The 72,089-nt window shown below is 37.2% G+C and overlaps 2 protein-coding genes across 3 annotated transcripts in view; both read left to right on the top strand.

Annotated features, from left to right (window-relative positions):
* Positions 1-14,125, top strand: part of LOC103696351 (geranylgeranyl transferase type-2 subunit alpha 1) — a 14,225-nt gene extending 100 nt beyond the window's left edge. Inside the window, exons 1-8 of the mRNA XM_008777946.3 lie at positions 1-129; positions 234-393; positions 506-672; positions 754-858; positions 1,811-2,623; positions 2,742-2,931; positions 4,298-4,484; positions 13,521-14,125. The exon at positions 1-129 is cut by the window's left edge and continues 100 nt beyond it. Coding sequence (XP_008776168.2) covers positions 14-129; positions 234-393; positions 506-672; positions 754-858; positions 1,811-2,623; positions 2,742-2,931; positions 4,298-4,484; positions 13,521-13,912 — 2,130 coding nt within the window. The 5' untranslated portion in view covers positions 1-13 and the 3' untranslated portion in view covers positions 13,913-14,125. The remainder of the gene's footprint in view (positions 130-233; positions 394-505; positions 673-753; positions 859-1,810; positions 2,624-2,741; positions 2,932-4,297; positions 4,485-13,520) is intronic.
* An 18,329-nt stretch (positions 14,126-32,454) lies between these two features.
* LOC103696352 (CCR4-NOT transcription complex subunit 9-like) lies at positions 32,455-56,199 on the top strand. Of its 2 annotated transcripts, XM_008777949.4 has the most exons (9): positions 32,456-32,740; positions 40,329-40,400; positions 44,910-44,999; positions 47,794-47,836; positions 53,065-53,171; positions 54,333-54,428; positions 54,691-54,881; positions 55,064-55,133; positions 55,905-56,199. In XM_008777949.4, exons 1-9 carry the CDS (start codon positions 32,543-32,545, stop codon positions 56,010-56,012), a joined length of 975 nt encoding a protein of 324 aa, XP_008776171.1. In that variant the 5' UTR covers positions 32,456-32,542; the 3' UTR covers positions 56,013-56,199. The 2 variants fall into 2 exon arrangements, with proteins under 2 accessions (XP_038988510.1, XP_008776171.1); XM_039132582.1 differs by lacking the exon at positions 55,905-56,199 and having other exon boundaries at positions 32,455-32,740; positions 54,972-55,132.
* Positions 56,200-72,089: the final 15,890 nt, after the last annotated feature.

The raw sequence follows: 72,089 nt of genomic DNA, 5'->3' as shown, positions 1-72,089 counted from the left end.
CAGGAAGAAAGCGATGCACGGCCGGCCGCGCATAGCCCTCAAGCCGGAGGACGCCGCCACCTCCGCCGCCAAGGCCGCCAAGCTCCGCGACCTCCAGGCCCAACTCCTCCTCCACCACCACCACCGCATGTAATCCCTCTCCCTACTCCTCTTCCGCCTCCCCCTCTCCCTCTCTCTGTCGAGTCTCGATCGAATAGTTTCTTTACTAAATGTCGATTTCGGGGGTTCCACAGCTACACCAGCGAGGCTTTGGCGGTCAGCTCGAAGCTTTTGGAGATGAACCCGGAAATCTACACCGCTTGGAACTACCGAAAGCTCGCCCTCCAACACAATCTGAATGAAGTGACCGACCCTGAGATCGTTAAATCCACCGTCGAAGATGAGCTCAGAGTCGTGCGTTCTGATTTCTTTTGTGTTTATACTTTTTAACATTGGAGGAGAAAATTGAATGCCCATTTGCTCGATTGATCTGAAAGTTGCTTTTTTTTATGGAAAAATTTTGAAGGTAGAGATGGCATTGAGGCGGAATCCCAAGTCTTACGGGGCTTGGTACCATCGGAAATGGGTGCTGAGCCGGGGGCTCGCGCCGGTTGACTTCGAGCGGGAGTTCCGGCTGCTGGATCAGCTGCTGAAGGCCGATGCTCGGAATTTCCATGGATGGACTTATCGCAGGTGACTCTACTTCTTGGTCGTTTAGTATTGATTTGACTGTGAATGCTCTGATTTTTTATCGTTTTTGTTTCGGGATTCTAGATTTGTTGCGAAATTGAAGAATGTTTCGGAAGAAGAGGAGATCAAGTTCACGATGGATATGATCAACACCAATTTCAGCAACTATTCTGCTTGGCACAATCGCAGGTATAAGGGGTATTCATTTCTCTTGATTTTTATGATATGGAAATTGGAGTTAACATGGAGACCTTCTTTGATGTTGTTTATTTATGAAGTTTAATGGCTATGGCTATTACAACTCAGCAATTGTATACGTAAATATATGATGTTTATGCTCTTTGAGTGAAATGTGTAAGATGACTTGCTGATGTGCTTATTGATCCAATAGTGGCGTTCTTGTCTCTACAAGATAAAACAGTTGAAGATTGGGTGATAAATTAAATGTGTAAGTCAGCTTAAACTTCTGAACAACTCAAAATTATGGTTCCAATGCTTGTTGGACTAAAATGGATTGGTTCCAGTTTAAAGTTCTGGCTGCCAAACTGAAGAAATGTAAGAAGTAATATTAAATCTTAAAAGAAAATGCCATATCCTAAATGTTAAATTTCAAGAAAATGGCCATATTGCAAGTGCACAACCGGTTAGTGTAATTGTATATATCATTTCTAATTCTGTAGTTCAAAAAAGTTTAAAGTTAATGCAGTTATGACTTACCTAGTGAGAAAAAATTTTGGTCACATTCATTCTACTTCTGCATGATAAAAACCCTTGAGTCTTCTGGAGAAGTTAACTGCAGAGTTTGGTTCCATGCAATTACTTGCTTAATGATGCTTCCCTTAACTATGAAGTTACAGAGTTGAACACAGTTGAATAAACTAAAAATAACATATATAGTTGTGCATAATTTACCATTTCACATGAGAACTAGCAAAGCATTAAGTACATGGGATATGGCTTCTTTGTCATGGTGATGAGACAATGCTGAATATATACTTTACAATATATCACTACTACAGTGCTTATTTTGGTCGTTTCCGATCAAGTTTTGGTTGCAAAAGTATTATCAGCAGTAACTTCTTGATATATAACATATGATCTACCAAATTTTTCAGTTGTATCTGACTTAACATGTCTGCAGTGTGCTTCTGTCCCAGTTGCTAAAGCAAAAAGCTCAGGGATTTGATTCGAAAGATGGTATTCTAACAGAGGAGTATGAGTTTGTACATCAGGCTCTTTTCACAGACCCAAGCGATCAAAGTGGGTGGTTCTATCATCTCTGGCTTCTGGATCAAACTGCTAGTCCAGATGAACTGTTTCTGATATCTTCATGGCCGGTTCCTGGGTCAGATTTGGTTTTATCCACGAATGAGAAAATGGATGGTTACAAGCTGTTTCCAACCTCAAACTTTAGTTTGTGCTATTTTTTTCATAAACAAACATTTCCCATCATTCTTTACTTTAATCAAGCTGTCAAAGGTGTGAGTTCGTCAACTGTGACCATTAATTCCATGTTTGGTGCAAATGAGAATCTTATTTGGAAGCCTTTATCAACAACAACTTCAAGAGAAGCTCATTGTTGGGTGACTTATCTTAATATTCCTGATGTAAATTCCAGTAGTTTGCAAGCTTGCTCGGTTGAGATTAGCCTTGGTCACTCAGAGGGTATAGTGTCATCAAATGGTTCTTGCTACAAATATCCTTTGCAGTTCAAGTATACTATAAAATTGAATAATAACAATCTAGAACAATTTGATGGAGAATCCATTCAGGAGCTCTTTGTCTGGAACTATGAAGATGTTTGTTGTCCTGCCGAAATTCCTTATATAAATTCTTTTGATCAATTGAAAATCAGTGAGGACAGTGTTGCAAAGGGTTTGAAGGATAAGAAATGGTGTTTAGAGACTTTATCTAATGAGATAAACCTTTTTAAGGAACTGTCTGAGGAAAATTGGTTAGTCAACTTCTATCATTTGTATCTCATTAAGTAGCTGAAGAAATTCAACTAAAACATCAATTTCTCTAGCTAATGGTTTATGTATCATTAATCTAAAATTCATTATTCCTTGCAGTAAGTTTGTGAACTTAACATTAGCACGGCTTTTGGTTGCCCATGATGCAATGATGTCACATGGAGCTTTGCTCGTGCGAAAGAGCACTCATTCTGAAGAGGTCCTAAAACTCTATGAAGAGCTAATAAAGTTGGATCCAACTCATAAAAGATACTATGAGGATGAGCGAAGCTTAGTTCTAATGTCTCAGGTATGTCTGTGTGGTTATGTATGTTTTACATGTTTATGTAAAAAGGAAAAAGAAAAAAGAATTGAAAGCATAAATGATGAACAGAATCATTATGGCTACAAAAGAAATCTAGTGAAGACTTCTAATTATGTACACTTCATGGTCATAGGTTGGATAGAACCATGTAGGTGCCAGCAAGGCAGCAACAAACATGTATATATGCAGTATATGAAATGATACAATAAAATGAGTAGTGGAATATCACCTGTAGTTGGGAAATCACAATACGCATCCTATGCTTGCATTTTATTGTTTCTTAACAGCGATGTCATGGATATATATAGACACAGACACACACACAGGCATAGACTATGGGATGTAACTCAGTATGTAATAGAATATTGTTCACAATTTTTTTGGTATGAGATTATATCACATACGAATATTGATCGCTAAAATATTATGCAAGGAATATGTAGGATCTCAAGGTATGAACAAATTGACAATTATACAACATCTTTCAATCATGATTGTCATAATTAGGAAACTAGTTGTTGTGGATGGCCTTGTAGGCCAAGCATGATAAGGTATCTTTTATTTTAATTGTGAATCTGAGCCTGAAATATGAAATGCAACAAAAAATGACGTGAAGCATTTATGCAGTATCATTAAATTTATCTTGATGGCAAGTGTGACCCTATGGATAATTCAGTCTTTTTGAGACATCCAAGAGTTATATTTTTTTTGTGCTGATCATGATTACCACTTTTTTTTGTTGTTTCTCTTTGCATTTCCCAAAAGTATTTTCTGGTTTTGGAAATTTAGAGAATCTGAATTTAAAGAAAAAATTGCTTTCCTAACCTCATCTACTTTAAACATGTGAACAAAACTTTGCAATCATGGTTTGCCGTATCAGTCGGTACCTGTGTGTACTAACTATACTGTACCGATACTGAATTGGTATGCGGTATGATGGGTGTACCGAATGTCGGTAGGCCGATTTGGCCCTTGTACCGGGCGTACCGATACAATAATAGGATGGTGCTGGTATGGGGTCCGGTACCAAGACGACGAACCTTGTTCGCAATAATAATGTTTCAATAACTTTTCATTCAGATACTACTTTAGTTTATCTGTGTTGTTATTCTTACATCATGAAGTATTGGTTACTGGTGCATTGGAAGTAGACAACCTATGATGTTGCAAAATAACTGTGCATTTATTGAACTTTTTGCTGGTATAAGAATAAACTTGTAGGTTTTATTTTGCAAACCTTTTTTAGTTTATCTCGTGAAAAGCTTCATATTTTGTGCTAACTTATGTGCTAAAGCTACTTTCGGATCTATGCAAATTGTTCTAGAATATTTTTATCTGAATGATTTTGCAGGTGACTTTGGATGAAGAGTTTCTGATGAAACATACTTGGCATTTTAATAAATTGACTTCCTCAAGTTTCCATAACCATGCCTGCTTACAGCTAAGTGGTTTATCATTATCGCGGATCAGCTTTGCTGAGCGTTTGTTATGGGTTCAAATGCTAGATCTAAGCCACAACAACCTTCGATCAATTGCAGGTTGGACATCTCTGACCTTGTTTCTTAACATTTGATCCATGAAAACTTTTCAACCATTTTTGCTTCCTTTTTTCTAGTAGGTGTATATTCTTTCTTGCAATGGGGAAGCACCGGTGTGCATTTTATATACCAATTTTTCACTTTTATAGTGTACTTTCTGTTTGATATTGAAATTTTCACTAGCTATGCTAGGGGTGCCAATAGGCTCGGTCAGGCTGGATCGAGCCTAGGCCTGAAGTAAGCCTACAGTTTAAACCTTAAGCCTGAACCCAACGTAGACCAGGCACAAGCCCAACCTGACTCAGTGTAATTTTTTATGCCAGGTTGGGGCTCAAACTGGGACTCATTCCTGGCCCAGCCTATAGTCAACCAAGCTTCCTAAAAAATGGGCCAATTCGTGCTTTCAGGCTAAATAGTCTAGCCTGAGCTTGGTTTTTTCCAGGTTGGGTCATCCAACTGCTCAATCTGGCCCTACTCATTGGTAACCCTATTGTATACCCTGATATAAGCAAAACTTTATGATATTGAAGTTTAACTTTCAAGATGAGTCAAATACCTGTAATACAAATGCAAAGGAAATAAGCTGAGCTAAGTGTTACTTAAGGTGCTTGAGCTCATCTTATGATATGAAAAGGGTATTTGAGCTTTAGCTGAGCATAACAAGATGTTCAACTAAATGCTAGTTGTCAACTGAACCGAGCTTGAGTGAATCTGTTATCGAGCTGAGGCTAGTTCCTATTTAACTTTGTTACGAAAGTCTTCAGGCTCAATATTGTTTAAGAGTTGAGTTCTAACCAAAGTTCTATCTTTGCTTGATTTTAGTCGAACAAGTTTGAATAAGCCTGTTATTGAGCCAATCTTGAGTTGTTCATGTACATTTCAGCTTGTTTGCAGCCCTAAACCACATCTCTCTTAGTCTCTCCTAATCTTCATACTTAATGCATCGGTTGCTGGCCGTGAGTGAAGGTAGTAAATGGTTTTGCTAAAACTTTTGCACTTGGTGGAGATTAAAAGTTTGGCATTTGTCTCTTTTCTTTTTCTTTAATAAACTAATCCAAAAATTTATTTTCTTTTTAGATATGCTTTTTCATGTTGCATTGTAGAACAGAAGTTCACATTAGAAAATTCCTCCTTTATTTTTCATTTTGGTCAGTTTTATTCACTTTTCTTCTTTTAACATGTTCTTCACCGCATCAAATGCGTGACAATTGTTAAAATCTGTGTTAGAAATATGGATTTGACTTTATTAAAACAAACATGTGGTAGGAACCAAGACTCTTAACAACCATGTGGTAACAACTTGCATGTTGTAAGTTGATCATTATGTTTGATGTCTAGATAAGAATTTTGAAGAAGATCTTGATTTAAGTGAAGGTAAATGACTGGTTCAAACTGAGTCTTGAATCTTGATCATTGTTGCTATTGATTAAAAAGAAAGCCTTATAGAGTTTCATTTATGGGTTGTTGCAATAGAGCGGACCCTAGTAGTTGCATGCATATATGTGTAATTTCCATCTCATGCGTTTGTAGGGCTGCAAATAGGTTGGGTCAGATCCAGGCGTGATTGACCCTGACCCGGCCTGGTTCTTTGTTCAGCTCTTGATCTTGGACCTAGACCCAGCCCAATAGAAGATCGGGTTAGGTTGGGCAATGTATGACCTGATCCCAACCCAATTCGAGTATGGATCTGGTTCGAGTCAATGCATCTAACCCATTTTTTGGATGCGAAGCCAAGTACAAATTGTTTTATGATATACCAAATCTCTGTCAATCACAATCTTGCTTTTACATCCAATGTAATATGATCTTTTGATTATTTCCTTTTTTTTCTAGGACAGAAGTTAGGTGAACTCAACCACTTTGGTTACAAAAACAAGAGAAAGAGATATAAATGATAAAGCCTATTGCCAGGACACAAGGGATCTTGTGATCATTTAAGTGAATGAAAATAGATGCACAAAATTATGATATGCCGTACTGGCTCGAACCGGATGGTATGAGGCATACCGTACTGTACCAGTTCGGTACCGGTACCTAGTATGGATGGCGTACCGACACTTGGTATACAAAAAAACTCCATATCGTACCGTACCAACACTATATTATTATGGTACTGGTACGGAGTCTGGTACCGAAACAGCAAATCTTGCGCAAAATCATCTTGAAAGCCATGATATTGAATCCATTCTCTTCAATTGCATTGTTACTAAGAATTAGAAGCAAAAATGATAGTAACCTCAACTTAATACATATCTTACCACAAGAAAAAAAGCAAGAATGAATTTTTCTTAAAAAATGTCACTCTCACTGGATGACCACGATGAGCATGACACTAGTAGAAATCACCAGAGTCCAGTAATTAACAACACCAAAATCACTGCCATATAAGAAATGTGACAAATTATGTCAATTTTTTTTATAGGCTGCCCCATTCCCTTGTGACATCATAAATCATGTGGCACTGCCTATAAAACATTTTGATGCCACAAATTGTGCTACATCCTTCAGACACAAGGATCACCTGCCCATGCTTCAAAAGGCTGCCCACTTCACCTTGGGCTTTATCAGCATTCCTTGGGCTCACAACCTTAATGTTCGCCTGACAGAGTACTCTTATCTTCTTCTCCAGGCTCTAGCTTGTGCATAAGATACTCCACCAAAATTGACAACCCCAAGATATCCTGTCACCTAAACAAAGCAAAGAAAAGAAAAGAAAACAAGAAAAATGAAACATCCAAATAGTCAACTAATTCGAATAATACCAAGCAAAAAACCTCCAACTTACATTCAATTATACACCTTGCTTCTTAACCCAAAACTTTGAATGGTATATATAAATACTCCGTAGAACCAATAAGAAATATATAAAACACAGGACATTTCATAGTACACATATAACCAAACAACTGAGTCCAATATTATAGACCCCCAACTATCAAAAACAACCTACCAGATATGCTAGACAATTAACAGTAAGAAACATCCACTAAACTTATTTTGGGATCCTAATAGCAAAGCAATGTACTACATGTACATAACGTGCCAGATGTCTGTGTCAACCAATGCACATGAGATTTACTTAAGAGGTAAGATCGTAAGAGTGCTTTATGCATAGCAGCATGTACGATAAATGTCTTGCCTTGTGGTCTCCAGCTGCTCGGATGCTAGAGGACTTCACCGGCTGCTCGGAACAGGAGAAGAAAAAAACTCAGAGGACTTCGCTGGCTGCTTGAAGGTTGGAGGACTTTGCTGGACCGTTAAGGATTGAGGAAAGTCCCTCAGGAGTTCAACACAGAGGAGGGGGAAGGTCGATGGACAAACGGGAACAAGGTGAGAATGGATCTAGGGTTTTAAAGGAAGGGAAGAGATGAACGGTGGAATGGGAGAACCGGGACTCGGGCAGGGTTGGCCCCTTTATATATTATAGGTTAATGGATTATTTAGATTTGGGTCATTACAGGTTAGGTCAGGTCAGAAATAAGGAGATCCGATATAAACCCAAATAACACATGGATCGGGTTGGGTCAAAATTCAATAAACCTAGACCTGACCCAAAATGTTGAACATATTCAATTTCAGAACCTGATCTGGCCCTACGAGTCTCTAAAAATGGGTCAGATCGGGTCTAAATGGATCAGGTTGGGCCATGGGTCAATTGACCCATTTGCAGCCTTATCCATATATGGCTTATTACGAGATTTTTTTCCTCTAGAGTCTCTACCTCTTGGTTGCCCATGTTTGCGTACATATGTTGGTCTTTGGAAACAGGACTTAATGCTTTCTTGTGCCTTGGTTAGCATCTTCTTCTTTTTCTCCTTGTTTTGGAGGGGTGGATGGTGGAAGATTAGAATGCCAAATTCTGGATCCAAAGCTCTCCTTGGCACATGCACTGAGAAAGGGGTGCCTCTTGATGAACCAAAGTCCCTTTAGCAACACTGTATAAGACTTATGTTTTATTGGATGGCAACTGAAAATGATGGATCACATCTACCTACAAGGATGCATTTCTACAGATTCTTTGAGAAGTACCTCTTCCTAGGAATAACAATCAATATATTCGATTCCTTGATCCTTTGAGTGAGGTAGTCTCTAGGTTTGACGGAAAGATATTTCCTTGCTTGCTTGTTGCCTCTCTCTCCAAATTTTTGATATTAGACATCTTGAGATCTTTGGTACTTTATAAATCCTGGGGATGTGAACAAAAATTCTGTAAATGGAATTATGGTTTTTGTTGGGTTTTTTTTTTCTGAATTTGATAACACAATGGCATATTTGTGGTAGCAATATATGACGCTACGTTCAGTTGAGTGAGAAACTTCACAAAATTTGAAGATTAGTTTCTTATATTGACAGTCAGGGAAATGAATGATGTAATGGGGGGACAAGTTATAGATCTATCTCACATATGAGAATGATGCTGTGTTAGTGCTAAAACTAGGGTAGTATGATATGTCTTGAAAGTTGCTATGGCAAAATAAATCACTCTTTACCCTCAGAAATTCTAAATAACGGATGGGAAATCTATCACACCACTGATGCAAAGGGCACGATCATAATAGGGTGTTGTCATGGTTACCCCCAAAAAATTACAAGATTTTGGATAATCAATTTTTATTATCAAGAAGGTGTGGATCCATGGCAAGACATTTTGGGGTTTTAAGTAACGAGTATGGGAAGCACTACCTTTTCAATAGGGCTAGCAATCATGAAGTTTCAGAAAGATATCTTTCATCAAGGGTCAAAAGAGTGATTGTGAGTGCATCTTAATTGCTGAGCTTGCATAAAAATAACATGTTGTAAAGTGTACCTTTTATGGCATTGACTAATCCTATCATGCAGTCTCAGGAGATGGAAGAATTTTGTAGGCTGCAAGGTTGTTTCTCTATTCAATTTTCCTGCAGTGGTGTGAGAATTTGCTTTCTAGGAGAGGTGGTTTGGCATTGGAATTGTTCATTTCTGAGGTTTTAACTTATTGTTATTTGAAACTCTGACCTCATGAAGGAGAATATTTTTTCTTTTTTTTTCCGTGTTTTGCAAGTGTGAGGCTATAACTCATAGCAGTTAAATGCCAAGCTCAATTCTTGTCTTCACACTGCCTTAATTGGTTAAATACTGCATGGCATAACTATAACCGATTGCCTAGAAGAGTTCATCACATTGGTTTTGCATGGCTTGGATGTTATAGGAAATGAATTCTAGAGAGAGGCATACATCAATTCATTCATGGGATTGAGAACAAAATGTATTTATAATAGGTCAGATGAGGTGATGGGTCAGAGGGAGGTCAAGGTTGCCATAGTATGCTTGGTTTAAGTGTGTGTCCTCGTCTTCTTCACCCTCTATTCTATTTGTCATCCTCCTTTCTCCAGCTTTCTCTCCCTTTTGCTAATATGGGGGGTTTTGTCGAAGAAGTATCTACTAATGGTGTTAAAAAAAAAAGATGGGCTTCAATGGCTGCAGGCTGGAGATTATTTAGTTGTTAGCAATGTTGTGCCTCTATTGGTGGTGTGGTGGAGATTGTCTATTGGAAACCATAATAACAATGCAATAACTGAATAGGTGGGTTTTCCCTCGTTGGAATTGTTTACTCCTTAGAAGAACATCAATGATGCAGAGTTCTTCAGAGGTGTAAAAAAATTTTAAAAGTTTGGAAATGCTTCATAGGTACTTCTTGAAAGAACATCAATAATACAGAGTGCTTCGGAGCAAGGTTCACTATATTGGTCGATACCATATCGTACCGGATGTACCGTACCATATCAGTACCGAATTGGTATGTAGTCTCGTATCGTACCGACATTCGGTACGCCTTACTGTCTCGTATCGTACTGCATACTGATACTATAATAGAATGATACTGGTATAGAGTCCGGTACCAAGACGGTGGACCTTGCTTCGGAGAATATTAAAAAATATAAAATTTTGGGCCTGCTTGGGTGGGTAGGAGTCAATGATTGACATTCAACTGGAATCAGTAATATTGTTCAGAGTGGTTGGGATTAGGCAAATTTGAAGCATAAAAGGATAAACACATTAATATACTATGTGTATTCAAGTTACAACTTATTCATTTTGGAGGGATCATGATAAAGAAAACTCAGGTTTTAATTTTATGTTATGATGAATTGAATTTTTACGGACAATATTTAAATATTCTTAGAGATGCTTATTCCGTGTAGTTATACTTTATGCATGCAAACTGTATGCTCATATATATTGTGTTAGTATTGTGTTTGAGGGGCTCAAGACCGATACAAGTATATATGTTGTGCAATTACTACCATGTTAGCTATATCATCGCATTACTGTGTCTAACACCTGCCCCTCAAATTTTATCATACCAGATAACGAATTGCCATCCTAGACTTCAGTAACTTCACAACTAACCTTGGTGATCTCCACTTTTAAAATGAATCACCATCTACATCTCTATGGTGAGAATTCACCAGACTGGCTATTAGAAAAATCTTCAAATTCTCGTTAGACTATAGTGCTTAATTTTGTCTCTTTTTTTGACTATAGTCTGTCTTATTTGTTAGGCAAAGAGTAAGTAAAAATTTGCATCTAGAATAATCATAGTCAGGGTTGAAAATAGGTCAAATATTATCCAATTGAATCTAGTTCGGATTGGATTCAGATAGAAATTCTTGTATCTGAATAGATTAAAAATTGGATTCGAATATATACTCACAATTTTGCCAAGTATGGGACATAGATATAGATGTTAAGGGTTTTTTTGGATCTAGATTCAGATATCCGGTTAGAAAGTCCCCAAGCACCTATAATAGGGGAAAAAACTATTTTATATACACCTATACAAGTGATCAAACCCAAGACTTCATGGATTGTTGCCTATTTCTCAACCACCATGATAGCATTGACTTCTAGTGCATGGTTATGGTTTATTATATGTACTTAAAACTTGTTCATCGTAAATTATGGTTTTTTCAAATATGTTATGCTATTTCATATTTTAATAATTAATTATTTTCATAAAAAATCAATCCTCTTCCTTTTGACAAAAAATAAAAAAAATGAATAACTTCATTTTATTCTTTATAATATTTTGAAAACCTTTTGTTTAAAATATTTAAAAATATCAATAATTTCAGCATATTCTTGTATTTGTGTATTTTTAAAAAAAGTTTTTTACAAATAGATAATTCATGATTCTTTTTTATTCATGCTGCAATTAAAAAATAATAATGGTATTTAATACAGAAAACTTTTACATTATATTGTATACTTTATTCAAATAGTTTTAATTTTTAATATATTTTTAAGATAAACTAGATTGGATTAGTGATTAAAACCTTGGTCAAATCGGCCTCCATGCAAGTTTAACAATTAAATTGCAACCATTACCTAGTTTAGGTGCATTGCTTACAATCTTGATAGTGGAGTTCGTACCCATCCTTTATGATTGTATCATTTATTTTGACTTCATTATTGAATTACACTCGACATTTGATTTACATTTAAGTAATATCCGACTTATATCGATATTTGGTTAGAGACATGGATATAACTAATATCTGACTTGAATTTGATTTCTATTTAAAATAAATATGAATATGCTTATTATTTGATCCATATCCATATTTATTTACAACAAATATGGATACTAATCTTAATATCCATTTAATGTCTGTATATGTATATAAAAATATGGATACAAATATGGATATACCAATATCCGATCCATTTTCAGCCTTGCTTGTGGTTGTTCCTTGGTGTTGGTTTACTTGGTTCAAGTTCATGCTCGACCAAACCGTTATTACACTTGAAAGTCGGGGTCTGCTATGCTGATATCGGGCACCATACTGGTTGTCTAGCGGTACGAGACAGTACGGGCCTGCGTTGTGCCGTGCCTGTACCAACATAGGAGCCCGTAGGAGAGAGAAAAGAGAAAAAGCAAGCAGGAGAGGAAGGGGGAGAGAGAGAGGGAAGGGCTGCTAAAAAATTTTGCAATTTTTTAGAGAAGTCGGCAATTTTAGTTTCGCAATATTTAAGTGAAGTCGGCAAATAATTTGTCATTCACTTAAAAATCGCAAATTTTTTAGCGGTAGGGTTCGAAACAAGGGTTTGGCTCCAACCTCCACCATCTGCACCAGCGTCGGCCCTCTGCCGGCCTCCCTCCCTTCTCCGCTCGCTTTCTCTTTTCTCCTCAAGCGACGGCATCTCAGTTTTTTTGGCCGAAACTATCCCGGTCCACTGCCGGTACGGCTCGGAACGCCCCGAACCGAGCGGTTTGGGACGGTTCCACTGACTTTGCTGAGAGTAGATCTTTTTTTATTGTTTTTCACCTCTTCTTCTCAAAGCAGAATCTTCATGTCTTAATGCAACATTGATGCTTCTGTTTATGCCCATGTTAGACAAAACAAAATTTTTTTAATTTCCACAAAGGTTGTGATACTGTAATTATTCTTGTGCCTGTCATTAAATTTCTTAGATACTCGATATTGCACCTAAAGTGTGAATCGTTAGTCTGTTATTGCATTATGCAATAATTCCAGTGATGATCAATATGTATTGCTGTGTTCATTCTTCTTCAGATGATTATTGCTGTGTTCATTCTTCTTCAGACATAATATTTTAACCATCACATGGTTTCCTTCTGTTTCGTAGAGGTCAGGTGTGTATGATATTGAACCACCTATATTGATATTTGCATCTTGAAGTTGATGTACAGTCTAAGCCAGTTCACTCATTCCCCAATATTGTACCTGCTAGTTTCGTTAGACAACTTGGGTACTTGTATTGGATGCGGATGCTTGTTTAGTCTAGGAACCTTATGATAGTTAAGATTTCTGCTTGCAGGCAGTACCCAAATTTTGTACTCATGCCCATCCCTACTTGTTGGGTGTGCATACCCAGGGACTAAATGATCTGGGCAACGTTGATTTCAATTTAATATATGAACCTATTAATTATCTGGTTGATTGACATTTTGAGGATGCTGATTTGTCTATATGAATGGCAGGAACCTTATTTCAACTTCCGACTAAATTTATTTGTTCCATGGTTCTTTGACAGGTTTGGAGGCCTTGCAACTTCTAGTTTGCTTAAACCTAAGTAACAATCAAGTCAGTAGCTTTACTGCACTGGAGCCCCTGAAACTGCTTGATTCTCTTAGAGTGTTGGATGTCTCCTTCAATGAGATTGGTGCTCACCCAATTGACACAACACGGTTTCTCTGCTTGTCTCCATTATCACACACATTAGATGTGAAACTAAGTGTCGATCAATATCAGAATGGTGACATCAAGTTTGGAGACCATTGGGAAGCCATACTATTGTTTAAGGACTTGCGTTTAACTCAACTGGATGTCAGGGGAAATGCAGTTGCCAATGAGAGGTTTGGTATTTTGTTGACAGAGATGCTTCCTACCCTGAACTGGCTCAATGGTGAACATGTACGATTATAGAGTTATCTTTGTAGAAATTTTATTTTCATAACATCATTCGTCATATTGTGTACCTTTTTCTTACCAGTTATCTACTTTGAAATTTTAACACGGTAAATGTTTTGAGTTTAACAATGTGATCAACATATTAACAGCAAAGGAATACAGCAATTCATGTAAACAGGTTCCAAGTTCTCTTTCCATTCTATTACTTAAAAACATGATATTTTGGTTCCTTATAAATCTCTGTGGTATGGTTTTTCATTTAATTAGGCATTTTGTTAACTTGTTAGCAAGCATTTTTCAGGTCTAGCATCATTATTATTATTGTTTATGGATCTTCAGTTCTCGTTTCTAAAGCTGGTAATGGAGATTTAACGACCTTCTATCTAAAGTTATATTGCATGTAGGTTTAAAGATTGGCTTGATCTTCACTAAAACAAGTTTAGGTCTGACATAGGCATAAGTAGGTTCATGAGCGGGTTGACTTGGCAGAGAGGTGAGGTCAAACCAAACTTGACCCAAGTACTGGAGGTTTGGCCAAACATTGTCTTGAACCTGATCTTCCTAACCAAGACAACCCAAATATGAAATTTGAATGCAACTAATAATAAAAATATATGATATATACGCACGCACGCACGCACGCACGCACACATATATCTATATATACACATATACATATATACACATGTACACACATACACATATACACATATATACATATACATATATATACATATACATATACATATACATATATATATATATATATATATATATATATATACATATACATATATATATATATAGTCATGCACACGTGCACATATATATTTGTATATGTATGTATAGGTGTGTGTGTATATGAACAAAAAATTGAAAAAGCCCTGAACAACCAAATGCTCTGGAATATATCTACCATCTGAATTAATGTTGCAACAAAGAAAGTAAAAAAGAAACAAAGGCAACATAAAAAGAAAATATGAGCTTTACACCTTGAAATTATGCCATACATGGTTCTTTTGTTCCAATGGAAAAGAGGTGGGAAGAACTATGGATATACTAGAAATTTCTTCCAATAATGAATGGGAGAATAAAAGAATAACATAAGGAGAAGAAAGAAAGCAGACCAAAGGTAAGGAAATAAGCAATGAAATAGGAAAAAAGAAAAATGAGCAGCGAATATGCACTTGTATATGATATGTTCCCTAAGTGTTCCCTCACTTGATTTTTCTTTATTTCAAGGGAAAAGAAGTGGGAATGATTGGGGATACTTGCACCTTGCAATATTAGTTTTATCATTGAGCTTGTTAGTCATTGGCCTTTAATAGAAGAAATAGTTTGGATGCAAGGAGGGAACTCAGAGAAGAAAAGGGCAACTACATACATGCATGAAAGATGTTTGTACTTCCATATTTGATTTCAAATTTGAACCTAAATAACCAATTAATATGATATTGATTTGGGAAAAGAGAAATATTGCTGAGTGTGTGCTGGGGAGATGCAAAGGATTTTCTGGAACAATGTCAGACAGGGGATAATTAATCAACTTGGGATAGTAATCTCATCACTAAGTTTGTTAGTCATTGGATTTCAATAGGGAAAAGAGTTTAAGAGGTAGGAATGGCACTGAGAGATGAAGAGGGCGACCAGCTACATGGATTTGGAAGAGGTAATGCCCTTCTCCATGCCTGTATACTATCATGGTATGAAAAATGGTTGGACTTCCATAATTGCTTTTATTTTTAAACTTAAATGACCAATTAATATGATATTAATTTGGGAAAAAAGAGAGAGTAATGGGATTACGTTGGAGAGACTGAAAAGATTAGCTGGACTTATGTCAGTCTTTATGTGATGATTGTTGTTATTATTTATTAGCATGGCCAACAGAGGTATTTTGCTTGGAAATTTTTATTTTATCTTTTGGGATGCGTGGAGTGTGGAAGAATCAAGAACTCCTAGGGCCTTAAAGCTTGAAAGCTTGGAAGATATCCTTATAGGCTTGTTCTTTGGGGGGCATGAAACTTACCCAGGAATCTATATGAATCTATATTTTTTTGGACAAGTGTTACCCGGGCAACACTTAGTGTCATACTCGTAACCTAAAATTACAAGCCAGGGTCGTAGCAGCTGCTGCATACTCATCGAAAACTTTCCCCACAAGCATATAAAGCATCTCATCATAATATTATAAAGCAAATGGTGGAATAAATAATCAATTAAACAAGTCCAAAAATTAATTAACTAAAATCAAACTTGATTTATCACAAAATTCTAAGAATAACGAATAGTCTTACATCATATTTTTAAAAAAATTTAAAATAAAATGACTAGAACTCTGCTTCTAATCACTCTTTCCAAACAAATCTCTATGCCATCTTAGTTCCCAAAATCTGTAAAAATAGAAAATATCGAATAATGAGCTAGATAGCATAGTAAGCAATAAACACTTCAACTAAATGAATCAGGCAATAAGATAATAATGATTTTATTGAACATAAGTATATGGAATTTATTAATCAAAACTAAAACCAGACATGCGGCATTATCAAAACATTATACATGCCAAATTTAGTCTTTCGTAAAATTAAAATTTCGTTCATAAATATAAATTCTTTCAAAATATCAAGTTGAGCTATGACCATATTTTTCCTATGACGAGGTTATGATACTGCATATTGCCTTGTGGTTTGTCATGCATTTTCTTATGTCAAAATTTTCAAGAGCGCAAGCAGATTTGCGGGATGTCGTGTATCTTTTTACAGTATAAACCCTTCAGGATAAATCAAGCACCAATGTATAACCTCTACTAGCAGGATCCTTAGCAAAGTGAGGCTGAGTGTCCGAAACAATCATGTGGTTTCACTTTTTGGTTTAACAACAATACATGTAATCATGTGGTATCGAAGTCAAATCAAATAAGATCAATATTTTCGATCCTGCATCATCAAAATAAAACATATTCAATAATAAAATAGTATTCATGAGATTCATGCATCATGAATAATGTAATTCAAATTTTATAATTTTAAAATTTACCGATACATCTAGAAAAAGTGGAGCATTACTTACCTTGCAAGTGGAATCGACTAACAAATCCAATTAACTCCAAAGATCTCCTCCACAACCTAATATTGAAGAATTATATTTTTATTAGAATTAGCCATGATTATTTTAAGAATAAAAATCCGAAGTCTCAACATCCTCATAAGGTTAGCCAAGTGGAAGTGCTCGACATCCCAGTCAGTCTAATCAAGATCATTTTCATCTGATCATCATTGAACTAGGGTATAGTTGCTCAATAGAAATCGAGAGTGACTAAATCTAGTAGTGTCTAACCATAGGTAAGGTGGGGGCCGACGCATTGCCTAACGGCCAGAAGTCGGGACTTCTTTATCAAGAATAATGCAAGCTTATAAAATTTCTTGTGATAAGGTGCTTTCTATTTTATATGGTAAGGTAACCTCTATAATTCAGTTCGTAAGGATAAAGAAGAAAAATGCCCCTATTGAAAGTAAGCAATAGAGAGTAAGCAAAAAACACTGATTCTGTTTGAGACCCATCTATCTTTGTCATTACCAAACTTCATATCTCGAACTAAACCCGAGGAGACTTCTTGAGACCATACACCGCCTTTTTTTACTTGCAAACTTTTTCTTTCTTCCCTTGGGTTCGAAAACTTGGTAGAAGACTTATATAAACCTATTTGTGAAGGTCTCCATCAAAAAATGCCTTTTTGGCATCGAGCTGGAAAGGGCCCGATGTGATTGTGGACCAGTTGTTGAGGAAACTTAAGAGAGAGGATTCAAAACTGAAATAGGGCATCAAATTTTCCAACCAACTCCGACAACCATCTAGCCGGAATTCACAATCTTAGGACTTGAGAAGATAGGAAGCAAGATTAATTAGGGTTTAAGGGTCGTTACCTAGGTTTTGCGATGTTTTAGGCTGTGGCATTTGGCAATGGCGGACTATGATCGAGCTGAAGAAGAGGGAGGACGATGGTGATTTCTAGCCTTGAGGATCGGTGGAAATTGAAGAAAACCAGGGCGACTTAAATAGAGGGGAGTCAAGGAGTTCTTAAAGCCCTAGAGAGCTTCCAAATGTCAAACACCCAAGGAAAGTCGAAGAAGGAGGCGACTCCCATTGGGAGTCTTGCCTCTTCATGGCACATGCGGTGCACGTGCATCAATCATTTGGGTGGAGGGGGGGGGGGGGGGGATGGGCTTTCGGCCCTAATTTGGTATTGGGACGTAGGCCAAAAGTCCAGCCCATGCCCATCATAAGCCCCAAGCCAATCAAGTGGACCAGGCTTGGTTCACTCTAGACTGGGTTTTACACTTACAAAAATAATTTATTCATGTTCTTTCATACATTGTAAAGCGGCTTCGAAATTTGTTACCCATATTTTTTCCATAATACCTATTATGCTTCCGGACCTAATTTGCATACTAATCATATATTTTTTCATTGTGATTGAATCTCAATTTCCTAGTACCAAAGCTTTTAGTCCATACAAAATTGGACCGCTAGATGATACAAGGGCATGACAAAGCAGTCAAAAACACATTTAATTAAACACATGTAAGGAAAAAAGAAAACAAAAGTAAAAGAATTGCTTGAATTCATCAATAGCTAGCAAAGGCAATTGGACACAATACAATCATTTAGCTTTGTATACAAAACATGATTACTAAATATATAAATAGTAATAATTCAAGTCCAAGATAAGTATGAGTACAAAAATAGGTCAACATCAAGTACCCTGCATGAAATACTATATCATTCACTGTCATTTTGTGGAGCTCTTGACCCATTTCATAAATATGAAAATAGAATCTGTGGGAAAATATGGATAGATAGATAGATAGATAGATAGATAGATAAACGTATTTAGGTTGGTAACATGTAAGCCATATGCATGCCATGATATATATATATATATATATATATATATATATATATATATATATATATATATATATATATATATATATATATATATATAGATAGATAGATAGATAGATAGATAGATAGATAGATAAAGAAAGATGGTCTATCTTCCTCTAAAGAAGAGAGGTTATTTTTTTCCCTCAATTCCCAAATCAAATAATAGAGTATTCAAATTGGAGATCGATCTATACTGTTGATCATTATCTATGCTATTAAAAATGCTAAGAGATCTTTTGCTATTCAAATTGATGAATAGTTGAACTGATTACTATCTTTTGCTATTATCTTAGAATTAAAATCTATTAATTTTCATCCTCTATACATTTTAACATTTGTAGGTCATAATCATTACGGTAGATTTTTAGTTTAACTGTTTTATTATTATCTTAGTGAACTACCAAAATATGTATTTTTCGGTATCTAGGTATTTTTACTGGTATAGATCATGATGAATGGTTTGGATTTTCTATTTGGATGCTGCATTATTGATTTGAAATCAAAAGGAGTGGATACTAGTTCCTTCTGAAAGGAGTATGGTACATCCATACATATGTAGGTACATATATATTATATATATATATATATATATATATATATGTTGCCCAGATAGACAACCCAAGAGGGGGGGGGGTGAATTGGGTTTTTAAATTAATTTAGATATTTAAAACTTTATGGATGATTAATTAAAAAACTATTGCAAGTTATTTAATTTAAGCTAAGTGCAGTGAGTGATATGAAGGGTAGAAGAAGAGACAATCCAACACAAACACCGAGATTTATAGTGGTTCGGAGCTAACCCTTGCTCCTACGTCCACTCCCCAAGTCTCACTTGGGAATTCACTATAACCCCCCTTGGATTACAGTCGGTTGTTTTCCAAGCTCACAACCAAACTTGTTGTTTTACGAGCTCACAACGAACTCGGTCGGTTTTTCCAGGCTCACCGACTAGAACCAACCCCGATTGTTTTCCCGGGCTCACAATCAAACCCTTACACACGTTGGTTTTTAACTTGGCTCACCAACAAACCTTAATCCCCTTGATTCAATCCCCCGATTGAACCAAGTAAATACAAGTTGTAGAGAGAAAACAGAAAATAAGCTTCTCAAAAAGCAAATGTAAACAATATGAACACTAAATGAAGTTAAGAAGCCTCAAACGCTTTTAGATCGGAGATGGGGAATGGCTTCTTAAACTTCTGGTCTCCTCTTGAAAGAGTGGTCGACTTGAATGCAGGAGGAGGAAGCTTTAATTGCTGGGAAGATGTTGTTGGTAGCAGTAATTGCAGATCTTCCTCTTTTTCGTTGATGAGCACCTTGCAGAGCTTGAATGCTTGATTAGTTGGAGTGGAATGGCTGTTCTCTGCGTTGCTACAGTCCTCTGTGGCTATTTAAGCCAACCCCCACGGAAACTAGCCGTTAGACTGTTTTTTCTGCCCGTTCTGCACACTCTGCGCAGCCTGACAATATGACCGTTGGTGGGTTGGAGTCGACTCGCGCGATCAGGAGTCGACTCGGCTGTAGCGGGAGTCGACTCAAGCTTTTCCGGAGTCGACTCGGCAACTGTTCCAAATTTGAATTAAAGTTGCCTTCACGACTGGGAGTCGACTCGTCTTGACCTGGAGTCGACTCACCAACTTCTGGAGCTGACTTGGCAATTTCGGAGTCGGCTCATCCACTGAAGTCCGTGGATCCAATTTTGAATTTTGTCCACTCGAGTCGACTCGACTGTCCTGGGAGTCGACTCGAATCTCAGAGCCCGAACTCCCGATCCTCTGTCTTTTGGCTCGTCCAGTCTTGGAGTCGACTCGAACTTCCTTGGAGTCGACTCGGCTCTCAGTTTCCGAAAGTTGGTCTTCTGCCTTTTGACGTGAAGCTGTCTTGGAGTCGACTCGAGCTGTCTGGGAGTCGACTCGAATCTCAGAGGCAGTAACTTGGTTTTCTGTCTGTCTTGGGGTCGCGGTGTCTTGGAGTCGACTTGCGTATTGCGGGAGTCGACTCGAATCTCAGAGTCCATAAAGTGCTCTCTGACTTTTTCTTTGTGTACCGCTGAGAGTCGACTCTTGCTTTCTTTGGAGTCGACCTGTCAACCATCGGAGTCGACTCGCGTTCCACTGGAGTCGACTCGAATCTCAGACCCGAAAACTGCTCTCTGACTTTTTCTGTGTGTTCCTCTTGGAGTCGACTCTTACTACCCTGGAGTCGACTCGAGCTCGTGCCAGTGAACTTGATACGCTTGGAGTCGACTCGTGATACCCGGGAGTCGACTCGCGTCTCAGACTTTGGTTCAGGCTGACTTCTTAGCTTATCCAAAATACTATGAACCAAGTCTAGAGACACTTAGACAGGATTTTCACTGAAACACTCAATTGAATTCATTAGTAATTAAAAGATATACTCAAATGCTTTGAGCTCATCAAAATCAAATAGGGTTATGATCAATCACTCCACAATCTCCCCCTTTTTGATGATGACAAAACATTGAGTATATGTAAAATGAATTGCTCAATAAACAATGAAGTAAAATCCATAAATGAATTCAAATGTCTGATAATTTAATTTATCCAAGCTTGAAAGGAGTGAAACATTAAATTTCGGAGTTAAAGCTCCCCCTTTCATTTGGAATTATATAAGCCTTCATATTATGCAATCAATTGTTTGGCTTATATGTCATTAATGATTTAGCTTGATTAAAATTCAGATTCTCCCCCTCAACATATGCATTCAACTATGTTTTGATTCTCTGAATTTTCTTTTAATGCTTTGAAGTATTTGAGCTGAAATTTTGGTTTTTAGAGGGAAAATCTGTCAATTTGTTCTTGAGTAGGATTCAGCTAATCTCCGAATATCTCTTGAATAGATTCTGGAGATTACTCCATTAGGAGCCCCAAAAGAGAGATAATGAGCCTCGAGGTACCGAATCCACTTAGAACAAATTTGTGTGTGTTTTTAAGAGTTTATCTTTTTATTGATTTCTTTTACATATTTTATCCATATTTCTCCCCTTTTACATATTTTATACATATTTCTCTCCTTTTACATATTTTATACATATTTCTCCCCTTTTACATATTTTATACATATTTCTCTCCCTTTTTGTCATCATATCAAAAAGGAGGTAATCACACACAATCAATGGCACAACCAATCATCAAATGGCACATAATTGAAGATAAGATGTCTACTCATTGTATTGATATGAATGTAAGTACATTTGAGCATACAATAAGTAAAGTAAAACAAGACAAAACACAAAAAACATCTATGGCCTCCTCGAGGATGAGGCTCCCCCTCTCGAGGATGCATCTCCTCCTCTGGAGGATGTGGCTCCTCCTCTCGAGGATGTGGCTCCTCCTCTCGAGGATGGTGCTCCTCCTCTCAATCGGCTCTGCTCCATGAGAAGGGTGACTGCATCTGTAACATGGCCAAGCTGCGTGATAATAGACGTAGTGGCTCTGCTATGTGTAGTGGAGAGCTCAGTCACCGACGTCTGAAGCCCAGTCACCGACGTCTGAAGTGCGTCCAGCTTGTCGATGAGTACATTCGACAAGCGCTCGGCCCCCTCGGTGGTGGTGTGCATGTCACGACCTATGTCCTCTCGCATCTGTCGAGTGGTGCTCGTGACCTCACTCATGCTGTGGAACTGGGCCTGGACCAAACTCCGGACATTGTAGATCTCTTCCCGTACATGAGCCGTCATGTCAGTCACGGCTGTCAAGGAAGGGACCAACTGAGAAGATACGGGTGCAGGAGTGGGAGCAGGCACCGAGCCTCGGAGCTCCCGAGGCAGCTCATCCCTCACATCTCTTACTATCTCCTGTCGCAGCTCCCGGAGCTGCTCAGGATCAATCCGGACCTCCATAGATGGTGGAGCCGAGGAGGAAGGTCCGGCGGAGGTGGTAGGAGCAGGAGGAGTGGATGGAAGGTCTGGATGGTCTGGATAGTCGGAATCGGGCTCAGGACTGGGAGAAGGTCTGGTGGTCTGAGTGGTGAGGGTAGACTTCCTAACCCATACCCCTTCTCTCTTCCGAAACCCCATCCTGTGTAGGGTCCCCGCACGCGTGCGATCAGTCCATCGCAATGCACGAGAGGGTTCCCCCTCTGGAATGGGAATCTCGTACTCCCTAAAGAGAAGAGTGAATATCATGCCGTATGGGAGGGTGAGCCTAGGTCTATCTAGGGGCTCACACATGTACCTATAGATGAGTTTGGGGAAGTTGATTGGGGTGTCCTGAAGGATATAAAACATAATAGCTAGGTCTCTCTCATTCACAAAATCAAATCTCCCTGTCTTAGGGAAGATGGACCTAGACAAAATACTCAAGAGGATCCGCACCTCAATGAGTAGTGAGCTCGCGGATACCTCGTCTATAGGTGACTGGGGTGGATGCCCTAGAACGGCCGTAAGGGCCTCAACCCTATCCTCAGGGTGTGTGGGAGCCACCCCTACTAATGGAAGGTGGAGGATGTGGGCAATAAGATCCTCCGTGACAAACAGAGGGACACCGGCTACAGTGCCCTCGATACCTCCATCTCCCCGATGGACGGTACCATAGAACTCTCTAACAAGGCCTGGATATGTGGGAAGGTCCAAAGTGAGGAAGTACTCTAGGCCCTGGGCTCTAAGCCTATCACCTATGGTGAACCCTTCCCGGGAGAGATAGTCGAAGTCGACATACCTCCCGGTGGTGACGGCCTTCCCGGCCAACGGCCTTGCGGGAACCGCCCTAGGCGGGGAACGAGCCGGAGGTGGTTGCCTCGCGGGATCGTGCCGCGCCTTGGAGCGCCGCTCGGGACCGGCCTCGGGTCGGGACCTCTTCCTAACTACGGTCTTACGCGGCATTTTGACCTAAAATGGGAGGAAAAACCTAGAGGACGGTGAAGGACCGACGGAAAAGGCTCGGAACCGACCGGGAATGACCTAGGAAGGGAGGAGAACTCAATGTCCGGCGAAGAATCGACGGGAAAATGGCTTGGAGACGATCGGGGACGACCTAGAAGTCGGCTCTAGGGCTTTTTGAACAGTGGCGGTTTGAAAGAAAAGTGTTTTCGAAACGACAAATCTTGGGTTAAAAAGTCGGATCCCGACTGCGAGTCGACTCCACTGAGTCGCGAGTCGACTCGACCTCGAGTCGACTCCAGAATATGCGCGAGTCGACTCTCCTTATGCGCCTGTGGACCTCGAGTCGACTCCCGACAGTATGCGAGTCGACTCCCCCTCTGCTGCCATCTTTGCGAGTCGACTCCCGCCAATGCGCGAGTCGACTCCTCCTTAGGAGCCGGCTCTGAAACTTACTCGAGTCGTCTCTAACCTTGGCACGCACCTAAAAATCATGCTATAATCGTGCCAAATGAGGGAAAATCACTTAATTAAGATCTGATTTGATGATCATTGAAAAAGGAACTCTATTTTAACCACATTGTAATCATCAAAATCAATGAATCTAGTGGAAACTACCACTAGGATGGATCAATCACTCCTAATCCCCTCCTAAGTACACTAAACCTTTCTTCACTTAGGGGTTTTGTAAAAATATCTGCTAATTGATTATCAGTACAAACAAATTGGAGTGTCACATCACCATTCAATACATGATCTCTTATGAAGTGATGTCTTATCTCAATGTGTTTAGTTCTTGAGTGTTGAATTGGATTTTTAGTTAGATTAATGGCACTTGTGTTATCACAATTAATGGGGATTTTATCTTGTTTAATGCCATAATCTTCTAATTGTTGTTTAATCCACAAGATTTGAGCACAACAACTCCCGGCTGCAACATATTCAGCTTCTGCAGTGGATAATGCAACCGAGTTTTGTTTCTTGCTAAACCATGAGATAAGGTTTTCTCCTAGAAATTGACACGACCCGCTGGTACTTTTTCTATCAAGCTTACATCCAGCGAAGTCTGAATCTGTGTACCCTATTAAGTTTAGGCTAGATTCTTTAGAGTACCATAGCCCTATGTTCTTAGTTCCTATTAAGTATTTAAAAATCCTCTTAACTGCAGCTAGGTGTGATTCTTTAGGATTAGCCTGATATCTAGCACACATGCAAACACTAAACATAATATCAGGTCTACTTGCAGTAAGATATAGTAAAGATCCTATCATACCTCTATAAAGTTTTTGATCTACAGATTTACCTGATTCATCTTGGTCTAATTTGCACGATGAGCTCATGGGGGTGCTGATTGACTTGTTTCCCTCCATGTCAAACTTCTTGAGCATCTCCTTGACATATTTGGCTTGATTGATGAAGATGCCTCCTTCAGACTGTTTGATTTGAAGCCCGAGGAAGTAGTTCAGCTCTCCCATCATGCTCATCTCAAACTCACTCTGCATCAAATCAGCAAACTCTTCGCAGAGGCGATTGTTAGTAGCACCGAAAATGATATCATCAACATAAATCTGTACTAATAACATATCCTTATTTTGCTTTTTCAGAAATAATGTTGTATCTACATTTCCCCTAGAGAATTCATGTTCTAATAGGAATTTGCTAAGCCTCTCATACCATGCTCTAGGTGCTTGTTTTAAACCATAAAGTGCTTTGTTTAGTTTATATACATGATTGGGGTATTGATGATTTTCAAAACCAGGAGGTTGTTCTACATATACCTCCTCATTAATATACCCATTTAAAAAAGCACTTTTTACATCCATTTGATATAGTTTGAAGTCCTTAGAGCATGCATATGCTAATAATACTCTAATAGCCTCAAGTCTAGCTACGGGAGCAAAGGTTTCATCAAAATCTATGCCTTCTTCTTGATTATAACCCTTTGCTACTAGTCTAGCCTTATTCCTTATAACAATTCCATTTTCATCTAGTTTATTTTTATATATCCATTTTGTACCTATAATTGGATATTCAGAAGGTCTCTCTACTAGATTCCACACTTTGTTTCTAGTAAATTGGTTTAGTTCTTCTTGCATTGCATTTATCCAATTTACATCATTTTCGGCTTCTTCTATATGTTTGGGCTCAAAGTGTGAAACAAAAGCTAAATGGTTATTCAAATTCCTAAGGGATGCCCTAGTCCTAACGGGTTGAGATGGATCATCTAGAATTAGTTCCTTAGGATGCCCATGAGCATACCTCCAAGCTTTAGTTAGCCCATGATCCACAATAGCCTCTTGGCTTGATGATTCTCCTTCAATCAACTTTTGATTATTATCTTGTAATCCCATCTCATCTATCTTTTCTTCAAGAATGTCAACATCATCATCAAAGTTAACCTTCTTACTAGTCGAGATGTCACTAGAGTCATCAAAAACAACATGTATAGATTCTTCTATAACTAAGGTTCTTTTATTAAAGACTCTATAGGCTTTACTAGTTGTAGAATAACCTAAGAATATTCCTTCATCAGATTTAGGGTCAAATTTTCCTAGATTATCTTTCCCATTATTATGCACAAAACACCTACATCCAAAAACATGAAAATAATTAACCTTTGGTTTTCTGTTTTTCCACAGTTCATAAGGTGTTTTCTTTATAATGGGTCTCAATAGAACTCTATTTAATATGTGACAAGAGGTATTAATGGCTTCTCCCCAAAAGTACTTAGGGAGGTTACTTTCACATAACATAGTTCTAGCCATTTCCTCTAGTGTTCTATTCTTCCTTTCCACAACTCCATTTTGTTGTGGTGTCCTAGGTGCTGAGAAATTATGGGTTATCCCCTTCTTACTACAAAATTCATTAAATGACTGATTTTCGAATTCGGTACCATGGTCACTTCTAATGGCTATGACTGAAGACTCTCTAGCATTTGTTACTTCCTTATGGAACTTCTTAAACACAGAAAATGCTTGATCCTTATGCGCTAGGAACATGACCCATGTGTACCTAGAGTAATCATCTGCAATAACTAGACCATATTTATTTCCACCTAGGCTTGTTGTTCTAGTTGGACCGAATAGGTCCATGTGTAATAATTCTAGAGGCCTAGAGGTAGAGATACATTTTATGGATTTAAAAGAGTTCCTAGATTGTTTGCCAAATTGACATGCTTCACATATTTTGTTCTTTTCAAATTTTAATTTTGGCAAACCTATCACGGAGTCTCTTTTAACTAGTTTAGTTATTGTGTCCATGCTTGCATGACCTAACTTACGGTGCCATAACCAACTAGCATCATTATCTTTAGTTTCATTTACAACTAGACATTGGTTATGTTTTGCAAGATCTTCTAGGTCTACAACATATACATTTCCACGTCTAATTCCTTTAAAAACTAAACTATTATCATTAGGATTTGTTATAATACATAGTGATGGTTTAAACATAACATCATATCCTTTATCACATAATTGACTAATGCTTAACAAGTTATGCTTAAGACCATCAACATATCTAACATTATCTATAAAAGTAGAAGGGGTGATTTGAACTTTACCAATACCAATGATGTGACCTTGGTTGTTGTCTCCAAAAGTCACAGCACCTCCCTTCTTAGCTTCAAGGGTGAAAAATTGATCTTTATCACCCGTCATGTGCCTTGAGCAGCCACTATCCAAATACCAGCAGTTTTTGTTGACCTTGGCTGCAAGACACTCCTACACAAACAAATCATGTCATCTTAGGTACCCAAGTTTTCTTGGGTCCTTCATGGTTAGTCAAGTTGGTTCCTTTTGGAACCCATACCCTTTTAACTTTTCTTTTAGTTATACTTTTCCTAAAATTACACACATTTGCTTTATGACCTACTGTACCACAGCAAAAGCAAGTTATTTTCTTAGTTTTAGTTTCTCCAGCTTTAACAAAAAAGTTACTAAGAAGTTTTTGTTTATTTCTTGGTTTATACCCTAAACCCGCTTTATTAAATACGGCTCGTTGACTATTTAGTATCATGTTTAATTTTTCAGAACTATATGTAAATTTTTCAACTAAGGGTTTGTATTTGTTAAGTTCTTTAGTTAGTGTTTGATTTTCAGCTTTTAGATCATTAAGTTCTTTTGTAAGATCCTTATCTAAGGTTTGTTTATATTTTTTAAGTTCTGAAAATTCCTTAGTTAGTTTTTCATTATCTTTAGTTAAGGTGTTAGTCTTTTGAGTTAAAAGTTGGTTGCTTGTTTTAAGTTCTATATTTTCTTTGGTGATTAAATCCTTATCCTTAACTAATTTATCGTATTTATGTAGGTGTGATTGATTAGCTATTTTTAGTTCTTTATTCTTAAGATTTATAGCCTTATATTCTACCATTAATTCATTAAATGCATCATAAAGTTCATCAAAAGAAAAATCAAGATGCGTATCGGAAGTTACCTCGTTTTCGTTGGCCATGAAGCAGAAATTGGCCTTCTCTTCTTGTTCATCATCTGATGAGGAGGATGATGAGTCGGAGTCGGATAGTGTAGTGACAAGAGCCTTCTTCTTCTTGTACTTACTCCCCTTCTTCAGTAAGGGGCACTCTGCTCTTATGTGACCCGGCTTCTTGCACTCGTAACATCCTATCCCCTCATTTTCCCTTTCCTTACCCTTATCCTTTCGATAGGAATTTGAGGGGCCTCTCCTTTGATGATACGCCTTCTTGTGGTTGATGAATTTCTTGAACTTACACACAAGAAGCGCCTCACCATCATCTTCCTCATGTTCTTCTTCTTCACTGCTGCTACTGCAAGATAAGTCTTTGTTAGATGAAGTAGATTTTAAAGCTATTACCTTTTTTCTTATGGGAGGACTCTTCCTCGTTGTGTTGTTTCATGGTGAGCTCGTGCGTCATAAGGGATCAAAGAAGCTCCTCAAGTGGTAACTTGTTCAAGTCCTTGGCTTCTTGGATTGCCGTCACTTTAGCTTCCCACGACCTTGGTAGACACCGAAGGATTTTCCTGACAAGCTCACTGTTAGTATAGTTCTTGCCAAGGCTTTTTAGGCCATTGACAATATCAGTAAACCTAGTGAACATGCTAGTGATTGTCTCATTAGAATCCATTTTAAATAGTTCATACTTATGAACCAATATATTAATTTTGGATTCTTTAACTTGATTCGTGCCCTCATGGGTCACTTCAAGTCTATCCCAAATCTCTTTTGCAGAGTTGCAAGTAGAGACCCTATTGAATTCATTTCTATCCAAGGCACAATAAAACACATTCATAGCTTTAGAGTTTAGTTGTGCCTTCCTCATGTCATGTTCATCCCAATCCTTTTCTAGTTTGGGTACCTTGACACCCTCTACATATATGGATGGGATGTATGGGCCATTTACTACAATGGTCCACATCTCATAGTCTTGGGCTTGGATGAATATTCTCATCCTAGCCTTCCAGTATGAGTAGTCAGATCCATTAAAGAAAGGTGGTCTTTGGGTGGACTGACCCTCAATGTGGGAAGATCCAAATGGGGTTGTCATTTTGATCTTTTAACTCTTGGGTGGAAGAGTTTTGGCTCTGATACCACTTGTTGCCCAGATAGACAACCCAAGAGGGGGGGTGAATTGGGTTTTTAAATTAATTTAGATATTTAAAACTTTATGGATGATTAATTAAAAAACTATTGCAAGTTATTTAATTTAAGCTAAGTGCAGTGAGTGATATGAAGGGTAGAAGAAGAGACAATCCAACACAAACACCGAGATTTATAGTGGTTCGGAGCTAACCCTTGCTCCTACGTCCACTCCCCAAGTCTCACTTGGGAATTCACTATAACCCCCCTTGGATTACAGTCGGTTGTTTTCCAAGCTCACAACCAAACTTGCTGTTTTACGAGCTCACAACGAACTCGGTCGGTTTTTCCAGGCTCACCGACTAGAACCAACCCCGATTGTTTTTCCGGGCTCACAATCAAACCCTTACACACGTTGGTTTTTAACTTGGCTCACCAACAAACCTTAATCCCCTTGATTCAATCCCCCGATTGAACCAAGTAAATACAAGTTGTAGAGAGAAAACAGAAAATAAGCTTCTCAAAAAGCAAATGTAAACAATATGAACACTAAATGAAGTTAAGAAGCCTCAAACGCTTTTAGATCGGAGATGGGGAATGGCTTCTTAAACTTCTGGTCTCCTCTTGAAAGAGTGGTCGACTTGAATACAGGAGGAGGAAGCTTTAATTGCTGGGAAGATGTTGTTGGTAGCAGTAATTGCAGATCTTCCTCTTTTTCGTTGATGAGCACCTTGCAGAGCTTGAATGCTTGATTAGTTGGAGTGGAATGGCTGTTCTCTGCGTTGCTACAGTCCTCTGTGGCTATTTAAGCCAACCCCCACGGAAACTAGCCGTTAGACTGCTTTTTCTGCCCGTTCTGCACACTCTGCGCAGCCTAACAATATGACCGTTGGTGGGTTGGAGTCGACTCGCGCGATCAGGAGTCGACTCGGCTGTAGCGGGAGTCGACTCAAGCTTTTCCGGAGTCGACTCGGCAACTGTTCCAAATTTGAATTAAAGTTGCCTTCACGACTGGGAGTCGACTCGTCTTGACCTGGAGTCGACTCGCCAACTTCTGGAGCTGACTTGGCAATTTCGGAGTCGGCTCATCCACTGAAGTCCGTGGATCCAATTTTGAATTTTGTCCACTCGAGTCGACTCGACTGTCCTGGGAGTCGACTCGAATCTCAGAGCCCGAACTCCCGATCCTCTGTCTTTTGGCTCGTCCAGTCTTGGAGTCGACTCGAACTTCCTTGGAGTCGACTCGGCTCTCAGTTTCCGAAAGTTGGTCTTCTGCCTTTTGACGTGAAGCTGTCTTGGAGTCGACTCGAGCTGTCTGGGAGTCGACTCGAATCTCAGAGGCAGTAACTTGGTTTTCTGTCTGTCTTGGGGTCGCGGTGTCTTGGAGTCGACTCGCGTATTGCGGGAGTCGACTCGAATCTCAGAGTCCATAAAGTGCTCTCTGACTTTTTCTTTGTGTACCGCTGAGAGTCGACTCTTGCTTTCTTTGGAGTCGACCTGTCAACCATCGGAGTCGACTCGCGTTCCACTGGAGTCGACTCGAATCTCAGACCCGAAAACTGCTCTCTGACTTTTTCTGTGTGTTCCTCTTGGAGTCGACTCTTACTACCCTGGAGTCGACTCGAGCTCGTGCCAGTGAACTTGATACGCTTGGAGTCGACTCGTGATACCCGGGAGTCGACTCGCGTCTCAGACTTTGGTTCAGGTTGACTTCTTAGCTTATCCAAAATACTATGAACCAAGTCTAGAGACACTTAGACAGGATTTTCACTGAAACACTCAATTGAATTCATTAGTAATTAAAAGATATACTCAAATGCTTTGAGCTCATCAAAATCAAATAGGGTTATGATCAATCACTCCACAATATATGTATGTATACATACATGCATGTATGAATATATGTATATATGCATGAATATATGTTGCATACATGCATGCATGTATGTATTTATGTATGTATGTATGTATGTATATTGAAATAATGGGACAAAATTTGTTTGGCTACTTAATACATGTCATGCATATGGCTTATAATATGAACAGCTCTCACATAAATGACCGGTAGGAATGGCATCCTAATTAAACTTAAGTGGCTTTTTTGAACCAAAGCGTCATAAAACAGTGAATTCCATTTAAAAGGATGGGAAAAGTATTGAGATAACTGGTTCATAAAGATTTTTTGCTTAAAAAGAGCAAAGGGCTGAGTTGATGGACTCTAATATTTATTATAATTGGACAACAAATTATAATTTGCTCTTTAGTATGTAATAAAAAAATATACTTTAAGCTGCATGATTATGAAATTATTTTGCCAGTAAAATTAATTATTTACCTTTTATCAAATTCAAAAAACAAAAGTGAATGCAAAGAATCTGTGCATGAAATAGACCATCCTCAATGTTATTTTAGAATATTATTTCAATGCATAGGGTTTTGACAAGGCAGAAATTATTAATATTCACTATTTATAAAAAAAATTATTATAACAGCATGTTGATTTTGGGGTTTGGGGGAGCTCATACCACTAAGCGATCTCAAATCTTTTAAAGTTTGTTTGGATATTACTACAGGATTAGGCTGAAAATTCTTTAGAGTTTGTAGTTTATCCATCCATTTAAGTATGATCCTGTATCAACTAAATACTATCCGGCCCAAATTCCGTGAAAAAAATACCACCCTATATCTTTTGTTCATGCATCCCAAAAGCTATAGTCTGTGCTGGATTTGGATAGGCTCTTAAAAAATACAGGTTAGATGGAATAACAGGTCCGAGTTTTACAGAATTTTCAGTCTAACTCTATAGACCCACCAGCCAACAAGTTTACATACTGTGCTCATATATTATACATACGATATATTATACATAGATTAAGAGGTAAGGCTTGTTTATCGGTTCACAAACTTTCATTAATCAAATACAACTTTGTATTGATTATTATTTATTAATGTCAACTTATATAATTAAAATTGTAAATCATGATTTTAGAAATTACAAGAAAAAAAATTTCAAACCTAACTTCACTTAAGAATTTTGTAACTTTCTTTTTTCCCCCACTTGAACCGGTTCCCAAGAGAGAAGTCCATCCCATCCCGGTCCAACCATGAGGGACGGTCGATCCAGGTTCCTCAAATACCACAGCAAGCGAGGAGCTGCCACGTGCCGACTTTCCTTCTACGTCGACTCACTTTCCGTTTAAATACGTCGTCGAACCAACGAAAGGAAACAAACGTTTCGTTTCCGGCTCTCTCCGATCCCGTTCCAGTTTCGAATCTGGTTTGTTCGCACCTCCACCCCGTCATTCATGTCGAAGATTCCCCTCTCTTTCAATCTCAACCCTCCCTTCGGCGGCCTCGCCGGCCCGTCGCCCTCCGCCGCTGCTGCCGCCGGCGCCGGTGCTGTTCAGCCTGTGAAGGACCGGAAGATGGCGTCCGCGGAGCAGCTTGTCCTGGATCTTTGCGACCCGGAGCTCCGAGAAAATGCGCTTTTCGATCTCTCCAAGGTTTGCTTTCTCGCGTGTGTTTGAATTTGTGGTTTGTTTTCTCTGTGTATTCTGGGAAAGAAATTTTTTTTGGTTAATTTCTATTGAAGGAAGATTTGTTTTTCTTCGTTTGTCGTCGAATTTTTGGTTTGTTTCTTTTAGGTATCTTTAATTCTTTATTTAATTCTGGGAAAAGACTGCCATTGAAGGAAGATTTGTTTTATCTGTATGTCTTTCGATTTATGGTTTGTTTTCTTCGTGTACCTTGAATTTTTTATTTAGAATTCTTGGAATATTTCCATTGAGAGAAAACGTTTCTTTTATAATTACCAAGAGTTCCGGAGGATTTTTTTTCCCTAATTGATTAGTTGGTAAAGAAATAGCTGTATGTGCAGTACTATTCATTCTTTTTGATTCGATGGAGAGAAGACTCCTATTAAATTTTGGTGGAGGAGTTCATTAGTTGCCTCAGATTTTATTGTAGGAGGGGAATTTTGGCAGAAAGTTGGTAGAGAAGTAGTTGTATGTGCAGTACTATTTTTTCTTTTTGATTCCAGGGAGAGAAGACTCCTATTAAATTTTAGTTGAGGAGAAGACATATTGATAGAAGGATTGTATTAAAATGGCAACGTATAATATCTATTTTGTGAGGACCCAGCGTGTGTTTAGTCCCATATCGGTTATTTGCTGAGGAGATCTTGGGTACTTATACAGAACTAAGGAACCTAAATAATACCCTTTCTGGCTAGTCTTTTTGGGTGAGGTCCTGACCACGATCTGATCGTAGTGCTTGTGATTAGATTTGAATGGGCGTGTGTTTAGTCCTACATCGGTTATTCGCCACGGAGATCTTAGATACTCATACAGGACTAAGAAACCCAAATAATACCTTCCGGCTAGTCTTTTTGGATGAGGTCCTGGGTTGTGACATATTTATTTTTTTATTGCTATAGTGAATGTCTATCCTGATTTACCTTGGTCTCTGTATATCTTGCTCTATTGAAGTTCTTTGTCATTTTTTATTTTCCTTCTTTAAAAGGGAAAAAAATTTTGGGAAGTAGAATTCAGATTTTTACTGTAGGAGTGAGAATTTTGATCGAGATGTCGATTATGGTGCTACATTGGTTAACAACTTTGGTGCTAGTGCAAAAATTTTGTTATTGGATGAATTAAAATTTGGTTCATTATGTTTGTGATAATACCTACATTTTTCCCAAATGAAGCTTCAGGATTGTAGTTCTGCTTCACTTTCTTAAAGAGTTTAGTTACCAACATGCTTCAGGGTTCCAAGCCGTTGGATATAAGCTGGTGAAATGTGAGTGTGCATTTGCTAGTAGAGCCATGTCGAGCACTGACTCTAGGAAAAGAAAAATCCTTTGTTACTTTCTTCTTTGGTTTTTAGTGCTGGTGTCTGTCGTATCAGCATGTGTGCTTGTGCACTGTGGTAACTTGCCTATAGCTAGGGGCAAATGGGTCGGGTCATACCGAGTCATGAGTGACCCCGACCCAATATGGTTATTTGTTCGGGTCCTAATTTTGGACCTAGACCCAACCCAATAGAAGTTCGAGTCAGGTTGGGTTTGTCCACGGCTACAATTTTTGACCCAACTAGTCATTCGGGTCGGGGTCCCCGCCCAAAAAATTTGGGTCCGGGTCGGGTCTAGATCGGATTTTTAAGTGGCATTCTAGGATTTCTAAGTAAACCAATCACCAATTTCCGGTAAACTAAGCGGTCGACTAGTAAAGTGAGTAAACTGTGTGATGATCTGGCAGGTGATGAATACCATAAAATGCATAAAATGGAACACAAAATCCATGTACTTTTGGAATTGTTGACCTCGCCTATCATCATACTCTTATATCTACTGCTTTTTAAGTTTCTGTTGTGGCTTGTGGGTAAGATTTTATTCACAACAACCTAGATGTTCTACTACTATAAGATGAGCCTTAGCGAGCGATGTTGTTACTGAGGAGAATCCTTTTAATCCCATGTGGTCTTAGGTGTGGTTTGTTTTTGGAGTACTTTGTCTGATCTCTGCATTAAGGAGCCTTGTTTTTTATGTATTTTCGTTGCTTATTTTGTACATAATTATCTTCTAAATAATTTTGGATCATTAATAAAAGCTAGGTGTTTCTTAAACCTCCCTTATCATCAAAGAAAAAAAAAGAATGGTAATACTAATTTTGCATCTTCTTACCGTAAAATATATGTTGCCTCAGAGAGCAACTTAAAAAAGTTTTACGCCAAATATTACAACAAGAGAAGTCCGGAAAACCCTACTCTGAAGCCTTAACTTATCGATCCAGTCATTTCAGAAAGTCGTAGCTGAAAAACAGGAGGAATAGTACTGGGAAAACTATTCTAATAGTCATAAAGTGATCATAGGAATGGTATTGCATTATCCAGAGGAGGAAGAAGGGAGGATGGAGGAGATGTAGGGCAAGATGCAGTTCTTGGGTTTCGGAGGAGGGGGATAACTCGAGAGTCAGGACGAGCACGCCGAAGTCGCCGGACACTGAAGAGATTGATTCTCTGCATGAACTATGGTGATCGATCGCGATGGGAGATGCCCACGGACGGTCGATGGCCGATGGTTTGGGAGGATTGAGCAATAGTCACATCTAGGGACGGGGTGTAGTCACAGTCATGATGGCCGACCGTTGATGGGAGAGAGAGCCCTAACAAGAGAGAGAGAGAGACTGAGGTATTTGCGATTTGGAAATTAGGAGAGACTAAGGTCTGAGAGTGAGCGCACGGTTCACGGACAAGGCACGGGCCTCGTGGCGCGCGGACGGATCGCGTGGACGGGTCACGAGTCTAACGGGTTTTTTGAATACGGGTTGGGTCGGGTCGGGTCTGAATTTAGCAAACCCAGACTCGGCCCGAAAAATGAAATGGGTCTAATCTTATAACCCGACCCGGCCCCACTGGTCCTTTAACACGGGTCGGTTTGGGTATAAGCGGGTCAGGCCAGATCTGGACACGGGTCAACCCGACCCATTTGCAGCCTTACCTATAGCAGGGTGTTGACCTGTGTTAGTCCATATCGACCTATGCAGGTAGTATTATGCTGGTTTGGCATGGGTTGATGTAGCTCGATACTGCTTGTTATGGATCTAACCTAGTTTTTATAATTTTGTTTTGGCAGTGCAAGGGGAACTTCTTGGCACAACATGGTTGTGCCAGTCAATAGCCAGCACGCTGCGTACTTTTGTTTGTCATTACTCTACAAAATTTTTAGGGGGTTATCATAAATTCTAGGCTTTGTTTGGCAGCTGACAAACTAAAAGAAAATAAATCAGTGGAAAAAAGAAAAGAAGAGAAAATCAGGAACTTTCTTGTGTTTGTTTGAACTAAGGAAATTGCAGGGATTGTGGCTAACAGTTGGCTAAGTTGTCTTGAACAACTTACCTATTTGTCTTTTTATTATGAACTTTTTGAGAGGAAAAGATTTAGTGTTGTTGGTGAAATATTTATCCTAGCTTCTCTTTGATTCCTCTTCTAGCATTCTCTTTCCAGTTCCGAACCATTGAAAAGAAATTCCTGTTTAGTGAATTTTCATTTTTGTGTGGGTTTGGGCCATTAGATCTTTGTCCTCCCTCCCTCAAAAAAAGTGCTCTTTGGAGTCTTCATGTATCCCGTGGACCGTCAATTCACAAATTGTGCATTGTCTTGGCACTTTATATATGTCTCCAAGATTGAAGTTTGGATTTGTGGTGCCACAACCACCTAAGTGGACAAATATGGTCTCACCCAAAATTTTGGCCAATTTTTAGCCCTCTATATTCTCCTTGTTTTCTCTTCTATAATTCTTTTATTAGTTCCAAACAGTAGAAAAGAAAATTCCTGTTTAGCGAATTTCCATTTCCTTCACTTTCTTAGCAATTAAGTGGAGCCTTTTCTATGTGTGTTTTGGTCATTAGATCCTTGCCCCCCACCACCCAAAAGAAAGGGGGCTCTTAGGAGTCTTCATGCGTCCCCATGGATTATCGATTCACAATATCTGCATTCTCTGGGCACTTTATATATGTTTGCAAGTTTGAAGTGTGGTTTTCTGGTGCCAGAACCACCTAAGTGGACAACCATGGGCTCACCAAAAACTTTGGCTTTTTTCTTAATTTAGGGCAGTCTACATGTCAGAGCATAGGCTGGAATGAATCACAACTTTAAGCAGTTAAGTCCCAAGCATATGGCCAAAGTTTTGGTGAGAAGACCATTGCCCATGCATGCATATGGCTAGCTCATGCACATCAAAGGCATGAGTAGCCCGTCCTTTGCACATGTAATCAATCTGTGATTGTATCTACTTATTGTGCCAATATGTACTAAAACTGCACTAAGTCAAGGACATCCTAAATCCAACCATGTCCAAAACAGGTTGAATTGTGTCCGTCCAATGCCAACTGAAACTCAAGTTACCCAATTTCACACTTGGTCTGGTCCATCGTTCGACTACAATCACCCTAGAATTTAGGTAATGCCACAACTGCACATTGATGCCATTTAAGCATGGGCATGAGTGCATGGAAATAATATCCTAAAAATAAAATGACAAAATTCTCATGATGAACTTGAATGGTAAAAGAATCAAAGAAACCATGCAACTTTAAATGTAATTATTTTTTTATACTGGAAGATAAAAATACGATTTAACTCACACAGTAGTTCTGGCTCTCTCAGATCTCCTCTATTGCAATATTCTTTTAGTTTATAAATATCTTTTTCGATTACGTGCTAAAATTTGGTTCTGATAATAGAAGATATTTAGTTCATGTAACTAAATAGACAATAATTCTGTCTCTCTAAAGTCTCTTTTAATTTAAAGATTTTTTCATAGTTTATTAAAAACTCTTTTCTTATTATTGGCTAAAGTTTGGATGGAAGATGGATGATTGGAATGAACCAGAGTAAATGGAAATTAGAGGTAATGGTAAATTCTTTGTTTTTGGTTGCTCATTCTGATAGCTTTTGATTGATTTTTGAAGAAGGAAAGAATCCATTTCTTTTCTTCTCCAACCCTTCCTTTATATGGAGGTTGTGAGAAGTAACTAGTTGCCAATGTAAATTTAGGGGCTTGAAAATTTTTCTAAGCATGTCAGGAACCACTTAAGGTTGCTTGATGTTTGCACAAGCTTTTGAATAGCTAATAAAGTAGGAACGTTCTGGCTTTGTGGTATTCCCTTCTTCTGCTTCCTTATCAATGAATTTCATACTAGGCATGAGGTTTTATGTTAGGTTTCTAGTTGGTCATAACATGTTCACAAATATTACCCTGATCCTCAAAACTGAAGGATGGAAATGGGATAACAGCTGCTGGTTAAGGTAATGCAGATGACTTATTGGTCTGAGAAGGTAACGTCACAGGTATATGGGCATCTAGAGCCATCTCTTATAAATAAGTGGGTGGAGAATTATGTAAAATTTTATTAGATATTATTTGTGAGAAATTTTTAAGGTGGGTATCTGGGATTGGTAGTTCATTGTGGTCTTGGTTTAATATGGTATGTTACACGGTATGCTCTTTAGTGGTCCAAATTTGAAAATCCGCTTTTGTTGATCTCATTTGAAGGTTGTCTACTGTCCTTGTAGTTAATTATAAAATTTTGGTGTATGTAGCTATCAAGTTGCTTCCTTGCTTATTCCATAGAAACTGATAATTATGTAGTTTGAGAGCAGAAATCTTGTCTGTGAAAATGTTATGTCAATCCTATGGTTATAGCTTCATCCTAAGTCTAGGCTTGAGAATTTGTTGGCGGTTTTGTAGCCTTTGAGATGCATGTGTTGATTTGGTTAAAGCATATTGAACTTTGCATGCTACATTTAATTGGTACTGATGAAAGGAACTATGAAAGCCTAAGGTATGGTTTAGCAACAATGAATTTTCATGGCGCAGAATTATCTAATAATGTTAAGACAACCTCCACAAATCTTGGATAATGGAACCTGTAAATTCGTAGACTGGGTTGGGATCGCAAGACCCAATTATAGGCTGACAATAGCCTAAACTAGGATCCCTATGTTAAATGAAGGCATCATGATATATTGTTTATTTCTTGAATTGTCAGTGCTCGAGGGACTCTTGAATAGATTTGATGGTATACCTGAGAGAACGAGATGTATTTGGCAAAGGATTTGCCTTCATACGAGAGAATGATCTAGATGATTGTCTCACCTCAAAGTAGATGAAGACTATACCATGGCATTTGTACATGAAATATGACAGGACTTTGTAGAAGAAACTAACTTTAGACATTTTTAGCCTCTTGCAGCAGTTCTTCTGGATGAGCTTTGTCATTGTTATCATTGGTTTTTCTGACATAGTTTAATATGTTGCATCGGTTCTTTACTGTTTATTCTTTGACAACTGTAAAAGACAAATTTTATTGGTTAAGAATGCCCAAGTTGCTGATCACATTCAAGCATGGTGAGTTTGGATAGCAGGAAACAGTAAGACTACAGGTGGAATCTGCAAGACAACAATACAAAAAGTGTCACATCAAATACACCAATATAGAAATAGTTAATTAATATCAGAAGTCTTAAATACTTATCTAATGCAGCTAAAGTGTACTAACTAAGTATGGTAGTAATACTTAGAGGAGACAATAAAAGAAGACTACAGGTGGAATCTGGAAGACAGCAATCCAAAAAATGTCACCTTAAATACTCCAATATAGAAATAGTTCATGATACCTACAAGTCTTAAATACTTATCTCATGCAACTAAAGTGGACTAACTAAATGTGGCCCAAAACTATTGTTTCTCTGGGCATGTCTTCCTTAAAGCTGACCCTTTGTGAGATTCTGATATTCCTGGAAATTAAACAATTATAGAACTAAAAACTAGTTCATGGCATCTTAGGCCCACACCTAACATGCAGTTTACATGCTCCGAAACAAAATTTTGACGGTTGTAGTGTCTTCAGAGCTTTGCATCAGCTTCAATCTTTCTTGTGTCTCTCAAGTTTGGAATGGCAATATACGACAATTATTTAGAAATATCAAATTATAGATGATTTCTTAAGACAATATCATCCAAGGAAATTTTGTTGAATGATATGCTAAGAAATAGAATTTAATGCTTGTTATTCTCTGGAACTTCAACTTCAAACAACCTTCACTCTAACTAAGATTGCTTTTCTTGTATCTGTTGAAGATGATTTGGGCAAATGTGTGTCATACTTATTGAAGAAATATCAACCAATACATAATTGACCGACTATATGTAACATTCAAGGAGATTACTTTAATGGTATGCTAAGAAATAGAATTGATATTTGGATTTTCTGTAGTTCTGCATCAGCATTCCAATGGTACTTAGTTAGAATTTAGACAAAAAATGTAGATGTTTTAAGGTACGTTAGATCTTTCTGTTAGTTTTTTGGCTTACTGCCATACCATCTTTGGATTCAGTTTGCCTATTGATTTTTTTTTTTTTTTAAATTGACTTTGGTGCAATTGCTAAATAATAATTTTATTGTGGAATCACATAGTCTTAGTTTTACTTGACAAAATAGGATCAAGTTTTATTTTTTTTGCTTTTCTTTCTTTTTTGCTTTTTTGAGATTTTGGTGGGATAAGCTTAAGTTGCATAATTTTACCATGCAGAAAAGAGAGATATTTCAAGATCTAGCTCCGCTATTATGGAATTCTTATGGCACTATTGCAGCACTCCTTCAGGTTTGATTGTAACCTCATCTAGTTTCGATTTATTTTGTTGGGGGCAGATTTTATATTCTTATGGCACGATGAGTTACATTAGTTGTGGGCAGATTTTGTATTCTTTTGTATGAAATACTTGTTGAATGTTTACTTAAGTAAAGAAGAAGAATAATGAAGAAAAACAATGCTAGAAGAAAAGAACAAGGCTTAGGGTTTTGAAATATTTTCTCTAGGATCTTAGGGTTTGGAAATTTCTTCTGTGGTTCTATTGTTGCTTTCATTTTTCTTGGAAGAACATTTGACAACAATGGGAAACATTGCTAATTAAAAAAAGAGAGACCAATTTGGTCCATACAAATTTGAAGCATTTCTATATTACTTATTGATGGAAGTTCATTGTGCTACATTTGTAATGACCTATATCCGATTAGATTTAATAGGGCTGACTGGATGTCGATTCCAGTAATTCCTATGTCTGCTAGACTTAGGCTAGGCAAAATTAGGTTCCGGGAGCCAAGCTTCAATTTCAAGGCTCGGATTGAAATCTAGCCTATATTGGCCACCTCTAGTCCATCTTATGTATTGCTTGAAGTTTAAATATATTATTACCTTGTAATAATATATAAAGCACCTAATAAAATATATGCTACATTAAGAAACCTCTATGTCATGCCCCCATCTCCGAAAGAAAGAACAAAAATAAAACTCTTCTCTTGCTTTTCATATCCTTTCCTCTCTTCTACCTCATTCTTCTACTATCGACCTATAATCCCCTTCTTGTCCCCTTGACCACCATGCTTCCAGTGACCCTTGTCTCCATCCCTTTTATGTTATTGCCACCCCACGTAGCTACTTTGCGTATGACAATAGGGGCTGCATCCTTATTCATTCTAAACCATTTGCTGCACGAGGCTGCTCTATCCTTGAAATTGACCAATCTTGTTGCACCCTTTGTTGTTGCACCCTTTGTTGTTGCATTGCTGCAACCTTGAATCTGTGACTTACTGGCTTCATTGGGCCCTGCTACCTATCCCATTCCACCATTTTTGACCCCAATCTTGGTTTGATACTTTTGATTTTGGGCTTGCTTAAGGCTTAGGCATGTCTTGAAAAAGCAGCTCTCCTTCCATGTACTCTACCAAGCACATAGAGCAGCTCTCCTCCTCCTCAGCACAAGTAAGAACAAGAAGACGATGATTACGTTGAGCCAAATACCATCATAAGGATCAATTGTAGCTGGGCAATAATCCTGGTTGGATATGATATCGATACTTATATTGTGATTGGGGGCAGTGGCATAGTGGTTGCATAGCAATTGAGGTAGTGTTAGGTGGAGTTGAGTATGAGGTAGCTGATGATGATGAAAAAACAGTTGCAAATGTAATGATAAGGGTTTTGTTGAGTTGGATGCGGTTGTGTGGATCTGACAACAACGATAGGAGACGAGTTTGAGGAGTTGTGTTGGAACTAGGGCCTGGATTGGTTGCCCGGCGGCACGTGTCGGCATGCACCCGTGCCATTCCATATCGGGCCCGTACCAACACAGTAGAGGAGACAGGAGAGAGAGAACTAGAGAGAGGAAGAGAGAGAGAAAGAGGAGGGTGGCGGAGATTGGCGGAGGCCTATGGAGGGTAAAGGAGGTCGGCGGAAGTCAATAGAGGGGTGGAGGAGAGGCTCCGCCTCCAGCTCTCCTGTTTTGTTCAAAGCAGGGATCCCGGAGGGGGCCTCTTTTTATTTTGAAAAATTTTAAGTGAAGTTGGCATTTTAAAAAAATTAAGTGAAGTCGGCTTCACTTAAATTTTTCAAAATAAGGAGCCCCTTTCGGGACCCTTATTTCAAACAAAATAGAAGAACTGGAGGCGAAATCTCTCCTCCGCCCCTCTACCGGCTAACCACCACCCTCTTTCTCTCCCTTCTTCCTCTCCCTCCCTTCCCTGCTTCTCTCTCTCTCCCCCTCTCTTTCCTTCTCTTTCTCCCTCTCCGTCCTGATTTCTCGTTTTAGTTGTCGGAACCGTCCCGGTCTGCCGCCGGGACGACTCGGTGCACCCTGAACTGAGTGGTTTGGAATAGTTCTGGTGACTATAGTTTTAAGGATGGTGGTATTGGTGATGAGAGTGTTTGTGGAATGAGTTCATGGTGGAGTTTTAGTTTTTGTTTCTTCTAAGGCAAGAGAGGAGGGAGAGATCGAAGGAGGCAGGGGGCTTAGAGGGGGATTTGCTTGTGATTTTTGACATGGAGATTGTGAGGAGATTCTGTGTTTTGTAAATAAAAATGTAGGTGGGGGAGGGCAATAACCTGGTAACTTTTTTTTAGTTTTTTCCATTTAGAGGGAGAGAGAGAGAGAGGCGCATATCTCCAGAATCTTACAGTGAGGGATTGCCTTTTCTAGTGAGTCTCATGAAGGATTGCTAGAAAGAGGAAAGTTATGTCTTTGTTTCTACACCCACCTATCATGCCCAAGGGAAATTACCCATTTGGTTTTCTTTTCAAAATGTTTTAGACTTCCACATCTATCCTTGAACTCCTTGATGATCCCACCATCCATCCTAACTTTAAAATATAAGAGGGATTTCGAAGATCAATGCATTGAAAATGGTACAATGGCTTATGGGATCACAATATTCTTGAGGTAAATTATTGGTTGCATTTTGATGTATGTGATGCTTATTTTGAGCATTTAAATATGTTTCTTTTTTAATATCTGCGAAGAAAACGTTGTATCACAGGATGTGATATTGGTCTGTTATCAAGTTGAAACTCATTCACTTAGGATCCATTTCCCATACATGACAGATTTTAAGATTCATGATTGCCATCATGTGCTCAGGAGTATCGGCATGATACTGTTTCCAAATCTCATAATCTACTATGTAGGACAACTTGTATTTATTCAGCTCATGCAGGATGTCATAAGAGTATTCAGATATCTTTATGATGTTATCAGATTCTACGTATCTAAGTTTTTTTATATTATAAAATGTTGAAATTTTCGTTCCAGTTGTAATAAGTCCAGATTTGCACTCATAAGCACACTGGGCTGGTTTAGTCCAGAGCAGGCTCAACCTGACCCTTATTTATGTTGGCTATGCTACCGTATTTTTAGATTGAAATCAGATAGGGTCATAAATTTTGAGCTCAACTCAAGCTGCACCTGTGCCAGCAATTTGCAAGCCCTAATTAACCTTGATTTCAAATGGTGAAGCTTGTTTCAGGCCGGGCTCAGGCTAGGGGTTGTCAAGCTCACATGGGTCCTTATTAACCTCTTACTGATTGAATCTGGTTGATTTGATGATGTATGAAAGGTGAAATCATAGTTAAGAGTTTAAGCCTTGAACTTTGTAATATTCAATTTTTTCAGGCTCTTGGAAACTTTGGTGGTACAAAAGTAAATGAATATAAGTAATGTGAGGAACAAGTGATATTGATACTTGGATGACATTTCCCTTTTGGGTACAATTGATCTTGTATTAGTGCTGATTATTTCAAGTATGATTTATATTATGAGAACAAAACAGTGCTAAATTAATTGACACCATATGCTTTTCATAGACCGGCAAAACGGTTTCTAAACATGCACTACTCAGATGCTGGATTGCAAGACAAAAAAAAGAAAAAGAAAGAAAAAGTAAGTTCAACGGGGTTCTTTTGGGCATATTTATTCTAGATTTTATGAATTATTCTCCACAGATTAACTGAGATCTGCTAGCTCCCTCGTCAGAGTAGTTTAGCTTAGAAATTAGGTTCTCATATATATGGTGAACAACAGTTTTTTTATGTGTACAGTTGGTAAGCCCTTTGCAAAATATATGTCTTTATAGTTTATACATTATGTTATCTCCATTTCACAACAGGCTATTGCGTTATCTATTTCAACATCATCGATTAGACATATATTATTTCATATTTTGTGCGTATGTATTTTATGTTTGTATGAAGAACACATCGATTAATGTTTCCAAATTTTTGATGATATTTTAAGTTTTTGTGACTGAATTGCCTAATTAGCTTTAGTGCATAACTGCATATGCTTAAGCAGCACCTTGAATGGGTTTTCATTCTCGTCTAATTTTTCACCGTATCGCTTGTTCGTTTGGAGCATTATTAACTAGATTTTAGGCTGTATGAGCATAGCTTCTTTTATCCTAACATGCTTTGATCAATATGTTGCACATTTCATAGCAGCCAAAGAGCTTCTATGCCTATGCACCTTATAAAAACTTATTTTGCATGCTCACAGTTTTTCCCTTGAAAGTACTTTTGGTCATGAGATTTATCTGTTCTTGAGAACCAGAGTATATATCTATAGGAAGCTTCTGATTTCCATAATATGATAATATGGTTGTGTAGGCTAATACTGTATATATAGGCCTCTTAAGAAGAATATATCTTCTGAATTAACAATGCCACTGACTCTCTCTCTCTCTCTCTAGTTTATACAGTGGATACCTAAATTGTTTTACTACTTATGATTGGCTAATAAGGATCCATAAACCTGATCCTAACACCCTCTTGTCTGATTGTTTGCAGGAGATTGTTTCAATATACCCCTATCTTTCCCCTCCAACACTGTCACCAGGAGCATCAAATCGAGTTTGTAATGCACTTGCTCTTCTTCAGGTCAACTCTTTGCCTTAGAGGTTTCTTTCTCCTTTTTCATTAATTAGTTTTGCATCATGGCATATATAATTATGATTTGCTTCTATAGTAGGTCTCATGGCTATATATTTACCCGATATTCTTTACTTTGTCTTTTAACATTCCACTTTGTAAGGCTGCATGTAAATTGACTGATGTATGAGTAGGGTAGGCTTGCTTGATAATGGGCCTGTTCTAATTTGTTCGCTTATAGAATGGGCCAAGCATAAGTTGCACTTTAGGCTCGGGTAATATGTGAACCTAATGTGAGCTCAAGATCTGATATTGAGCACCTGTAGCTGAGATCAGCCCATAACCATATCAATAACCATAAACATTAAACCTTATTCTAACTATTTTGGCCCAGCTTGATGGATCCTCATTCCCTAAGAATTCCTGTTTAGGTCCAGCTTTGATCTAATTTGAAGCTTTTACGTATCCCTCCTCACAACTTCTATCCATGTGACCTTATGTCGTTCTCTCCTACATCTTTCAACAAAAAATGTCCATTTTTTTTTAACCGGAGCCCCCTCAGGTGTCTGTTGTACATGCCATACTATATCAATCAATTCTCCCCACCACTTTGTCTATACTTTGTGCAACTCCAACATCTTCTCTAATTTACCAGCTCTCAATTTATTCTTTCTAGTTCATCCAGAAATCCATATTAATGTTCTTATTTTTGATACGCTTAACTTGTTTTTCTGATCCCTCTTTATTGCCTGATATTCGAGTCAATACAACCTTAGCTCAAACAACCAAACTTGGCTTATTTTAGCCACCATACATGTATGATAAAAATGTTTTTGGCTTGCTCAAGCAATGCTGTAGCAATGAAGGTTGCTCTTAATATTTAAAGTACTTCTAGCCATCTTGCTTTGTTCATATTTATTGCTAAAAAATTAGATGAGTACATTTTTTCCCTAATGAAATGAGCTCCAGCCATGTGGGTGAAGCATTCTTTTAATTATGGGTGAAGCATTCTTTTAACTATGGATGACAATAAAAAAAAATTGTATCAGTATTTGCTACAATTAGAAGTTGATCTGAATGACATGATCAATGGTCCATCATTCCTTTAACTCTGACTTGGTGAATTTGTAACAGGGGATTAGATTGAAAATGAGATTTGATTGCATGTGATTGGAGATTGCTACTAGATGCCAAAACCTTGAATTTTTGGTCCTAGTGATACATGGAAGCATATGTAATAATAGAGCTATTCCGGTGTTCCACATGAAATTATTGTTATGAAGAATCAGGAGGGTCTAGCTCCTTTTGTAGTATCTGTTAAATAGTTTTCTCCAAGGATTCCATTTCCGATGGTAATGACAGATCCATTGAGAGAATGATACCTGGGACACTCCTGAGATACCAGGTTGCTCATGATCCAGGACGTTTGAGCTGTTTGCCGCCATCTCAACTGGTACTAGTCAGGACCAGTTGGTTTGCTAAATGGGTCTTCCAATACTAAGACAGCGGGGCCCTAAAGAGAGCCCTGTTGACTATCTTCTCTCTTGTTGGTTCAGTCATAGGAGAAGATCAGAGAGGAAAAGAGAGAAAAAGAGGAAGGAGAGGAAGGAAGAGTTAAAATTAAGAAATTGAAAAAAAATGCAAGAAAGGGCATCTTGGTACTGTACCTATTTTAGAGTCTTAAAAGATCTTAAAATCAATAAAACCAATAAAATAATAGAAAACGAAAATTTTAAAAAAAGGATTTGGTGGTGTCCTAGTAATGGTATTTGGATCCCAACCAATCCCTTCCTGGGATAGGAGCATCCTAATGCTATCCCGATCCGAGACTAGGCCAAGATAGGTGTGGTACCAGGTCTTAAATCCTTGATTTTCTCTCAAATGGTATTTGCCATCAATATATCTATTAACATTTACTTTGTCAGTTTGGTGCTTTTATCAAGTAGTTTTTGCTTCTCTTGTTCATGATGATTCATGAACTCTATCCTTTATTTATTCTCTGATTTGGTTTGGAATGTCATCTGCAACTCTAGAAACTGAAATAAAGCTGCTTCAGTTTCAGCCACAACCAATACCAAACTAGGTCAGTCTCATAAGTTTTGGCCAAAACTAACTCATGCAAACAAATTCAATGTGCATATGGGATGTTTATTTATCTTTTATGTGACATTCATTTCTTTAAATGTCGGAATCATTTTCTCTTCGTTAAATTAAATTTTGCAAGCTTTGAGAAGATTTAGAAGTAATGTGACATTAGTTTTAAAGAGATGGTGGAAAAGAAAATATTTGGACATCAATTTGGTTTTTCTAGGACTCAAACCTCATAGATGTTACTAGTATCGCATGCTAAACTTCTATTAAACATTAAGATGAATAAATGGTATAGGACACTGAACACAAATTTTTCAAACATTTTCCTTCAAAATAGTTGTTCGATTGTCTCAATGCACACTATCAATCTAATTCATCAAAAGGTGATAAATATAATACATTTTAACAATGTCTAATTTATTTCTTAACTAAATTTGTTTTTCTTATTTCAATTTTTCTTAATTTCAGTTGAATTATTTTATCTTTATAATTTTCAACTGGAGCTGTTGATCTAAAGCTGGATCTAACAAAGTTGCTGAAAATGAATTCAGTTAATCTTGCCCAAAATTGAATTTGAAAAGTTCTTGAACTTTAGTCTGTGAAAATTGGTTGTGACTTGTGACACTTAAAGGAAAATAACCATTATACAATTAAATATTATGAGCATCATCTGATTCTTTTTCATTTGATTTTTACTTTTTACTTTTTGCAGTGTGTGGCCTCACATCCTGATACCAGGATTCATTTCCTCAATGGTAAGCTGTACATTTGAACAAAATGCATGTGCTTTTCTACTTGCAAGTATGGGTATAAATATGTGCTAGGCTGTGCTTCTTAGTGCATTTTCAAAGTGATGGCAAGTCATGCATGTGGACATTTTTCAGAATTATATAATTACCCTGCAAGGATGGATGTTCTTGGATAATTTGTAGATTCATTGTTTGCCTCTTGTGAAATGCAAGTGTCTTGCACTCTTGTGCACATTGCTATCTTTATTCATAACAAATGCACCATCCTTTTAGCACACATTGGGAAATGAATTAGTGAAAATCATGAATTCAATTTTGCTTGCAAGATTCAAGAATGTTTTAGGTTTACAATAACTATTGTTACTTGAGGTTATTTGGTGAGGTTAGTTTGTGATATGATGAAAGTAACTTCCTAAAGGCTCACTATGCTAATTGTTCACGCCCTAACCCAGCCATATAAGCTAGTTGTGTGAGACAGCTGCATATCCTACAAGGCGTAGCCCCATGATATATACAAGGCCTCACAACTCATAAACATCATAAACATTGTTTTTAAACAAGGATACAGGCTGTGGCTTCAACATAGAAGTCACTAAGACTTTGGACATAAACTAAACATTCCAACCATAAATTCAAAATAGACAACCGCAACATCGAAAGTCCACATCCAACCAAAATATCTGAGTGACCAATTGAATCACCAAAGTCTACAATCTTAGAGAATAACTAAGCAAGATTCTTCTAGAACTCAAAAATCTAATAATCAGTCCATCTAACAAGCAACCAAAAGACCGCATTAGATCTAAGAATCTTGCTTCTCTATACAACATGAAAAAAGGAAAGGATGTGAGCTTGAAGTTTTAGTAAGAACCCCACCACCTATACACACCCTAAAGATATCTTGAACTAGGTAACAAGTATGAAGGAAACTATATATAAGTATAGAGAAATAAGCAAGATCCGCCAAACCGGTACCGGGACTCGCACCGGTCGGCGCCTAGTATGGTTCGATACTGGTTTGGGCTCGATCGAACCGGTAGGGTGTGCCGATTCACAGACCGACACACCCTAATTTTTTTTTTTTTGAGTTCTTACTCTTTTCGAACTTGTTCTATGAATTTAAGTCTAATTTGATATTTTTTTGATGTTTTTATGATCCAAATTTAACTTAGATGATGCATCTTATTGCTTTAAAATGATAAAAAATTATAAAATAAACAACATAAAATATTCTTAAATCAAGATACAATTAATTACATACTTTTAAAGTTCAATATACATACTGATATCTAAAATGGGGTCGAGCGGCGATGCCTCTCATAGATATCTGGATTATCAGTATAATCAGAAGGCACATCAACCTACCCCTCCAACCAAGCAGCATTGTAGTTTTGTATGTTCATCCTATAAGAAACACTCGTTGTGTTATAAGTACTTTCGGATTTTTCGCTGAAGCTCTGGCTTTGAGAGGTGTCCTCTGGTTGATAATACGACTGTGGAGGGGCCTATCCGAATATGCCGGCAGCAAAATTTGATCTGTGAGATGCTCTGGGCTGCGTAGGATAGTAGCTACTGGAAGATGTCTCAGACGCACCCTATCTATATCCGTATCCGTATGGATCATAGGTTGTCTGTGGCTACGGATAATAGAATCCAGTATACGACTCGGAACCTGATACGTCTTTGGATCCTACTCCACGTGTGAGGTCATCTGCAACTATATCGTATCCTTTTGAATGACCTCGAGAAGCTCGTCTCTTATATGCAATCGTATCCTTGCGGGCTCTAGCATATCGTCCATTGTAGTTCCTATCCTGTGTAGCATGCGTAAAATAAGATTCATCGGTGTATCAAAGACGATCCTGCGACTGTATCTCATAAATAGTGGTCTCCTGTCCTTCACTTCCTCTGTGGCCAGCAGATTTATGACCACCAAAACTGTTATCGCTGCTGCTTCAGGACAACTTCTTGACACTCTTCATTGAGGTTGCACGTGCTTTTTGTTTTTCTTTTTTGGTGTGCTGGGTAGCTGCCTTCTTACCCTTTGTGTCCCTCTGCTCGTCTCATCATCTCTTGATCATATCTCTAAGAGGATGTTTTAGATAAGGAGTCATGTGGTTACTGGCTCTCCTGTGGTTGTGGCTGATCAGCTGTAGGAATGAATGACATATTGCGTTCAGCCTATTGCCTTGCATCGACCCTAGCCTCGCTGGCTACAAAGTTGGCTGGTCGTGAAGGCGATCCTAGCTCGTCAAGCTCTGGCTCCTGCTGGTGGCCCACAAGCCATCCGATCATAAGATCATTCTTATTATCAACGAAAGCACTATGGATCGAATCTGTATAACTGAGCTCCACTTCCTCCTGAATATACTTTAGCCTCAACTTCAGATTGTAGTGAACATATACAAGGTCGTTGCGACGCTTCTGTGTCAAACAGTTCCTCTGTTTGTTGTGGATGAGGACGAAGGTAAACCAGTTGCGCTCACAGCCACTTGAGGAGCCACTCAAATAAGAAATGCAATAACCATAATGTTGCTCAGCATACCTTAAATCATAATTAGATAAATGGCACATAATTTGACCATGCTCTAAACTAAGCAATACTCTATAGTTCCAAAATATAAAAGTAAAGGAAGCAAAATCAGGCCATGGTTATGCTTATGCCTTGTGACTGGGCATAAAATGATGTCATGCTTATGCCCCATGGCTAGGCATCGATAAGATTATGTCATTTCTTTTGGACTAAGTTTGGGCATCCATACAATATGGCTGGATATCAAACACACATTCATAACACATATATGAGCAACTTTAGAAGAATTAATACCATGATCAACATAAGGTATGCAGAAGCATACTACTACAGTAATGGTTCAGGCAAAAAACCCTTTTTATTTCTTTGTTTTGTTATTCTTTGGAATCATAGTTGCCAAAGTTGTCTCTCTTTAGTTACTTGTAATTGACAATTACAAATTATTCTCAGCTCTTTGGTTGATGACGCTGAAAGAGGCGTGATAACCTTGCAAGTGGCTTAATAAGCTTACACTGCAAGAGACATTGATGGCTTCTAGATTTCCGTATGGAGTGCAAATGAATTCACAAATTTTGAACTTAGGCTACAATTTGAGTCATTTTTTATTCTTCCTTATAGAAAAAGGAAATCTTATGCTTACTCGTAACTTAAGTTGGTACTTCTGTAGAGTACAAAGAGAAACCCTTAGACATAATAAACCATTATTCAAAAGATTGAAACTATAAGAGATTGTCCTTTGTTCCAAAAAAGTAGATCCATATGGGCACATATAAATTCGTAGATAAATACACTAGGTTGGGGCTCTACTTTAATGGGAATATTTGAAAGGGAAAAAATCATTTTGATAGCTATGACTTGCCACCAAAAAGAAGCAAAAATAATATATAAATGAAAGTTTTAGGATAAAAATGAAAAAAAAAGAAAAAGTGTTGGTTTCCCTTTCATATATTGCATTGATAATATTTTTGTCTGCTTGTGTCATGTCGATTACCTCTTGGGCTAGGACAACCAAGAAGCAATCAATATTTCACGATAAAAGGTGTAGTACTACTTTCAGTAGCAGGCCTTGTATCTCGTATTAACAACTAAAAGATGATCATGAGAATAAAAATCTCTATTTGATGGCCAATTAGTGACTTGCTATTTGAGTAATATTATGTATTATTACAATAATTAATTGAAATTTGTTATATATAATAACTATTATGATATTCTATACATAGTCCTAATAACACAATATAATTATCATATCATTGTACATAAATTTAATAATATATTAGAATTAGTATAATATCTTATTAATGCACTATTGTAGTAATTCATTACAGTAATATACATTATCCTATATTTGTTAAAAAAAATATGACATATTTGTTATAACAATACTAATATTATTATGTGATTATTATGAAATTATCGTAATAATTACTATAATAATTACTGCTATTTTATTCTTTGATATTATCATATTACTATAAACTTATATTTATGATATATATTATTATAATAAATAATAATTTCTATATAATAATTGTTGTTAATGTAATTGTGCTCATAACAAGAATTAAAATCACTATAATATAATATGAAAGTCTGATTACCAGATCTTAACTAAATTTAACAAATTATATTTTTGCAGTAAAGAAGTAATTCTTAGGGTTTTAGACACTTTTTGCTTTCATTAAAGACGAATAAAACTGTTTTACTGGTCCTCTATTTATACGAGTGAGGTTTGACTTCTCAAATTTGGGTTGAATTCTTCTTCTATTTGGAAGAGATCGGGATTTTCCAGAAATAGCATATGACTGCTAAAAATAATTCAAAACATCTAAAATCTTCTTAGAGATGGATCTCAACTTCTATATCAACTTTTCCTTCTATCATGTCGCCTAACTCCTCTTGGATTGGAAGATAAAGCTTGGTCAAAAGTTTCTAAAAATGTCAAAATTTGGTTTGATCAGGCATCTCGGAGGCCTAAATAACCTCAATGTTGGGTTGTTTGGAGTCCAAGGAGGCTATTGGCAAGGCGCCATATCGTAGATCTTGAAAGGTTATCCAATTTCAAAAAAGAAGAAACATGCCCCAAATGAAAATTGTATGTGAAAGTAATATCCTTATGAGGTTTTAATGCATTAATCGGCTTTGTATGTGGCAGATCTTGGTCTTGAATCCTGTCAAGATCTACGGAAGGTGGCCAAAATAGTCCACCATAGGTAATGATACTCCTGGATCATGAGCCAACTTATTGGCTAAATGCTACATCGTACATCTTGAAAAGTTATCCAATTCAGGGAAAAGAACTCTGAACGGACACAAATTTTTTGATCCTTTGGTATTTTCTCCTTTTGCACACAAATAGACTTATTGATATTGTGTATTCTAGACTTTGGATGTAAGCCCCCCTGCCTTTGCAAGTCTTTAAGATAATAAAGAAAACTTGTTAATTCCTCCTGCAACTCAAAAAAAAAAAGCAAAAATCACAATTGAGATAGTTAAAATAAATATTTTAGTTATTCCATCTCTTGTTATACAATGTTTTGAATTGTTGTTTATGCATCTGATGTGAGTAGGAGGTTTTCCAATATAGTAAGATTCATAAGTGATCCATTGAATATCCTGCATAATGTTAGGCAATAATATAATGATAATATTGATGATAGGTGACTTCTTAATTGTTCTTTCATTTTTTCTCATTTTTCAGCACATATACCTTTGTATTTGTACCCGTTTTTAAATACTACAAGCAAAACAAGGCCTTTCGAGTATTTAAGACTAACCAGCTTGGGAGCTATAGGTGCACTTGTAAAGGTACTTTTGCTTCTTTAAATAACACATAAAAAAATAATTGCATCTAACCTACATGGATTCTGTATTGTTGTTTCCATTATTTATCTGTCTTTAAGCAATCATAAAAGTGAAGAGGACCCTGTTGATTATGAGATACATGCCTTAGTATAGACTAACTATTTGCATTCGCATTGAGCTCTCTGCTAGTAATTCTTCTTGAACTTGCAAAAAGAAAAAGTGTTCAAAAAGCAAAAGAAAAAGGAGAAAGGGCACCCTACCTCATTGCTTTGTGTTGCAAATTGAGTGTTTGTATCCTGCCCTGGCAGTTTTTTGGCTTGTCTTTTGGTGGTTTATTCATTTTAAAACATGTTATTGTAGGAACTTATTCCAACGAATTTGGTTCTTAGGACCGTGATTCAGCAGTTATCTCACCATTATTGTGAAGAAAGTGAAAGTGAGAACTCCAGCTGAATCTTGTTTTAGAGTTCAAAATTAGTTTCTTTATAGGCCTTCTTGAAGCTACCAACCTCATGAAAATGCCGCTTTTTTCAAAAAAAAAAAAAGTTCTATCATGTGTGATTTATAACTCCCTCAAAACCAACATAACTGGGACAACATGATGAAATTGGATTTAAATGGAAAGCAAAGGATTAAAATTGCAAGATGTTTAGGATAAAGATGATATATGGGTGCTGACCTGTAAATATGCTTCCATCAAGTATCTGGAGTCAGCATTGTAAGGACTAATGATTGAGAAAATCAATTCCTTAATGATGACCTTGAAAGTACAACAGATTTCATAATAATTTTAGTTTTTAGTTATTAGAGCATGAAAAGCCCTAAGTTTTTACTTCATTGCTCTTTCCTTGCCGCGTCATGACAACCTGTAGCCTTGGTTTATTCATGTCTTTTCATATTGCCTGATTTTGGTCTTCATCCATCCTCTGGAAACAATGCGTTGGTGCCATCTCCGAATTAATTTAGATTTACAACAATTTTCCCTTATCCCTCATTTTTACCCTTTTATGCTCTGGATGGCTAGGTGGGACCATAAAAATTATATTATTGGCAAATAATGAAGTAACATTTTTTATTTCACTTTTTTTTCTTAGCACTGGTTACCTGGAACCTAGCGGTTGCTGTTAGTAGTAATGCGACAATACTTGTTTTGCCCTTCTGCAGGTTGATGATACTGAGGTGATCGGTTTTCTTCTTCAGACAGAAATCATTCCTTTGTGCCTGAGAACTATGGAGATGGGTAGTGAACTTTCAAAGACAGTAAGTGATGGGTAGTGAACTATGGAGCGGGGTCCGACAGAAGAAAATTTCTAGGTTTTAATTTTGTAGTTTGTTTATATGTATATTTGTACTCTGTGACTGGTTTCTGGCTTTCAATTTCATCATATAACAAATATTATGTTATGTGCATTGTTCTGTTGATAAATTTCTTGGTGATGGACCTGCTTTATGTCTACCAATCCTATTCTGTTTTCCATTGTGGGCATAAAATTACTGATAGATTTACTCATCAACTTTACAGGTGGCGACCTTTATTGTGCAAAAAATACTATTGGATGATGTTGGGCTTCGACATATTTGTGCTACTGCAGACCGCTTCTATGCTGTGGGTCAAGTGCTTGGGTCTATGGTTACATCACTTGCTGAGCAGCCCTCTACTAGGCTGTTGAAGCATATAATCCGTTGTTACCAACGGCTTTCAGAGCACCCAAGGTTTGTTACTCAGCTTATATTGCAAACCAGGCGGATAAACAGGGCGCTAATATGTTGCTTTGTCCATGCTTTTTGTGTATGACATGTCAGTGCGACCTAAAACCCTGTTGTCTTTATCGTGCTCATGGGCTATGACATATGCTGCAATATGGAACCTTGATTTTTTGCTTACCACATCACAGGGCATGTGACAGTTTGAAGAACTGCCTTCCAGATATGCTAAAAGATGGAACTTTTAATAATTGCCTTCGTGTAAGTTCTACTCTGTGGCAGTACTCCATCAAGTTTCTTCAATTAATGCCCTTGAATGCTTTGATTATGCTGATGTTTTTATTATTGAAACAGTTCAAATTTGATCGGATGCTGGTGTATTTTTACATTTTAATAATTAACTATGTCCTCGTTCTTCCTTTTCTGGGGCTACTAATTGTCTTATATAAAATAGTGTTTTGATCACAATGGTAATGAATTCATCATCCCCCACACTTCCCTTCCTTTGCCGCTGCCCCTTCTCTGAGTTTCCCACTTCAAGGGGGGAAAAGAAAGCGAAAGGTCAACAAAGCATAAATTTAACAGCAATAAATTATGATCAGTGATAACTTGAAAATGTATTTTTATGCTGAAAATGTGATGCCATCTTTGGCCAGTGATAACCTTGGAATTCAGCATGGAAAATTTCTCTTTTTTTTTATTTTTTTATAGCATCCATTTACTTTATTCTTCCCTGCACTCACGCAACAGTATATTTGTAGGTTGCCTCAGAAAATAAGAATGATATCTAACAGAAATCAATATCTTGCTGTATTTGAACTTACGCATGCATACAACTCTCTTATATGATTTTGAAGGGGGTTGCTATGTCATTCCAATTCATTTGTTATGATACCTCGTCACCCCCTTATATCACAATCTTTGTTGCCGTAGCTTGATCTTGCAACCTCGTATTGAAACTTTTATATGTATTATAACTAATATTCTATCTGGTATGCTTACATGCTTTAGATTCAATTATTATTTTTGCAGGATGATCCTGCGGCCCGAGACTGGCTACAACAGCTTCTGGACAATGTAAGCGGAGCAAACCGGGTACCCAACCTTCATGCTAGACTAGATCACATGATGGGAAACTAGGATTTTGGTAGCATCTATTCAAGTATAAGGGCAAATGGTGGTATTTATGTTTTGAGCACCTTCTTCATTTCTGTTGTTTAAGCTATCTACAGTTGTCAGAATATGTTCTAGTGATGCTTATTTACATATAATTTTCTTGTAGCAAATCTGGGAAATTTTCTTTTCAAGCTTACTCTCTTTTCTCTTATCTGATAGAGAGGTCAGACAAAGCTTCAAATTCTTGGAAACTTTAGGGTGGCAACTAGGGACCGAATATCACCTTTAGAGAAAACCAGGTCGTCAGCAAAAAAGAAATTAGAAAATTTGATATTGACTCCATATTTTATACTTTGAATGCGCCATTGATCATCTCTTCCATGATAATATGGGGTCAAGGGATCTCCCTATTGTAGCCCTCTTTGAGATTAAAAGAATCCGGCGGTTCGTTGACGAGGATGGAAACTATTGGGTCTCCGACGCGAACTTTATTCCACAAGATCCAAGTATCAATAAACCCAAGACATTGAAGCTATTCTGAATTTCTGATAATTTCATTTAAAGAAAAATCTATGATTTTAAGAACTCTATATGTCTCCAAGTGAAAAAGGAGCCTTACTTGTGTACATATTTTTCTTTCTATGGGCTACGTGAGTGAGGGCTTTCTTTGCTTATGTATTTCCACATTGCTCGAGTTTTCTTAAGGTATCTGAGAGAGGTACCTTAGGAGAAAATAATTATCCTGGATACATGGAAAATAAATGAATGGAAAGAAAACATTTTCTCTAAAAGGATGGCAAGGAGATATTAACTCCCTAACCTAATTAGGAGAAGAATGTGGGGATGGATTTGGTCCAGCCACTCAAAAGGCAGCCATGGGCAGAAAAGAAAAGATGGAAGAGAAAAAGCTTTCTTTTGTTTTTTTTCTGATTGGTAAATAAAAGTTTCATTTGTGTCTGACTATCCTATGGTAAATATACATACAAAACGGAGCATATACAAAGTCTATAAGCTCCTGAAGTAAGGTTGATTTTTACATATGGGACCTTGAGCAAAAAAAGTAAAACAATTTGATGTTCATGTATAAATATATGTATATGTGTATATATATCTATTTAAATATAAATGTATACGTATGTATATATTTTTTTTTGAAAAAATAGTTCATTTTACAATCACAGAAAAGGTAGCTCCAAAAAGGTACACAATTAGTGTCGTTTGGACACTTCCCCCTATATCTAGTAAGAGAAGCCTATTCTGGTTTAGTGTACGCACACATCATCGTATAACTTTGGTAACTTTTAATAAAAATATATTTGAACCACCATCAAGATGCCCTTCATTTGTGAACTCAACAAACTCATAATCTAGTGAACCTAGCGATGTACGTTGTCCACAAGTTGCTGAGTCCATAATATGATGAATTTGGCATCAATTTCTCCACATCTTCGAATCATGGGAGGAAAAATGGGATCTTGGAGGGGTTTTAAGAGGTTTCTTTGGAGAGAAAGATGTAGTGTAAGATTGACATTACTATAAAGCTCAATCTCAAAATTAGAAAAGCTTATGCCTAGATCAACGAGGTAGAAGGTGGGGTGAGCATGGTGGGCAATATTAATTTGGAAGGTGGAGACAATGTCAATGAGTTGGATGGTGATGGTATAGATAGCAAGGTGACAATGAAACAAAAGATGAAGTCCTGATCGAAGGAGGGGATTAAGGGATGGCGGGCGATGGCGCTAGCGCTGGGGGTAGGGTGGCATTGATTGTGCAGGTAGCATTGGTGGATGCTAGGTTATTGAAGGAGTAAGAGGTAGATAAGAGAACTGGAGGGAGTCGAAGTGGGGAAGGAAGGAGGTATGGAGAGGGTTGCAATATTTTTAATGATGCACTATTGAACATGCCTATATACACTTATTTTTGTCTTGAGATATAGTTTATAAACTAGCAATGCATACGCGCTTTGCTTGACTATGAACTTTTTCTATTGATAAACATTAGTGAAAAAGTATTGCAAATGTTAAATACATACTTTTTGTATTTCAGTTATATCTTTGAGAGACCAAAATTGCACTGAGAAGTAGCGAGAGCCAAGAAGTATGTGCACCATATCTAGTGATGTTTCTCTACTAGGCGGGGTCCAAGGAAAAAAATATAAGCCCCACCATCCATAGAATCCTATGATGTCCCAACTAAAGCATTGGCAAGACCTCCACTAAAAAGAAGAGCTTGCAAGCAAAAGTATAAGTCCCATGATATCTGCCACTATCATGATGTTAATGGAGTAAAAACAAATTGGATATTGATCGAATACTGGTACATCCATATTTGTATCCATATTTTTTTAACAAATATAGATCCATATGGATATAAAATGAATACCAAATTAGTTTGCATATGTGTTCCAAATAGATACGGATATAGATCGGATATTAAGCATATGCATATTTGTTTTAAATAACTACAAATATAAATCGGATATTATTTTTATCTATGCAATTTGCACACGATACGCAAGTAAGCAAGGATCTAAGATATGGTTATTAAACTGACATGAAGACTGACCTTGTCAAGGATTAGGTCATTGGTTTGGCCAGATTTTTATTAAAATATTAAATAAAAATCATTTAAGATAAGAATACAACATAAAAATACTAGCATGTTTGTATCAAATATTATTATTACTTTTAATTATAGCATAAATAAAAATAATTGTGAATTATATATTCTTATAAAGCTTGTAAGCAAAATTATATATGCATATAAGAACAATAGAAGTTAATTTTTAAATATTTTAACAATAAAGTTTCAAACATATTATAAATAATAAAATAAAGTATGTTCATTTTCATTTTTATCAAAGAGAAGTATTTTATAAAAAATAGTGATTAAAATATGAAATATCATGCTATACATTATATGATATTTAATGACCTGAATACATATAAACAAGTAAAATAAACTCATTTAATAAGATAGGAATATAATTGTATCTTGGTGTTTAAGACATTACCATTCAAACTACATATCTCTAGTTGGAATCCTAGGTTATGCAGTTTAATTTTGAATTTTTTTTTACTGGATATCTAGATTTGGATTCGAAAAGTATTTAAAATCCAAATTCGGATCCACATCAATTCGAATATCAAAATTTGTATTCGAATCTGATACACTTCAGATATGGAAATAGATTCGGTCAGATTAAATCTAACTCATTTTTAGTCCAAAATTATAGAACAAATGGAGGAGATTTTGGCCAATAGAAAGGTAAAGCAATGGAATGTACCATGAATCCAGGAGATATAACAACAATGATCATCATCAACCAAAGAATGCTCATGGGCTAAAACTATAATTTTGCCTTTGTATTGGAAATATGTTTATCACTCTCCACATTCATTTTAGCTTACAATAGTAGTGTATATATGTATCGTTCAATACTATATTGGTATTGCTCATTGTTGCCCAGAGGTGCAACCCAAGAGGGGGGGTGAATTGGGTCTCTTTAAAAAATAGTTAAAGTTAAAACGTGAAGAGAGTATGAGTTACTTTTATTTTAAAGATTGAGCAGCGGAAATAAGAATGTACAAATATGACAGTGAATAAAGTTATGAGAAATGTCAGGAATATGCAGAGGAAAGGAAGAGAAGAAGCACAATCACAAACACCAAGATTTATAGTGGTTCGGTGCACTCCCAGCACCTACGTCCACTCCTCAAGCCTAGCTTGAGATTTCACTATAACCCAGCAGATTACAGCCTGATTGTTTTCCGGGCTCACAATCAAAATCCAGTTGGTTTTCTCAGGCAACCAATCGAAAACTTTTTGTTTTCTGGGATCACAAACAACCCAGTTGGTTTTCAGACAAACCAACCAAAAACTTTACACCGTTTGTTTTTCCAGGCTCACAAACAACCCAGTTGGTTTTCAGATAAACCAACCAGAAACTTTTTCTTTGCTGAATATTTCCTATTCAGCAACTTCCAATCGAGGCTTGGAAGAGCCTTTATAAGTTTCAAATCAATGAAATTGTTACAACAACAATTAATCCAACTAAAAGAATGTTGTAACTAGAAAGCTCAAAGCTTCAGAATATAATGAGTAAATCAATGAAAATAAAAGCTGAAGCCGATGAAGAAGTTGGCTGTGGAATGATGTTCCAATGTCCGAACAGCAGCTCTTCACAATGCAGTGAGAAGCTTCGACTGATTTCCTCACAGGACAAAGTTTTAGATTCAGTGCCGGTGAGGATAATGAACTGTTAAGCTTTTCTTCTCTTTTTCTCAGTGGAAAACCTTTTGTTTTCTTTAGAATCTTTTTTCTTTTTCTCCTTGTTTCCATTCTGAGGTTCCCTCGTATTTATAGACAAATTCTTTGGCGGAATTTGAATTCCTTTCTTTCCATTCTGATGAGAATCTTTTTCTGTTACAGAAGAAAACAAAAGTCGTTCACAGCTTCTCGTTGTGGTCCCAGCAGTACAAGGGTCGACTCATGTTCATTCTGGATCGGCACTTCAAATTTTCGAGAAGGCTTTTGCTAAGTCATCTTCAAAAGGTCGACTCTTTATCCTTAAGGGTCAGCTCATCTTCATCAAGAGTCGCCTCTTCAAATACAAGGGTCGGCTCATGCTTTGGTTTTTCGGTCGGCGCTGAGACTGAGGAGGGGTCGACTCTTCAGACGCAAGGGTCGACTCTTCAATTTCGGGGGTCGGCTCATTTGAACAAAGGTCGACTCATAATATATTTCTTTTGGTCGGCGCTTAGACTGAGCAAGGGTCGACTCTTCAGATGCAAGGGTCGACTCTTCAGGCTTGTCTCAGGCGGTGAGGACCTTCTGTTTACTTTGAACTATACAAGGGTCGACTCATGTTTTGCGGGGGTCGACTCTTTGACTGTGTTCCTTGAATAAAATTTATCAGAATCAACTTAAACTTGTTCTTTTTGCTTAGGGGTTGACTCAAGTTTTTCAAACAGAAAACTTTAGACTTCCTCTCTGATCTCCATGGACTAGATTAAGATCATTTCCTTTTAGAACATGTCCAATGAGATATTTGCGAAGAACTTATGATTTTGCAGTGCTTCATTCCTTCTGATTTTTCTTGACTTATAAATCTTCACAATTAGATCAAAGTCATTAGTACACAACATGATCTCAAGAGTTTTGTAATCATCAAAATTCATCCTTTAGGGTTGACAATCTCCCCATTTTTTTATGATGACAAATCCATTGAGTTAAAATAAATTTTACAATAAATTTCACAGCAATTATTAGAATTCTATAATGAAGTTCAGAGCAAATATGACGTTCAGAGATATATGCATAATTTCAACAGATTATGGAGAAAGGTCTCCCCCTATCAATTACAAACATTCGAATTATGCAGAGTTCTTGTTCTTTATCATAATTTAAATCTCCCCCTATATATTAGCTTTAGTGCAGAGATTTGTATTCTGAATTCTTTTGATATTTCTTATTTCTCAGATTAGAATTCTTTTTCATATATTTCTCATTTCTCAGATGAGAATTCTTTTTCATATTTCTCCCCCTTTTTGTCATCAACAAAAGGAAGGAAGTTAAAAATAATATCTGATACCAACATTAAGAATTTTGATACCATTACAGATTTTGATTTGTATCAGATGCAATATGTATCAGAGCAGTATATAAACCAATGAAGACATATGTTTCAAGAAAGGTAATCATTCATTGCATAAAGTACATTTGATAAATCAGAGAATTGCAATTGGTATCTGTCAGCATACAAGTGTGGCAAATAATCATGAAACTCAGCTTAGTACAAGATTATATTTTGAAAACATGAGTTTCAGTCTAAGCTTAGGTTAGGTTTAGTCTAAGGTCAGTCTAGGTTGAAGGTTTTGAAGATGAAGGTCCAGATTGATCTTCCTTTGGCTCTTCCATCAGCTTATCAATTTTATTATTTAGTGCAGTGATGGAGCTAGTGAGCTAACTTTGTTCTTCTCTCAATTCTTGGATGGAGCTTTGTACAGAATTTTCTTGTGCTTGCAGCTGTTTTTCAATCTCATTAATTTTTCTCTGCTAGTTAGCTGCCAGCTGCCTTAATCCTTGCAGTTCAGATTTAACTTCTTTTACCAAATCAATGAGATCAATAACCTGATCCAGCAGACTCCAGAGTTGAACATTGCATTTATAATGTTATCTCCAATAAATTTTAGTTGCCATTTCTTAAGCCTGAGTGGAGGATCTGATGGCCTTTGTATTGGAGGAGGCTGACTGACTGATGGTTCTGTTGGAGGTGCTTGTGTAGGGATTCTTTTGCCTTTTAGTGGTGTAGTAGTGTCTTGACCACTTTCATCTTGAGATCCTTTCCCTTTATGAGTCCATTTTTCCTCAGATTTGACAAACTCCATTCTTTTCAGTGATTTGTCATTGTAAACATCAGAAGACAGTAGTTCCTTCTTGGTCTCCCCTTCTAGGTTTACATTGAAGTTACAGAGGACTTGAGTTAAGACCATACCATAGGGAAGTGAAGCTTCTTTTTTCTGTCCTTGAGCTTCCATATATCTAATCATCAGGCATGGTAGGTTCAGTGGGAGTCTTTGTATGATATGATGCATTACCAGTATATCCCTTTCTGAAACATGATCAAATTTTCCTGTCTTCGGGAAGAACATCTTGTTGATCATGTGATGCAGCAGACGCATCTCTGCATTCAGTTGATTGGCACTGATCTCAGTTCAATCTTCTGTGACTTCTCTATTCAGAATGGTACTAATCCCTTCATTCCTATTTTCTAGATAATCTCTATTTTCTCCATCATTTGGAATTCGAAGGGTATCTCTAAGAATTTCTTCAGTAATTGAAATAGGAACATCTTTTACCTTGGATGAGATTTGTCCTTGTCCATATCTGGCATTGTTGTAGAACTTTCGTACCAGGTCTGGGTAGGTTGGCACATTCAAAGAGCAGAGGTATTCCCAACCCATATCTTTGAGATTTTGCCCTAAGGGGAATTTTTTTTTCTTCAGAAATTTGAAATCCACTCTCCTTCCTGTCGATACATTTCTTAAGGAGAGAGGTCCTTATCTAGATACTGAGGAAGGAGGTGACAGAGGAGTCGTAACGGGTTGAGGCAGTGAAGTTACTTCCTTCTGTGGATTCTCTGCCCTTGCCTTCGTTCTCCTCTCTGTGTGTGGAGTGGTATTCTTTCTCTTTGTCCCAGATGTTACTTGCTTGATTCTCACCATTGGAAGATCAATCAGAACCTCAGAAAAATTTTCTAGGGTTTTTGGGAGTTTCTGGTTCGAAGAAGACTTTGAAGACAAAAAAGGCGCTCTAAGGGTTATGAAACGTTTCAGATTCAACGTTTCAGAGAGAGAGAGAGAAAGCCTTTTAGAATCCGTTTCGAATAGTTTCCTCTTTAGTCGACTCATCTAACTCATGAGTCATCTCCGATGAACTAAGAGTCGACTCTTTTAACTTAAGAGTCGTCTCTTGTGAGTTAGGGGTCGACTCTTTTAACTTGAGAGTCGTCCCTTACTACATGAATCGACTCCTCATTCACATGAGTCGTCTCCTCATTCACACGAGTCGTCTCCTCATTCACACGAGTCGTCTCCTCAGACTGTTCAAGAGACAAAATCTTTTTGAATGATATTTAAAACTCAATTGTAAATCATGGATTAAATCAACTAAAATTGAACCAATAATAGTCAATCAAAATACACAATTTATCATTCATAATCAGTCATCAAAATGGATCACAAATGCATAATTCACCTCTAAATTTACAAAATACTTCTTCATTAAGAGGTTTAGTAAATATATCTGCAATTTATTTATCAGTATTTATAAATTCCATTTTTATATCCCCATTTTGAACATGATCTCTTATAAAATGATGTCTGATTTCTATATATTTAGATCTTGAGTGTTGTATGGAATTTTTAGTCAAATTTTATGGCACTAGTGTTGTCACACCTTATAGGGATTTTATTTTGTTTTATGCCATAGTCCTCAAGTTTCTATAAAGTTTCTATGAGTACTAGGCTCTGATACCACTTGTTGCCCAGAGGTGCAGCCCAAGAGGGGGGGTGAATTGGGTCTCTTTAAAAAATAGTTAAAGTTAAAACGTGAAGAGAGTATGAGTTACTTTTATCTTAAAGATTCAGCAGCGGAAATAAGAATGCACAAATATGACAGTGAATAAAGTTATGAGAACTATCAGGAATATGCAGAGGAAAGAAAGAGAAGAAGCATAATCACAAACACCAAGATTTATAGTGGTTCGGTGCACTCCCAGCACCTACGTCCACTCCTCAAGCCTAGCTTGAGATTTCACTATAACCCAGCAGATTACAGTCTGATTGTTTTCCGGGCTCACAATCAAAACCCAGTTGGTTTTCCTAAGCAATCAACTGAAAACCTTTTGTTTTCCGGGATCACAAATAACCCAGTTGGTTTTCAGACAAACCAACCAAAAACTTTACACCGTTTGTTTTTCCGGGCTCACGAACAACCCAGTTGGTTTTCAGATAAACCAACAAGAAACTTTTCCCTTGCTGAATATTTCCTATTCAGCAACTTCCAATCGAGGCTTGAAAGAGCCTTTATAAGTTTCAAATCAATGAAACTGTTACAGCAACAATTAATCCAACTAAAAGAATGTTATAACTAGAAAACTCAAAGCTTCAAAATATAATGAGTAAATCAATGAAAATAAAAGCTGAAGCCGATAAAGAAGTTGGCTATGGAAGGATATTCCAATGTCCAAATCGCAGCTCTTCACAATGCAGTGTGAAGCTTCGACTGATTTCCTCACAGGAGAAAGTTTTAGATTCAGTGCCGGTGAGGATGATGAACTGTTAAGCTTTTTTTCTCTTTTTCTCAGTGGAAAACCTTTTGTTTTCTTTAGAATCTTTTCCTTTTTTCTCCTTGTTTCCATTCTAAGGTTCCCTCGTATTTATAGACAAATTCTTCGGCAGGATTTGAATTCCTTTCTTCTCGTTCTGATGAGAATCTTTTTCTGTTACAGAAGAAGACAAAAGTCGTTCACAACATTCCGTTGTGCTCCCAGCAGTATAAGGGTCGACTCATATAGCTCAGGGGTCGACTCATGTTCATTCTGGATTGGCACTTCAAATTGTCGAGAAGGCTTTTGCTTGGTCATCTTCAAAGGGTCGACTCTTTATCCTTAAGGGTTGGCTTATCTTCATCAGGAGTTGCCTCTTCAAATACAAGGGTCGGCTTATGCTTTGGTTTTTCGGTCGGCGCTGAGACTGAGCAGGGGTCGACTCTTCAGACGCAAGGTCGACTATTCAATTTCGGGGGTCGGCTCATTTTGAACAAAGGTCGACTTATAATATATTTCTTTTGGTCGGCGCTTAGACTGAGCAGGGGTCGACTCTTCAGACGCAAGGGTCGACTCTTCATGCTTATCTCAGGCGGTGAGGACCTTCTGTTACTTTAAACTATACAAGGGTCGACTCATGTTTTGCGGGGGTCGACTCTTTGACTGTGTTCCTTGAATAAAATTTATTAGAATCAACTTAAACTTGTTGTTTTTGTTTAGGGGTTGACTCAAGTTTTTCAAACAAAAAACTTTAGACTTCCTCTCTGATCTCCATGGACTAGATTAAGATCATTTTCTTTTAGAACATGTCCAATGAGATATTTGCGAAGAACTTATGATTTTGCAGTGCTTCATTTCTTCTGATTTTTCTTGACTTATAAATTTTCACAATTAGACCAAAGTCATTAGTACACAACATGATCTCTCAAGTGTTTTGTAATCATCAAAATTCATCCTTTAGGGTTGACACTCATAATATATATGTTCATCACGTTGCTAATATGTATCCAAAATAAATTTAAATGTGTATTAGAATAGAGGTATATGTGCTTTGGTTGTCACATGTACAAATCTCAATATCCTCATGGGATATAAGTCAATATGCGCATCATGTAACATTAAATGTGTATCAGTTCTTATTTATGTTTGCATCACTTTTCACACACACACACAAACATATATATATATATATATATATATATATATATATATATATATATATATATATATATATATATATATAAGGTGTATGTGTGTATGTGTGTCTATTTGTATGCATCGCATCATAGAATGTGAAATCATTAAACAATTATCCTTGCAATTGTTTATCATAGTTTAATCATGTGTATATTTAACAAAGTATGCATCAACAAATAATAACATTGCATCGAGCATATTACATAAGTACATCATAAAGTCGTCATCCAAATAACAAACAAAATGAGGAAGCCTCATCCTAAAATTCTCCAATAATGCTTAAGTCGTAGTTTGTACCACTTGCATGGGGACCTTATCTAAAAGATTCTTGTATGAGCATGGCATTCCCATTTAGGTCCTAATATCTGCAAAAATGATATATATATATATATATATAGACACACACACACACACACACACACAAAGTGGTACACAAATAGACTTAAATTGATGTATAATGCTATGCATTATCATACGAATCAATACATAGATAAAAATGGAAATATGCCTACATGAGCACTTTCTTTAGCTAAGGTCAACAACTTCAATTCAATTTCTTAACTTAGAATTTTGGATTAGTTAAGGGTACAAGTTATCTACAGATTACAATAGGAGAGAGGGGAAGATATAGAGAGAGTAATAGAAATATATAGAGAGAGAGAAATAGAAGGCAGAGGGTGAGAGCGGCGGAGAGAGCCATAGATATATGGATCTAGTTGAGAGATAATAGAATACTTCAAAATGAAGTGCTAAAGAGATATCAATGAAAGTAAAGAAGAGATCTTGAGATAGACAGCTGTCCCTCAGTCCCCTCCTTCAATCTCGTGTTTACACATTGCTTCAGTGTTGTACATAATCTTCTCGTCTGTGCCATCATCGTCCAAGTTGACATAGCTATCGCTATCTTTGACACCAATTTTCCAATGACACATGAACCACTTTTCCTCCCACCAATCTCAATGTAGGCTACCTTATGGGTATGAGAGTTTCCATCTAGCCTTCTATGCAAGCCGAGGATAAGGCACTAGCTCTATGTTAATGTAGAGATGGGCCTAAAGGCTCGCCCACCACCCACCTATGAGTACATCCTCAGGTAAAAAAAGGAATCCTCTCTCTAATAAATTAGGTTTCATGCCTGCTTGAGAAAAAAAGAGGAAGAGAGTGGGAAAAGAGAGGCATGTCGCACCCAAAGCTCTTGTTGATACTCCTTCATCTTCCTTAATTGCAAGAGACTAAAAAGGTGTAGGAATTAAGTTTTCTTGGAAATGGATGAAGAAAGAAAAAGGCATAGGATATAGATTAAGGTTCGAATTGGCAAGAGAAAATTTTGGTAGTCTTCCTTATACTTTTTATTTTCTTTCTAGTTTTTATCTTTTTTAGGAAGAATAAAAGTATTTATAGAAAAAAAGGAATATCTTAAGAGATGGGATTGAAGTATAGATATGATAGCTCTAAATCTAAGAGTTGCCATGGGGTGTTAAATGGCTAAATCCTATTATTTAGAGTGCGAGAGAAGGGAATGATGAGGTGTCTAGGTTTAAGTGATAGAAATAGTATGACTATATTTCTTGTATTTTTTTAGGATTCAATGGCTAATATTTTCTAAAAATGTGATTGAATGGTTTAAAGGTGAGGATAAGAGCTCCATAGATGTAGTTGTTGCAACTAATATAAGATGGCATGCTCTTATTGGCTAGGAGTGAGAATAGGATTATGGAGGTGTATAGCTAGGATTAAAGGATCGGAGTGTGTATTTTTAGATTTGTATTTTTTTAGAGGGATGAGATGAAAGCATAGAGAGAAAGGCTAAAATTAGGAGAGAGAGCTTTAATCTAAGGATAAAGAGGGATGCTAGATGGAAGATGAGATTGACCAATGCATTCAGAAAAATAATATCAAGTTGGGGGGAAATGCATTGTTATAGATAATATCTCACTTTTATCTTCTTGCAGGGTTGGGATTTCGTACAAGGATGGTAGCATAGAGAAATGATGTTTGAAGAGACACATAGTATAAGGAGGGAGAGTGAGGGATTGAGTTAGTTAGAAGGAATCATGACAAAAATAAGATAGAGCTTTTGTTGTTGTGCCCCTTGTCTCATTAATAGTAGAGTTGTTCCAAGAGAAGGATGGTGGAGGTTAAAAATGAAAATAATTTTTGCAAGATACACATCCTATACGATAGAATATTATTCATAGCATGCATTATACTAAAGGGGTGGACATAGGTGTGGTCATCACTAATAAGTCTCGTTTAAGCCTACTAGGTTCACATTTTGCTCAATTTAGTACAAGTTTAGGCTTTTAAGCTGTTTAATGTACACACTATGCTTGGTCCCTAAGAGGAAGTCAATTGGGGCCAAACTATGCTAGGATAAGGAGGACCAAGGTAGGATTAGATTACGTATGACCAGATGTGATCGAGTATTATTGAGTATGATCAAGTAAGATCACGTGACTCGGTTTAGGTTGGATTATGTGAGATTAGGCAAGATTGGATAACATTCAGTATGATTGGGTTGAATTTGGTATGGTTGGATGGCTAAGTATAGGTTAGATTAAGTAAGATGTGAGATTGAGTAGGATCTGGTACTAGATTAGCTTTGATCAACTAAAATTTGATCTGGTTAGGTAAGAGTAGGTGTGATGGGATAGCGATGATTAGGTTGGACTAGGTAGGATCGAGTGTGATCAGATGGCTAGGGTTAGGTTGGATAAAGTCAAGTAAGGTCTAATCAGATAGATCTAGTGTGACCTTAGCTTGGAATAGGTGAGATTGGGTTGAATCAACTAGGATACGTGAGATTGGTTAGATGCAACCAAGCAAAAATAAATAAATAAATAACTCACCCTAAGGTGTCTACATTATGTCACTTTTAAAGGCTATGAAAAGGGAGAGTGTCAAAGCAAAGGACGATAGCCCCCAATTGAAGAGGTGAAAAGAGCAACGGTGACTTTAAAAAGGGTTGCCTCTATTATCATGTTTTGGGAAATGATGGTAGCATGGTGTAAATGCAAATGCATGTTGAATCATAGTTGTATATAATATGTTACCGCCAAATTGTCTTTGGTCAAAGTAGGATGTGTGCACTCTATTGGATTGCACTAGGAGCGCTATGAAGGACTAGTTATTTGTATGCATCGACATAGAGCTTGACTTGAGGGATAATAGGCTTGTTAACATTTAGTGAGGGCCATTGGGTTGTGCTTGGCACATGTACTTGATCACATCACTTGATAATAGGTGGCTTCAATAGTTTAGCGGCGAATGCAATCCTCAAGTATAGGCTACTTGAGCCTTTGCTCGAAACTTTAGTCAAGTTGTCGTATGTATTAATGGACCATCGGGCTACATTTGGTCACTGATGTATTTATGCACTCTACTAGGTTGTGCTAAGAGTGTATTGAAAGACTAGTGGTTTCTCTGCATTACTACAAATCTTAACTTGAAAAATAAAAGACTTATTAGTACTAAGTATGTAGCCGAACCCGAAGGGACGTATCGACATTTTAGTGATGGCCACTAGATTAAGATAGCACTCATTTACATGATTGTATCATTTTATAATAGGCAGCTTTAACCATTTAGCATGGAGCATGATCCTCAAGTATAGGCTACTTTACCCTTTGTTTGAAATTGATAGTTGAAATGCATGCCATGCAATAGTGTATAGGGGTGCATTTTGAAAGCAAAAATATAATATTTTTGTGCAAGAGCATCAACATTAGTGTCATGCAAATCTAGAAAGGCATCCAAATACTATCAGCACCTTTATTGTGGAGAGAACTTTTCTAGAAAGCTTCAGAATACTCCTATTTTATTAGAGCTTACTAGAATATTTTTTGAACTTTTGAAAACTTTCTAAAATTTTCTAGGTTGTGAGGATTTCCAAATTTTTTGTAGGATTTTTTGAAAAGTTTAGAATATTTTTGAAAGGTTCCTTATTATTTTAAGTAGATTTTATATGGGGAGAGTCTTTAATTTATTCCATTTTGGAGGACTTTTGGAGTAAAAACTCAACTAGGGATAAAGATTTTGCTCAAACTCTACTAGGAATTTTTTGAAAAGATTTTTCTTAGAAAGACAAACTCCAAATGGTGTATATATCTTAAAAAAGGGACTCCATTGAGGAGACAGGTTATTTGATAAAGGGTACTCCACTAGGGATCTCAAAATAATTTTTTGGACTTTTTCTAAAATTTTAGTATATTTTCAAATTTTTCCATATTTTTGAATTTTTTTGGATTTTTTGGATTTCACAGTTTTAAAACATTTTTTGGAATTTAGAAGCATTTTAGTTTTTGGATGTTAAAAATATTTTTTGGATTTTTTGGGAATCTTTATTAATAAACTGATTGGATTACCTAGGGATTAATGCCTATGTATAGATATCTAGCAGTCCTGGAGGATTTGGTCAAAGTCATGCATACTTCTTTACTGAATACACTTAGTGACGACGTGGAGGTGGTGGAATCATTAGTCCTTTCTTGATCTTGGATATTAACTAGGGATTGGTCTTGTTTGATGTTGAATCTCCACTAGGGATCTAGCTTGTTTTTGAGTCTCCATTAGAGATTAATTTTGGTTGTCCTTTAAATTCTATTGGTTATAGGTTTTTGTTGTCTTGGAAATCTTCATTATGATTGGCCTTCTTGTCTTTCATCATGAATATTAGGTTTCACAAATCTTACACACCCTTTCATATTGTGGAACAATTCTTAAAGCATGTTTTAATAGAGGTTTTCCTTGTCTCAAATTATGATTTCAAGCTTTGAAGAGCTTCACTCTCTTTTTCATCAATGGCCCTACAAAAGAAAATAGTGTGCATGTGTTCTTCAAAGCTTTTTATCAAAACCTAAATATCAATGTTATTTTGTTTTGCCTTAAGAAGCCTTTCCAAGATAGCTATGCTAACCTACAACCATTTCTCATATATATTGGAAAAATGTCTCCATTAGAGACATGTTGTGAATTAGCATTCCATTATAGCCCATTTGCTCATATTATCAACATTCTACTAGTGTGTACAAATGTGCCTAAATATTTTTTATAAATTTTAAAATATTTTAGGATTTTTTGAAATAGTAAAACTCTCACCAAACCATCCTAATCGATGTATTTAGGGCATCATCTCACTCTCTATGCTAGATCATCATTCAAGCTAAGAACAACACTCTTCATAGCAGATCCCCCAGGTTATGTCATGTAGACTTTTCGGTCGGGGTATAAAATGCCATAGCTTAAACCTTCTATGCAACATTTGATGCACCACTTCCCTATTGAAAAGAGGCCAATAAGATAGAAGCTTATGGAGTTCTCCAGAAGCCTAGTTATTTGGTAAGAAGGCAAGATATTTTTTTGGACTCCTATAGAAAGAGTAGAGTGATCTTAACCATTGAAATTGTAACACTTGTATCCTGACCATTCATTGTGCTAGGTAGAGCCTATAAAAAGAGGGGAGGTCTTCTTGACCAAACCACCTAAGCAAAGAGTTTTAAGAGTTCTCTAGTGGAATTCTACTCGTCATTCTCCTACTCTTTTTCTCTTTTGTGTGTGTTTTTCTCCTCCCTTATTGAGAGTTCTAGCTTGAGGGGCTAGAGTGATAGGTTGACTTAAAGGTGCTTGAAAGCAAGCAAAGCTTCTAAGCACTATATGGTTGCTTGACGAAATGCCAAGCTTTTGACAAGTGGTATCAGAGCTTACTTGTGGGAAGGAATACTGTGCCTTCAAAAGTTGTCAATGTGCACCAAGAGGTGGCCAAGCAAAATTGGAATGTAAGGAAAAAGCTCAAAAGAAGCTAAAACAAGTCTCTTGATGGCGTTAGATCCATAGAGGCAAAGGCCGCCAAGATGGAGGTTTCTGCGGCTGATATCAAAAATTGGTTTGAAGAGTTGGGGCAAGGCATGGAGGAGCGTCATGAAAACTTTGAGAGGCAAGTTAAAGAGCTCCATGAGAATACATAATGCATCATCAACTCTACGAAGGAAGCTCAATGTCAAGAGTATCTCATATTCCAAGCCTAAATATTGAAGGCTTTGACCAATCTTTAAATTCAATTTGAGGAGATAAAGATG

The sequence above is a fragment of the Phoenix dactylifera genome, chromosome 12, assembly GCF_009389715.1.
Source record: "Phoenix dactylifera cultivar Barhee BC4 chromosome 12, palm_55x_up_171113_PBpolish2nd_filt_p, whole genome shotgun sequence".
Classification (NCBI taxonomy): Eukaryota; Viridiplantae; Streptophyta; class Magnoliopsida; order Arecales; family Arecaceae; genus Phoenix; species Phoenix dactylifera.
The sequence above is the reverse complement of the archived record's forward strand: the minus strand, read 5'-3'. Positions and strand labels throughout refer to the sequence as shown.

What these genes read in the sequence shown, in the direction of transcription:
- LOC103696352 (XM_008777949.4), top strand. Translation starts at nt 32,543, where the DNA reads ATGTCGAAGATTCCCCTCTCTTTCAATCTCAACCCTCCCTTCGGCGGC. An exon ending in CTATAGGTGCACTTGTAAAG is followed by an intron (nt 53,172 to 54,332) that starts GTACTTTTGCTT and finishes GCCCTTCTGCAG; the next exon opens with GTTGATGATACTGAGGTGAT. An exon ending in GTAGTGAACTTTCAAAGACA is followed by an intron (nt 54,429 to 54,690) that starts GTAAGTGATGGG and finishes TCAACTTTACAG; the next exon opens with GTGGCGACCTTTATTGTGCA.